Source organism: Lactuca saligna, chromosome 5, assembly GCF_052625555.1.
Source record: "Lactuca saligna cultivar CGN05327 chromosome 5, ASM5262555v1, whole genome shotgun sequence".
Lineage (NCBI taxonomy): Eukaryota > Viridiplantae > Streptophyta > Magnoliopsida > Asterales > Asteraceae > Lactuca > Lactuca saligna.
This window is the reverse complement of record NC_136421.1, coordinates 276,634,336-276,706,424: the sequence shown is the minus strand read 5'-3', so window position 1 is coordinate 276,706,424 and position 72,089 is coordinate 276,634,336. Positions and strand designations below refer to the sequence as shown.

The following is a 72,089-nucleotide window of genomic DNA, read 5'->3' as shown; positions in this document are numbered from 1 at the left end:
TTTATAATACATATAAGTTGACAAAATAAATGTATTCCATGTATAATTAAGTTGTAAAAAATATGGATGGCGTCGAACGTCAAAACCTTGAAAAACAAAAGATGGTTTCTAGTCATGCGTAATTTGTCAATAATTAACAAAAAAAATATTGACTAATTACACTATGAAAAAAGATAACAATATGAACACAAGGAAACTTGTTGAGTTCATTTGTGTATAACCTTTTTAAACCAAATGTGAAAACAAAAGAATGATTTCCAAACGCAGAAATTTCACTTTAAAAAAGATAACATCAAAAAAAGCCATTGTATGTTCAAAAAATCATAAGTTTCTAGACGAGTGTGCGTTAAACATAAGGAACCGTGTATCATCTATGATAACAATTTTTATGGTTTCAAGAGTCATGATTATTACGTGTTTATGCAAGAGTATATCCACTTGCTATAAGAATGTTTCTTTCACAAGAGATATATGAGCCTTTGTGCCAGGCCACAAGCTTTTCCGGGTATTATCTTTGTTAGTATTTAATTAGTTTTTTACTGATACCACAATGTTAGTATGTAATCAGCTTTTTACAAGCTAATCAACAAGAAACAATGTATAGTATATAAGATAGAAGAACAGAATATTGAGGTAAAATGTTTCTTATGTGTTTATTTCAGAAAGGACTTAATAAATACACGTACATTATGCCTTGCAATTTAAAGAGGAAACATGTTGAAAACTAGGAACTAACTTATACTAGCTGAAGACCAGGTAATGCATACCACATGCCTTTGATTTATTCTTCCTAACAAAAAGAAACGTGCATACTAATTAATATTTTTTGAATTACTTGTAACATTCTCCCCTTAATTTAGAATCTTGTGATTGGCTTCATCCCAATCAAGTCTCTCATTTCTTCATATTTCACTCTTTTCATTGACTTTGTAAGAATGTCTGCTTTCTGCTTTGTCCCACACACATAACTGACCACAATTTCCCCATATTCTACACATTCTCTAATAAAGTGATACCTTATATTGATGTGCTCGTTGCGCCCATGGAAAACTAGATTTTTCATTAAGTCTAGTGTCGACCTATTATCAACTAGCAGATCAATTGGAGGTACCTTTTGCCTAGTGATTTTAGTGAGAAGCCGGCGGAGCCATATGCCTTAGCAGGCTGCCTGGGTTGCAGCCATAAACTCTACTTCACATGATGACAAGGCCACACTACGTTGCTTTTGTGATGCCCATGTCACTAAGTTCCCATTCATGTAGAAAGTTATCCCTCCTGTACTCTTCCCATCTTCCAAGTCTTTTCCAAAGTCACTATCAGAGTATCCAGTGAGGGTGACTCTCTTCTCTCCTCTAGTGTATGTCAAACCATAGTTAAGAGTACATTTAATGTATCTAAGGATGGATTTCACTGCTTGGAGATGTTTTACATGTGGTATCTCCATAAACCAGCTAACTACTCCAACTGCAAAAGAAAGATCAGGGTGTGTATGTGTCAAGTACCTGAGTGCACCAACTATGTTTCTATACTTTGTAGGATCCACTAATTCTCCTTCTTCTTCTTTAAACATCTTTAGTTTGTGTTCCATAGGAGTTCTTGTTGCATTGCACTCCATCATGTATGTCTTGTTCAAGATATTCTTTGCATATGCCTCTTGCTTTAAGGTTATACCAGCCTCATCTTGGTTAACTTCAATCCCTAAGTAATAATTCAGTAGCCCAAGGTCACTCATCTCAAACTTGGCTTTCATTTCCAATTTGAATTCCTCCACATCTTTGGAACAGCTACCAGTGACCAGCAAGTCATCTATGTACACTCCAACTATCAAGATGTTGCCCACTTTCTTCCTTGTATACACAGAGTACTCTTGACAAAACCTTGTGAACCTGAGGCTTTTTAAGTACTTTTCTAGGCATGCATTCCAAGCTCTAGGAGCTTGTTTTAGTCCATACAGGGCTTTTGAGAGCTTGTATACTTTGACTTCTTCTCCGTTTCTCTCAAAACCTTCAGGTTGCATCACATACACTTCTTCATTCAATCTTCCATTCAATAAAGCTGATTTTACATCCAGGTGATACACCCACCATCCACTTGATCCTGCAAGAACCAAAATTATACGCACCGTCTCAATTCTAGCCACCGGAGCGAACACTTCTTCATAATCGATACCCTGTTTTTGTACGTATCCCTTTGCTAAAATTCTCGCCTTGTACTTTGCAATTCTCCCATCTGGTTCTCTCTTCACCTTGTAAACCCATATTAAGCCAATTGCTTTTCGCCCTTTTGGAAGATCAACCAGGGTCCAGGTCTTATTCTTTTCAATTGATGCCAGTTCTTCCTTCATTGCACTGACCCATTCGTTTCTTGCTCGTTGCGGATCATCAACAGTTCTTCAGGGGGTAATTGTATTTCCTCTGTGTTCTCGTATAGATTTGTGAGTAATGGATACCGTTTTGGAGCGCCACCGCCTATGGAGCTTGAGGCGGTGTTTGGAGACGGAATTTGAGTCGTAGAAACTAGGGTTATGGGCAAATTGGGCGAATCCGGCTGGTTTGTGGGCACACTTTGTGAGCTGCCAGGTAGTGGGCTCACTTGTGGTGAGTTAATGGGTTGTTCATCTTCGATCCAATCTTCATTATTGGTTGACCCGCTTTACCTGACACCATATTGAGGAGTATATGGGTCTGGATCGCTATCATCTTCTTGAACTTTGTCTTCATGAACTTCAGTTTCACCCAAATCGTTAAAATCAAAACCTTCCAGAGTGAAGCTCATACCTGGAATTGCTTTGATCTTGGTTGTCTCCCCCTAATTCCAGGTTTGATCTTCTTCAAACACCACATCCCTACTTACATATATTGATCTCGTATCATGATCCAAAAGTCTGTGAGCTTTCGACCCCTTTTCTGTTCCCAAATATACTACCTTCTTACTTCTGTCATCCAATTTCTTTTAGTGATTCTTGGCTATCTTCGTATGTGCTATACACCTAAAAACCCTTAAGTGACCAACATTTGGCTTTCTTCCAGTCCACATCTCGTACGGTGTGATCTCCTTGAGGGCCTTAGAACTCAATCGATTCAAGATGTAAACGGAATAGCTTACCGCTTCTTCCCACAATACATCAGGTACTTTCATTGTCTTTAAGCATCTTCTAACCATCTCTAAAATTGTTCGATTTCTCCTCTCTACAACCCCATTCTATTGTGGGTAGTAGGGTGAGGTGTAATGATGATTGAGTCTAGTTTCATTACAATACATGGTGAATTGATTTGAGAAAAACTCTCCCCCTCGATCTGTTCTAAACATCTTTAATTTTTCTCCAGTCTCCATTTCAACTTTTGTTCTAAAATTCTTGAAAGCCTCATCTTTTGATCTTAGTAGGTACACCCACATTACTCTGTTATAATCATCCACCATAAGCAAGAAGTACATGTTCCCAGCTGGTGTTGGTGGTAAGACTGGACCACATAGATCACCATGTACAAGTTCCAATCTTCTCTTTGCCATGAAGCTTGTACATGATGGAAATGGATGTCTGGTTTACTTTCCCATGAGACATCCCTCACAAGGTTTAGGTGGAATCTCCATCTTGGGAATTCCTTCGATCAAACCTTTATCAGACATTAGTTTTAATGAGGTAAAATTTACATATCCCAACCTAGTGTGTCATAGCCATGTTGGGTCTTTAATTTCAGCAATTAGACATCTTGTATTGACTTCCACAAGTTTAATTTTATAGAGACGATTTGGAGATTTTTGTAGCTTCATTAGCAATCTTCCTGTGCGGTCATGAACCCAAAGGAATGTCTCTTTTATCTGGATCTCATCTCCTCCTTCTAATAGTTGACCAAGGCTGATAATATTGTTGCATAAATCAAGTATGTAGTATACCTCTTCACATCTTCTCAATTCACCATTTTTACATTGAAAAACTATCAAACCCTTTCCTTCAATTCTGACTCTATATTTATTTCCAAATTTGACATACCCTTGTATTTCTTTGTTTAGGTTGTGCAACTTCATTTCATCACTAGTCATGTGATTACTTGCCCCTGTATCAAGATACCATATACTTGACTAGTTTGTCTCCCACCTTTTGTTTTCAACTTTGGATGCACATTTTCCACATTTAGAAATACTTCATCGATTTCCTTTTTATTTTCAAGGGACATTAACAACAGTGCAGGTTCAGAGTCTTCTTGAATCAGGTTTTTCTCGTGGCTTCTCTCCTTTCTTGGAATGTTGCACTCAGCTGCATAATGACCATGTTCCTGGCAGTTGTAGCACTGCATTGTGCTTTTTTCTTGACTGTTAGAGGCCCCATGGCTTCCTTCCTTTTAGTGATTTGACGCACTTCTACCACGACCACATCCTCCACCATTTCTACCTCCGCCTCTACCTCATCCACGTGAGCCTCCAAAACCTCCTTTATGCGATTTGGATTTGGAGTCACTTTGTCCCTTCTTCTTGTTTTTATCTGACCACTCTTGATGTGTCAAGAGAAGCTTTCGATCATCACTTTCGGTATGCCCTTTAATCCTTTTTCATGTGCTTTTAATCTAACAACTACTTCTTCTACGATCATTTCATCTAGATCTCCAAATTGATTCAGGGTTGAGGCTAATTATAGGAACTTGGTTGATACTTCCCTAAGCAGTTTTTTCACCACATAGGCTTCTTCTATAGTATCACCCAGAGTGCGCATTGAGCTTACAATGTTACTCACCTTCACAGCAAATTCATTCACTCCTTCCAATTCTTTCATGGTAAGTGACTCAACTCAGTCTTTGAGAGTTTGTATTCTTGTTGTTCTTACTCCATCTGCTCCTATAAATCTTGTTTTCAGGGCTTCCCATGTCTCCTTGGTTGTTTTCTTTTCAGCCAACCACATCAAAAGGTCTTCAGGTATCCCTTGGTAAATAACTGCTAGCGCCATTTTATCTTTCTTGGTGTCCACAACTGTATTTGAAGTTCTGGGTTCTACTGTATCCCATACACCATGAGCCTGCATGAAGACACATATCTTGATTGCCCATGCTCCATAGTTGATTCTTGATAACATTGGATAGTGGAGTTATTTAACCTTCTTTGACATATTGCCATTGTTTCTTGTCATCTCTTCACAAGATTGATACTTGGGCATGCACCAGGGTTGCTCTGATACCACGATGTTAGTATTTAATCAGCTTTTCACTGATACCACAATAATAGTATTTAATCAGCTTTTTACAAGCTAATCAACAAGAAACAATGTATAGTATATAAGATAGAAGAACAAAATATTGAGGCAAAATGCTTCTTATGTGTTTATTTCATAAAGGAATTCATAAATACATGTACATTATGCCTTGCAATTTAAAGAGGAAACATGCTGAAAACTAGGAACTAACTTATACTAGCTAAAGACCAGGTAATGCATACTACGTGCCTTTGATTTATTCTTCCTAACAAAAAGAAACGTGCATACTAATTAATATTTTCTGAATTACTTGTAACAATCTTTAGAAACATTGCATCTAGATGATTTTAATAACATGAAAGACGTTATTGTTCAAAACGACTCCAAGTTAGAGATAATATTTCATCCTAGGTTCTTTGATTTGATGCAGTGTCTTGTCATACACCTAGCTGAGGAAGTTATTGTTGGATTAGTGTCTAAGTCCATAACTATTTTGGTATGTACTTGACCCGATGGTGCATGGTCCTTTTGGGTTGCCTTCACCAAAGCAACTTGATAGGATGAATTATGGAGAGAAAGGATTAAATATGATTTATTAATATATTATGGGAATAATATATTAAAGGAGAAATCATATTGTTTAATTAATATTAGTCAATAATTAATTGGTAATTAGTTTTGTGACTAAAAGAGATTAATTAAGCTTAAGGGACTGGAATTGTAATTATAAGATAATTGCAATTTGGGCCATGGATTGCCTTGTATTAAGGGATGGACGAATTCTAATGGGAAACCCATAAAGAAATCGTCCATGGGCTTAATAAAAGGAGTCTATGGGTTGCTTAGGGCTTAAGAATCAAAATTAGGGTTTCCTTGTTAGATAACCCTAATAGCCCAACTATATAAAGACCCCTTAAGGCTCAAAAACGTGGCTAAGGTTCTTGTAAGGGTTTACACACGTTTTTTGGCAGCCTCCATCCTCTCTCCTCTTCATCCTCTTGCTTATGGTGTTTGTGAGCCATTAGAGGAGTGACACTTGTGACTCTAAGCATTCCAAAGTCAATCCAAGGTGGAGTTGTGATTGTTATTGCTATATAACAATCAAGGTATGTTCTTAAACCTAATTATATGTTAATGTCGATTTCCATATGTTAGAATTAGGGTTTATAGTCTTGGATTCAAAGCATGTACAATAGAGAAACCTAGATCCAAGCATTAGGGTTTGTATGAGCACATAGGATGTCTTATGACCAAAACCCATCAGTGGTATCAGAGACTAGCTTGGTTTCAATTGTATTGATGCATTGTATAACTGGAAAATCGTTTTTTGGGCTTTATGGCTGAGGAACTCGGCGAGTACCACAGTGTACTCGGCGAGTAGACCTCAACTCGGCGAGTACAGTGTGGTACTCGGCGAGTTTGAGCGTCAGATAATGCTTATCTCGGGATTTCTTGCTGTTTTTGCATATGGATAGTTACCTTATCATGTTAGATCAATATAAATCCGATTTTATGATATATATGACTATATTCTTGATCTAATTAAAGATAATTATCAATTAACAAGATAATTGTTTCCTTATAAGATAATTGATTAATTATTTTTAGTAAATTGATAAATTGTTTTGCAAGAAATCATTAAACAAATCAAATATGGATAATTATGTAACTAAATGTTAGTTTAGATTATTTGTTATTTGATCCTTGTTGTTATGAAAAGTTTCATATTTTCCCCCTTTAGGTTTTATAGTTTAAATTTGAACCCAAAAGTTTTAAAGTTTTGAAATTTAAATAGTTAAAACCCTAATGTTTTGAAATGTTTCAAAACTTGCCATCAAGTTTTGGAATTTAAAAGTTGATTAAAAGTTTAATTAGAAATGTTAAATTCTAAAACCCTAGTAATGTTTTGAAAAGTTCAAATCACACCCTTATGGTTTTATTAATTAATTAAGGAGTATAATTAAAAGAGGTTTAATAAATCCATAAAAGTTTAGGTTAACCATTTAATTGAATTAAAAGTGTAATTGTTAAAGTTAACCATATAGTATTTTAAAAGTGTGAAATACACCCTATACTATATATATATAACATTAAAGGTCTAACATTATATATATGTATGAGTAAAAGTCAGTTTTACCGTTAGTAGGCCTCATTCACGAAGCTGGTCTATAAGGGGTGTTTAAGGAAATTGCCTATAAAATGGCGATTGAATGGGTATCCACTCTTACCCACCGCACTCTTGACTAGTGGAGGGTCGTTAGCCGAACGGGTAGGATAGGACGAAACCTTCCATTATAAGTATAATGAAATACATAGTAACTAAATGTTTTGCAAATTCCCAATATTAGTTACTTAGGCAAAAGTGAATCGATGCAATTCCATGAAATTACACTTTGTGCCCTTGCGAAGACGTTAGTGGAGCGTGTGTGGTTTACCGGCACACTAAATGGTTCTAAGCAAAGGTAGCAAAGGGTGACTCAATGTTTGTCATAGTTCGGTGGAGCGTGTGTGGTTTACCGGCACATCGAATAGGTGATTGTAACATGTGAGGGAACCATGTAGTTTGCATGGTTATTCACACCCGCTTTGTGATCCTCGGCATCCCAGTCACAAACTAGAGGGGCATATCGAGATTTAAACATGCCATTGAAATGTTCAATGAATCTCAAAGGATCTAGGAGTTTTCATAGATTTAAAACTTAAATTTCTTTTTCGTTTTTCATGGTGGAAATTAGTGAATCGTCATTCACTTACCTTCAAATGTTCTGCAATTTGGGTTACGGCATCCCTCTCCCGAGTTGTAGGATATTGTGTTGGGTCCTAGCCTTGGAATTTCATTTGGGTGATTTACCAGGGACTCAATCAATCAACTAACTTGAATTCGTTCTTTCTCCCGATGTCAAAGTTCGACAACTATGATCTTCTCAAATCCCGTGGAACAAGCATTCCACATGAAGATGATATTCCACGATTCGATCGAGGAACAAGAAATCATGCTTCACTTCCTCCTCCTCCTCCAATTATTCTCCCTAACCCACAAGATTGTGAAATTGAAAGGTTCAATATCACTCAAGCCCTTTTGGCAAGTGAACATAAATAGGGCAAGTCGGTGTGTGCACACGTCTTAGGGATGAAGTCACACATTGATAGATTAAGAATGATGGGATCCGTTGTCGGTGAAGCGATGGCTGTTGATTGGGTTCTTCAGTCACTTCCTAACTCGTATAGTGAGTTCGTAAGAGAGTACTATATGATGAACCACGACGTGACACTTATAGATCTCACCTACATGCTTATTGCTACTGAATCAACAATGGTTTGGCGCAATACAAAAGCAAAGTTGATTGGTGAATCTGCCTTCAAGACCTCTATGGATATGAAAGACATGCAATGATCGACAAGTTTGATCATAAGAGAAAGGCGATGTCTGAAGTAGTTCCATGTGTTGTTCCAAAGGAGTCAATTTGCTTTTATTGCCAAGAGAAGGGGCATTGGAGACGAAGTTGCCCTATTTACCTAAGAGATCTAAGAGATGGGAGAGTCAAAAGTATGACTACGCTTTAGGTAAGAATCGACTATCTAACTCCATTAAGTTCCTATTCATTGATTCTTAATACATGATGTGATAAGATTACATTTGAATGTTGTGTAGGATCGGTGAAAAGAAAGGAAGCTTGATAAGAGAGCAAGATGAATCTAATCACAAGAGATGGATCTCGATCTCATGGACTTGAAGATTGGATTTTGAGCTTAGATAGTTATGATAGAGTTGTTAGAAATTTTCTTTTTACATAGTTTTCAATAGATTTTGCATTGTAAGGACAAATGTTTTTCCGCTGCTTTTATAAATAAAATAAATTTTGACTTATTTATTTATTTGTTTACTTCCTTGCAATGAAATCGTTATGTGAAAATTGATGTTTGCATATTTCTACAACGAATGGATATGATTCTTAGTTATGTTATTTATGGAAATGTCGAGAATTTACCAAATAGGAAGAGTTTCTCATCACCCAAGTTTCAATTGGACAGAAACTTGGAATCATGCAACGTGGATGCACGATGAATGAGAAATTTTGTATTTGGAAATTGGACTAATTCATTGACAAAGTGTCAAGTGAAGGACTAGGAGATCGAGTACACAAAGTTATGTGTTGATCAAGTTCACCATAAGAGTAACAAAGATATTCGTCATGATTTACTAAAGGCTTAGTAAATATGATTATACTTACAAGATTAAGTGTAATTTTGAATTAATTAAAGGGTTTAGATCAATAGCAAAACGAATAAGAAGAATCAAGTAGGCAGAAAGATAAGAGTTTCTCCATTCTAAGAAGAAGGGAGAGTAGCTTTTATGCTTTATGATAGGACTTAATGATTAAGAACCATATCTCAATTGATCCTCCAAGTGAGTCTTGGTACAATTGTATGTCCAAGAAGAGGAATCAAAGATTGAAGAAATGGTCAAATCAAGAAGTCAATCATACTTCGTTCCAATAACAAGTCTTAAAGTTAAGATTGTGACAATGAGTGAAAAGTATTAAAGGTTTATAACATTCATCAAATGTGGAAAGTTGTGATGTCGTGGATAAGACAGAGACCAACTAAGACCAATTTATGAAGTGTTTTGATAAAAGCTACACTAACTCTTGAATATTTGGTTGTCAACAAATGTTTATTGATAAGAGAATCTTATATGTCAAGGAGTCAGTGGGAGTCTTAATGGTCTTGAAAGGTTTCAAGAACAAATCAAATAAACCTTATTGATCATCACTAGCACACGAGTTGAGGTTTACAACCTATCGTGAAGACATTATTTTGTTTCTGTGCCAATCCAATCGAGTTAATTATGCATGTGAGTCCTATGAGTTCTCATTTGAATGCATAAAAGGCAAGGACCTTGATCAATGGAAAGTACATTGATAGGAAAAAGGTGAACTGCTTAACTACTTGGAAGACGTGGTGGGCAGCTGTGCTACCATAAGTCAAGAAATCAAGATTAAGAAAGTTCGATCCATATGAGTTTGAATTTGTCGTAAACTTTGGATTTTAACAAATTCACATGGATAAGAACACATACACCGTTTAAATCTAAGTGTTATAAGATTTCCTCCTTCATGAAAATGATTGTGAGAAAATGCTTTCACTAAGAAAGATTTTAAGAAGATAGTGATTGTAAAATTGCATTCTCGAATTTGATCATGGTTACGACATCCCTTTCCATAATTTGAATTGTGAGGTTTGGCAATTAGTCTTAATTGTTAAGACACACATATGAACTATCTAAGGCAAAAGTGTATAAGTTCAAGAAGCCTTGATAAAAGATTATCAAAGCACTAAGTATTAGAAACATGAACTTAAGAAATTCAATAAGTATTGTTTTTCTGAAAGTTAAGAAGTTTATGAATACATGTCGAAGCTAGTGGGAGCATAAGTGTTATGTTTTATAATAATCATCATGATAGTGGGAGCATAAATGTTATGATTGTATGATTATTAAGGCAAGTATTGCATAGTTGGCAATATTAATTATAGAAAACAAGAGTCATACTTTGCAAAGTTGTAAGAGTTGAAAGGTTGTTTTGCTATAATTAAGGGAGAGAATATTATGCTTCATTTCAAATCTAAAGGATTAGGTTGTGAAATGTTGATAAATTTAGTCAAAGGTACATAGTGTGTTCTTAAAGTTTCGATTATGATTACGACATTCCTCTTCACAATTCGAATTTTGAGAACATAGAAAATAAAACATTGTGCGTCGTGTCCCATACGCTTCGAGTATAGGATCGATTGCAAATGATTTAATGTTTGACCATTATAAAATTTTCCAAATTTCTAGTGCATTTAGAGGGAAAAGGGACTAGAATTGGTTTTGACTAAAATAATTAAACAACTATCAAAGGACAATCCAAAGTTCGACGAGGATTGGTCGCTTGTGAGTAGTTGGAAGTATAGTATTGGAAATTATGGAAATGTTTCCATATTGGATGGACAATATCGACATCATTACGAATAGATAAGATTCTATTAAGAAATTAGTTGTCATATGGAAAATATGGAAGCGTGTCCATATTGGGAAGTAAATATTGAAAATCTATGTCTAGATTAGAAACCTTTATGCAAAAGGATGTTCAAAGGAATGTACTTTGGGTGAGAGACATCGTATCTAAGGAATTGTCTTGTAACAATCTCCGATAGAGGACTTTGTAATATCATTGGCAATAGTCTTTGTGACTTTGGTGCAGTGACATTACGAAAGGATCGTTGCATAAAGTGTTAGAATCTAGCATATTCTATAAGTAGCGAGAATTTGATATTCTCACACTTAAGAAAATGGATTTGGAGTTGTAAAATGAGAAGGATTGGAAACGTGTTCAATTTGTCTATTTCACAAAAGTAAGAACCATAGGTAAACATTATGTGCATGCTAGGAGCATGGGACAAGTGTTGGAATTCAAGTAAGAAGTTAATTACCCGAAACGACAAATAATGAGTAATCGATATGGTGATAAATAAAACGTGTTTTGTTCATACTCAAAGGTTTGAGGCCAAATGGGATTAGTATTATTCTTGTGTTTCACCTTGCATGTTTTGACTTCCAGAATAATTGAGTTTAATCGAATTATTCGAATGGGCCACAGTCGTTCATATGTTGGAAGTAGGTATGAATAAAGACTGTCGTGAATTGGTGTGTGGATTGTCTAAAAGAGTATTAGAAATAAGCAAATGTTTGCTGCAACGTTCATGAGTGCTTATGAATATGATTTGAGCATTGGATTAAACCCACGCTCACTTGGATCACTCCATGAATTGTATCACGAGTGATTAGTGAGACGATAACATCTTATATTCTTGAAACAGAGATGTGTGAGTTGTATCTTGCGAATCGGTTGCACGTTGATAATATGTAAACGCACCAGTAACTTGGTGTTATAAAACATATTGTTGTGTGTAATTCGGTGAGTGAGTGCAAGCGAGCATTGTATCAAAGTTTATTCGTTCCTTTTATCCAAAGTAGGATAAAAGCGATATCTTTGGGCCCCTCGATGGTTTAGTGATGACATACGTAAATGCTCGGTCGGGCTAGGGCTAATTTGATTTGTTCAATTAGTCTGTCGTCATAAATCGGAAATCGAGAAGTAGTACAAAGAGAATGATTAGAAATCATATCTCAGACGATATCAAGAATGGAGGAATATATGATCCCTTATCTAAGGACACGCGTATCTGATATGATCAGAGTTGACAGCGGCTTTGGAAAGCTACGATTGCAGATCGGGATCTGAAGTCATACGCAGAATAGTTGTTAGACTTATCCAAGTGGGAGACTGTTGGATTAGTGTCTAAGTCCATAACTATTTTGGTATGTACTTGACCCGATGGTGCATGGTCCTTTTGGGTTGCCTTCACCAAAGCAACTTGATAGGATGAATTATGGAGAGAAAGGATTAAATATGATTTATTAATATATTATGGGAATAATATATTAAAGGAGAAATCATATTGTTTAATTAATATTAGTCAATAATTAATTGGTAATTAGTTTTGTGACTAAAAGAGATTAATTAAGCTTAAGGGACTGGAATTGTAATTATAAGATAATTGCAATTTGGGCCATGGATTGCCTTGTATTAAGGGATGGACGAATTCTAATGGGAAACCCATAAAGAAATCGTCCATGGGCTTAATAAAAGGAGTCTATGGGTTGCTTAGGGCTTAAGCATCAAAATTAGGGTTTCCTTGTTAGATAACCCTAATAGCCCAACTATATAAAGACCCCTTAAGGCTCAAAAACGTGGCTAAGGTTCTTGTAAGGGTTTACACACGTTTTTTGGCAGCCTCCATCCTCTCTCCTCTTCATCCTCTTGCTTATGGTGTTTGTGAGCCATTAGAGGAGTGACACTTGTGACTCTAAGCATTCCAAAGTCAATCCAAGGTGGAGTTGTGATTGTTATTGCTATATAACAATCAAGGTATGTTCTTAAACCTAATTATATGTTAATGTCGATTTCCATATGTTAGAATTAGGGTTTATAGTCTTGGATTCAAAGCATGTACAATAGAGAAACCTAGATCCAAGCATTAGGGTTTGTATGAGCACATAGGATGTCTTATGACCAAAACCCATCAGTTATTGTTGGTGGTATGTTCTCTCTTGAAATCTCTCGATTTCTGTTTTTCTTTATTCTAAGCATTCTTCAACTCTCCTATTTTAAACAATCATAAAATGTTGATGGTTAAAAGAAATAGGACTTATATCGGTTGGTCCAATTTGATCCAAATGCACCCACTCTTACATAACATTAACCAACTCCTTCTTTCTCGAATCAACCGCTCCCATCAGTTTTCGAACGTTGTTTCAAAACTTTGTCATAAAACACCCACGAGTTCTCCCTAAGTCCTACTGATCTCCTATCGAAATCACATCACAATAAAATGAAAACACACTATATTTTCGAAGAAAACCAAACATGGGCAAGACTTGCATCCTCCAAGCCACACAACTCCTCCAAAAATAGCTCGGATCTCTCTATACTTTCGTGTTCTCCATTAGTTATAATAATACCTCCACCAATTTTGTGTTGATCGATCGGAGACCGCCATATGAATGGGTAAAGATGGTATATATTCTCGAATTGCATATATGGGTCAAAAGAAAAGGGTGAACCCAAAAGCTTCAATTTATGGCGTCGGATCTGGAAATGAAGTCAATATTCGATTTAGGACTTGTATTGACTCCACAACTCTTGATTCTAAAGAAGAAGGAGACACATAGGAAGGGTTAGGGTTTTGATCGGAGATGGAAATGAAGACCGAAAGAAGGATTTTTACTAGGAATTCGAGCTTGAAAACTTCTAAAATCGTAGATCTTACACAGAGCTTACAAAAAAACTGAAGTCACCACAAGCTCCGGTGCTCAAGTGATGCTTTTGTAAAATTTTGATTGGTGTGAGTTCAAGTGTGATGGGTTGGAGTGGCGAGGTGGGGATGAAATTGTGATTTGCAATATATATATATATATATATATATATATATATATATATATATATATATATATATATATATATCAAGGTTGTAAAAATCGCTCGGCGGTCGACTGGGGTCAAGCAATTAATCGGTTTGGCGGGGATTAATCGGAGGATTAATCAGGGACCATAAATTACTAATAAAACTATATTAAAACTTAATATATCCTAAGAAAAAATAGTATTTAAAAATTTAAAATTTTTAAATTTTGAATTTTTGAAATATTTGGTAATAATATTTGAAAATTTGAATATTTAAAAATTTAAAGTTTTAAAGTTTTGAAAATTTTGGTATAATATTTGAAAATTTGAAAATTTGAATTTTGTAAAATCTTCCCGCCAAGGACCGCCTAGCCCGAGTTTGACCGATATTGACCAATTTCCGCCTAGCACCCCTAATCGTAATCAGTTGCAAACCGCCTAGCGCCTAGGCGGCCGCCTAGACCGATTTTTACAACACTGATATATATATATATATATATATATATATATATATATATATATATATATATATATATATATATATATATATATATATATATATATATAGAGAGAGAGAGAGAGAGATGACCCATTCTTTTTATTATCTATTAGGGAGGAAAGAGTCCATGTGGGTTAAAGTTTTGGTAAGGAAGGTACTGCTGAGATAGGGAAAATGACCCTTGAGGGTAATTAACTTTTGCATTTGTACTCATTTGGTCATTTTCCTTTTTTTTTTTGTATTCAATATACCATCGAACTTGTTGTTTGTGTTCACCATAACCCTTTTGACCGGCTTTTGACCAGTGATAGCCGGTCAAAGGGTTATGGTGAACACAAACAACAAGTTCGATGGTATATTGAGTATAAAAAAAAAAAAAAAAAAAAAAAAAAGGGATCAAATGAGAACAAACTCAACAGTTGATTACCCTCCTGAGTCATTTTCCCTTTACTCATTTACAGCAAATCTCACGTCATCTCCTATTGATATTAATGACTTTATGAGATACATTCTTGTTTCTCTTCAAAACATAACCCACGAAAGAACACTATTCATACATGTATAACTTTGTAATCCCCTTGAATATTTATTAGGGAATCTTGACTAAGCAGGCGCATTTCATGACTATATTTACATTTCTAATCGAATGATTTATCGTATCATGGATTTTAGACAAATCTACAAACGAGTGGGATCACAAGTGCTGTGATTTTTAGTTTACTTAGCTTTAAGACTGAATTCATAGGATGAGATACAACATCAATATGTATAATATCATGTTGCTTTTGCAGACATATCACCATAATATACCTTGAGGTGAACGTTTATGCTGATAAATATACCTCTCATACACAATCATATCCTTTTGAGAGAGAGGAATTGACAGCTAACCACAGTAAGCATAACATAGACCATGTTTTAACGAAGTTACCCATCTGAAACGCTCTTCATATACGTTATAGCCAAAGAAGGTTATTTAATAATTTTGCAACTTTAATTGCATTTAACTTTTCGGGGAGAATGACTCAGGAGGGTAACCAACTGTTAAATTTGTTCTCATTTGATCCCTTTCCTTTTTTTGTACTCAATATACCATCGAACTTGTTGTTTATGTTCACCATAACCCTTTGACCGGCTATCACAGGTCAAAAGTCGGTCAAAAGGGTTATGATGAATACAAACAACAAGTTCAATGGTATATTGAATAAAAATAAAAATTAAAAAAAAAAAAAAAAACAAATGAGTATAAACGCAAAAATTAATTACCCTCATTAATCATTTTCCGCTGAGATATGGTTTCTAGCCAGCAATGGATTGAGCGGCTTCTTACATTTACTCCGCTCCGCGGGTTTACCAACCCGTCCATTTTGTTTCAATTGCATATTAAATAGAGGAATAAACATAAAATATTCATTCCTATTTTTGTTGTTTTGATGCATGTGGAGTTGATAACGTGCCCTCTTATTTATTTATTCATTTATTTATTATTTTTTGTTTTCATATAAATCTGTACAATGAAAACGAATATATTGACATTTCTTATTTAATTAGATAATGTTATGTTTTATTTTATTGGTTTTGATTATTATGCACGTTGTGATAAACAATGTTATGTTTTATTATATTTTATAATTTTTTAATTTAATTAAATAAAAAAGTAATGTGGCAAATGAATTGAATGGATTGGAAAATATAAGATTTTCATGTGTTGTGGGTTGGGAGGTTTGGAAGAGAGAGAAGATTGAAAAACTGATGTAACGTTGATGTGGTAGTGGGTTGAGTGAGTTGGAAGGGTAGGACTCCCTCCTCCCTTAAATATTATGAAAACATTACAAAAATCCTTAAATAACAAAAATAAACGTATTAAAAGTATAATTGTCTTTTTAGTTTGGATAGAGACCAAAACCACAAGTAAACTTTGTGAAAATGACCACCAACCCAAAAGTTTAGTGGTTTGGATATTTTTTTTGAAAAAATACACACAATATGGACTATTTTTATATTTTTATCTAATAAAAACATCTAGCTAAGAGCTTTTTCAATGAGTCCAGTTATTTTTCAACTAATTATGAAAAAACATTCAACAAAAAAGACATTGAAAAAACTTTCTTATTGTGGGAGATACAATGAACTTTTTGGTTTTAAGGTTTTTCATGAAAAAAACTTTCCTAAAAAGCTTTAATATTGAGAATGCTCTTATATTTTGAACTTTCGTAATTGTTTTGTTATTATCGTTTTAATAGTTTGGTTAATTTATACTAATTTGTTTGGTTTAATTAGCTTAGTTTCATTATAGCTAGTTTAGTTTAATATTTTAGGTTTTTTTTATATAATTACTTTAGTTTAGTTAGTTCAGATTACTTATAATCATTCACTTGCAATACCTAATTTAATTGTTAGTTCTAATTGTAATACGATTATATATAACCCGAGGAGTGGTGTTTAGATAGTCTTGGTTGGATTTTTTGAAATGTTATATACCGAAAACATATTGTCGACTCGACTGTCTTTTTCTTGCCATCATGTAGTCAAATGTATTAATTTTGATCTAATACATAATTTAGGTAATTCAAATGACTAATTATAAATTTAATTAAACTATTTAAGTAAGTAATTACAAGTTAAACTAATATAATAACTTTAAGATTTGATTTCACTACTAATAAATAATAATGCACTTTACTTGAAATTAACTAGGGATCATGTCAAAAGAGAAATGTTTGATATATTAAGTGGAGAAATATCTGATATATCGGTCACTCAAACACAAATAGACAGTAATGGTCAAATATAGTGTTATGGTGTGCAGCTAACACGCACGCGAGTGATGTAAGAAACATTCATACAAGAAAATCTTGTTTTTTATTTCTCCACCATTTTTTTTAATTTCTTCAACATTAAATGCATTTTGTAAAATTTAAAAGTGTAATAAAAAATATGACTACTACCCATCAACTTTCGGGTCAAAATGAAATTATAATAAAGAGAAATATAGATTTTGAAGTTATAGTAAACAATTATACTATAACAACTACGATAGTGAATACTTGAGTAGAGACGCAAGTTGTGAATCACGAGCTTTCAACCCGAGGACACCAACTCATCAAACTAGTTCTTCAAGATCATGTGATTTAATGAGTATCGGTACCTCATAGTTTAATGGCTACTCTCGATCAACACTTTCAACATTCAAACATCTTTAGACGAACTTTCAATTTATAAAGCAGTCGATTATGTTTGCATATAACTTTTGAAAATTTAGTAAGCTTCTACATTTTAAAACAGTGGCAAGAAAGATAAAACTTTATTCAATATAAGTGTTGGGGTAATAGACGGACTTTCAATTTATAAAGCAATCGATTATGTTTGCATATAACTTTTGAAAATTTGGTAAACTTTAATATTTTAAAATAGTGGCAAGAAAGATAAAACTTTATTCAATATAAGTGTTGGGGTAATCAAGTTGTTCACTACTCAGTAGGTACTAAATTGTCCATGGTTAAAAGGGTCCTTTAACCTTCTTGTTTGATGTGAGATTATTAGAGCAAAAAGATTGTTAGAGTCTTTTGCTGCAAGTTTAACTTGAGAAAGACTTTGTATTTTGGTTGACCGAGTTAATCAGGAAAGATGAACATGAAGCTAAGAGGGAGGAGGACGTGGTTTAATGTAGCATGTGGTTTCTTGATTGTTTTAGTTACAAATAGGAGTAATGTTGGTTTACTTGTTTTTGTACTCTCATCTTTAATAAAATTGTTTTAACAATGGAGTTTCATAATTATTCTTTATCTTTGCAAATTACATATATATACGTGAGTGTATGATTGTGTGTTTTTTGTGGGGAGTGTTTGATATACGTTTGACCGAGTCCGGTCAAACGTTTTTGGCTGACTCGGTCAGTAAAACATGTTTGGTAATCTAAATTTGGGCATCTGACTCGGTAAGAAAAATCTGATTCGGATAGAAGAAGGAAAATAGCTGACTGAGAAAGGAAGATACGCTTTCCAACTTTACCCTTGCCTTACGGTTCTTTTCAGTGCCTCCATCCTCATTCTTCTCCTTCTCGCATCGCCGCCATAGCCACGCATCAACGATCTTCTCCATACCAACGATCCATTGACTGCCACTTCTCATCAGGTATGATTTCTACATAATCAGATCTAATAAATTATGCGAAATTTAATAGAAGATCGACATATTTATGTTCATGTTTGATTTCTGATTTTTCTGATTTTTCTTATTTCTACATAATAGTCGACTGAGAATAGGTTTTGATTTCGGATTTTTCTGTTGAACGTGTTTATGGGTTCTGATTTTTGTCATGTTCATACGTGAATGGTCCGATTTTTGTTGTTATGTTCGTGTTTGAACTTCTCAAAAAGTTATGATTTTTTGTTGTTATGTTCTTGTTTGAAAAGTTGTGATTTTTGTTGTTGAATTCACATCTATTCATACACATATCTGTTCTATAGCTTGAAATCATTTTTGTTGTTGAATTCATATATGTTCATACACATTTTTACTGTTATGTTTCTATTTAATCACTATTGTTGCTCTAGTTATGGATGCTAATTATAACTAAATAAAATTTCACCTGCAACGTTATATTGGGGATCATAATCCTTAAAATTGATCGAGGATAGGTTTTGTTTAAAGAGAAACAATGCAAGGGTCTATTGAGGAGAGCATTTTTAGTGGTGCTGGAAAAAGAGAAAAAAGCAAAACGGATGAAGAAAAAGATAGGGGGAAAAGGAGAGAAACAACTTTGAACTACTCATTCTTTTAAATTGCTATGAATGTTCACACCTGCTATAAATATAGTATTTTAAGTAGATGGAACTCAAATCATTTTATAATGCCACGCTTCTGACTTTCAACTAAATGAAGTTAAAATTCCAAAAAGATAACTATCTTTGTTAAGGATTAAAAGTGTAACTTTGGTTTGAAATCCCATGTTCTTGATATTGGTTTGGATGAATTATGTTGCTAGTATTTGGTTTGAAATCCCATGTTCTTGATTTTTCAATTTCATCCATGACTTGCTTAAATTGATTGATGAACATGAATATAGTCAATGAATAGATTTTTTGAATTGTTGAAAAACAGTGAATTTATTTATAACTTTATAAAACAATGATTTCTTTTATAATTTTTATTTGGATTTTTAAATGATTTGTTTGTAATTTATATTTTTTATGATGTTTGTAACTTTTCAACAACTTCATGCATCATTAGATAGAGCGGCAGAGTAAAATGATAATTTTTCATCAATCAGCACATTCGGTCAGATGTATAATCAAACAATATAATTTCTATTCAGTCAGGATTTCTTATCCAGACAGATCTTTCTCAGTTAGCACTTTCTCAATCAGCAACTGTCAAACGAGACCTTAGCCTCAACCGTAAGGATGATAGCTTTATAATCTTGTTTATCTCTTAATGGATGCCATATTAAGTACAAAAGGTGTATGTTGACTCAAAATGCAAATGTTTGCAATTCCATTGAGAGATACAAAACTATTCAAATCTTGAAGAAGGCTTTAACCTATACGGAAAACAAAACATGGTTTTGGAAGACAGATTGTACAGACGTCAGCAAAAGTGTCGTCATATACTAACACCATTATTGAAGAACCCAAGTACATCATCAATTCTTGCAATTTCCTTAAGGATATATGTCCATGTGTTTTTTTCTTCTTGTTCCTTTTGTCAGAGGTCTTCTAAAGTAGTGTTGTTGTATTTGATATATGTTCATGTTTTCCAACAAATGATTTTCAAGGTACAACATTATAACATAGAAAATGAAAGTCGGGTACAATAATAAACAATTGAATAAAAGTATGTCCCTATGCTATCATTTAAAATAATTACATGTTCCTTTGAAATTGATTTTGAGCATAACACACTAAATTAGTAAAAGTAATATCTTATATGTATATATATGTTTAAAGTGATGAATAAATAGGTAAACCTGGTAAGCTATATCCTGAATCAACAATGAATACGTTACCTGTGACATAATCTGAGGAAGCATGAATTAAATACTTGACCAAGGAAGTCAAACCTGGGTCAGTAACACCCAATTCTCTCAATGGCATTGTTTTTGCAACCACATTTTTCAGCCATTTCTTTTGCAGAAGTTGCTCTGTAATTTCAGATTTGAAAATCCCTGGAGATATGGAGTTTACCCTTATTTTGTAGCTTCCCAATTCCATTGACATTACCTGTATCAAGATTCAAGTAAGTACTTATTAATAGGGACATTTGATAGGAGTTGGTTTTTTTGTTACCTTTGTCATGGTGTTAAGGGCAGATTTGGAAGAAGCATATGCAAGAGCACCAGGTAGATGACCACGTGTAAGACCAGCAGTAGAAGAGATGTTGATTATGGATCCTCCTTGATTATTAGCAACCATTTGTAGACCAACATACTTTGACACCAACCAAGATCCTGTTAAATTTGTTCTAAAAGTTGTATCCCAATCTTCTTCTGACAAGTTTAAGGGATTTCTTACAGGACCTAAATGGAAAAAAACAATAAATAAAATGGAAAGAACCAATCTTGATAAAAATGTAATATGTACTGCAAATGATGAAAATGAAATTGTGCTTGAAGTTACAGTTTTGGTCGAAAAAACCTTAGGCGGTAGGGTTATGAATCTCACATCCATTGTAAGAATTTGAAAGAAATCATTCAATTTAACATCAAATTTTTGATTTTTCAGTATAAAAAACATGACAAAGACTAGTTTTTAGGCCGAAGCATATCCTAATTTATTAATGATTTCTTAACCATAGCTTTGATACAGTTGATGTTAGGCCAATTACTCTGCGTGAAACAACTACCACAGAGGGCATCACATAAACAATAAACCTGACACAGAGAGAAAAGATGAAAAAAATTCGAAGTTACCTCTAATACCGGCGTTATTGATAAGAGCATCGATACGGCCAAAAGCATCCCAAGCCTTTAGCACAGAGGCTTTGATGGTAGGACCATCGGCGCTGACGTCGAGCTCCACCGCCACTGCTTGGACGTCGTTGTCCCTGCCTTGACTCCGATGAGTACCAGCGATATTCAGATTGTTAATTGCATCGCACAGAGCCTTGAGCCGGTCTGTTCGGCGGGCAGCAGCAATAATCCTGCAACCGGCTTTGGCTAAGTCGATACAGAATTCCCAGCCTATGCCGGAGGATGCACCAGTTACCAAGACGATCGTCCCTCTGAGGTCTCGCCATGGTTCCAGCTCACAGCTTGCTGCCTGCCGAGTAGAAACCCTCATCGATGATCGCGACTGATTTTTAGAAATTAAAGTGAAATGAAAACTCCTACTAAACTGTTCAACTTTTTATAATAATTTATCCGGTTAGGGATGTTATTTGGGTCAGAACCGAACCGAACCCGAATAAACCGAATACGGGTAATTGTATAAATTAAAAACCGAACCAAATAAGTAATACGGGTTTGGTTCTGTTCAGGTATTATTCGGTTCAGTTCGGGCCCAAATAACCCAACTAACATGTAGAAGATGATTAAGGACCCGAATAACCCAAATAACATTTACAATGTGATTATAAATATTGTATTTTGTATGATTTTTGTAACTTATGATAAACACAAATAACACGGATTAACTATTCTTGATATATAAAATATAAAATCCAACCACCACAATCTTAAGATATAATTATTAAGCAAAATAGTAAACACTAAACATTAAACATCCAAAACAACCAAAAATTTATCTATAAGCATATAAGTTAAACATTAAACATTACATAGGTATTTTGGGTAATGATTGATAAAACACAAAACCGAATAAACAATCGTGCAAGGGGAAAAAATGTGACTTTTCATATTCGGTTTGGTTCTTTTGGACCGAATAAGCCTTTATTTGGGTAACCCGGACCAAATAAGTCTTATATAGATACCTGAAAACCGAATCGAATTGCTTATTCGGGTCTAATTCGGTTCGATTCGGTTTTCAGGTCGATTCGGGTTTTCGAGCTAAATTCACATCCCTATTTATCCTAACGCTTTGTCCCGAGTTTTTTTTTTTTTTTTTTTTTGTAAAATCAATAAAAGAAAGGGAAGGAAAATTTTGATAGAAAGAAAGAGATGAGAAGAAAAATATTCATTATTCTGTGTTCCTAAATCCGAAAGGAAATGAAAAGAAATGAAAGGAAAATTTAATTTTATATGTTCCCGAGTTAGGAGGAAAATAAAATAAAACTTAAAATTTCTTTCCTCTCACTTTCTTCATAAATTCGTCCAATTTGGAAGGATAATATGACTTCAATTTTTTTTTCCTCCCCTGACTTTCCTTCCATTAATGAAAATCGGGAACACAATTTTCCTTCAACGTCCCTCACTTTCTCTCCATATCTTCTTATTTCTCTTCTTAAGTAGAACTTGGGAACAATGTGTAAGTATATTTTCTTGTTAGTGAGTGGTGTCACCTGGACAACCACTATCCACGAGCCTCTGAGCCCAGTACTTATGACGGTCTAATAAAAAAACTATTTTGAAAAATATTTTTACGTTTGCCAAATCTTTTTGATGTATTATTGGCTTTCCAAAACGCCAACACGTCCAAAAGTTATTTTGAAAAACAATCATCAACACCCCATTAATGCCTAAATTTTATATTAAAAAAATCATATAGCTTGCTTATGTGATAATGACCTTGACTTTTTGTTGATGTAACACGTCATCTTTTCTATTTAACAGAAAAACATAACAAGTCTCAACTTATGTAACAGGGGACTTAGGGGTCATTTGATAGTTGCTGACTGGATTAGAGATGATTGGGTTAGAAGCTGACTGGGTTAGAAATGATAACTGAGTCCATATCTGACCCTATTTGATTATTTATCTGAATGGTTGTGCTGAATGAAAAAATGACCATATTACTCTTGTGTTGTCTCTTGTGCTGGATAAAAAAATTATAAAACCACAAATTATCATATAAAATCCAAATTAAACATACATCAATTAAAATCCAAATACAAAGTGTAATACAAAATTCAAATACAAATTGTCATACATAATAAAAAAAAAGTACACCATTTAACGTGAACCATTTGAAAGTAATTGATTAACAATCTGGTCACGCAAAATAGTCATATAGTTAACGGCTTCTGAACCCCATTCTATGCCTTCTATGTTTTGACCCTCATTTCCTCCACCACCCACATTATGAGTAACCATAGTGTTTTGTTCAAAGTTCGTAAATAATTCATCTTCAATATCGTATTTCCTTATAAAATTATGGACCGCAACACAAGCAATGATTATGTCTCTTTGCACTGGAAAAGGATAAGGAGTCATTTGTTTTAAAATTGGAAATCTCGCCTTCAATACACCATAAGCACGTTCAATGTAATTTCTAAGTTGTGCATGAGCATGATTGAACATTTCTTCCTTAGTCAAAGCTCTGTTTCTTCGAAAATCGGCTAACCAATACCTAGTATTGCGGTAGGGAGCCATAAATCCACGGGTGTTGGTGTATGCGGCATCACAAAGGTAATATTTATCTATAGATGTATGATAGATTTATCATATAAACAAAAAAAGATAAAAAAAAAAAAAAAGCATATAGTAAAGTTACAAACCTGGTGGAGGGAATGGAAATCCGGAAGTCGGGTTAAATGCAACTTCTTTCAAAACTTTAGAATCATGTGCTACGCCCTCCCATCCAGCCCATACAAAGGTGAATATCATATCAAAATTACAAATTCCAATTACATTTTGATAACATTCACCTTTTCCTCTTCCCCTATAACGAGTTTGTTGATCAACGGGCACAACTGCATGTACAAGTGTTCCATCTAGTGCACCTATTGCTCCGGGAAATATATGCATTAGTCGTCTATATCGTTCTGATGTATTTCTTGTTGCATTAGACGAGGTTGGTACTATAATTTCTCGTGCAAAACACATCATTGCACGTAAGACCTCATGAAAACATTGATGAATTGTTTGTGTGGAGTGATGAAATCTTTCTTTAACGGCTCGAAAACGTTCATTATGTCCTATAACATGTAAAAACATAGTCATCTTCTCTTCAACGCTTATCGCCCTACTATATTGCAACCAATTTCTCTATGTAAAGTGATTGCATAATAGTACAAAAGCATCTTGTGAAAGATGTATCATATCGAAACATTGTATAGGATATCCGTGTATCAAATCTTGCGTATACACATACCCATTTGCTACTGTTCACTAGCTCTTATTCTTTTAATTATTCTTTACCTTTGTCGGACCAACATCAACCAATACCACGAGAATATAAGAAAATATAAAAATCTACCTTCTTTATCCATGTGTCCTGTTAGATGTCAAATACAAATTACATTTTAATCAATAACATAACAATCCATGACATAGCAAACCGTAACATGTAAATAAGAAAACCATAACAATCCATATAACATAGCTGCACTTAAGAAAAACAATCCATAACATAACTAAACCATAGAATACTAATGTCTAATAATAAACCATAACATACTAAAATCAAACAATGAACCATAACATACTAAAGTCAACCAACTAATCCAAACTTTTTTCCCACATTTGTTACCCACGACTCACAAGTTGACAAGTTAAGGCATAACCAAATTTTCCTATTACCAGCACTTTCAGCAAATAACATTAGAGCAATGGTGTATTTCGGATCATATTCTCCCCACTCCAAGCTTGTCAACTTCCCCATACAAGCATCCATCTCCTTGTCAAGATTATTTGCTTCGGTAAATGCTTGTGCAGCCTTGATAATATCTTTTCCAACTTCTTTCAACTCATCATCAAGTGTGGTTTCTTTAGGACCATTTCGTTTGCCTCCCTTGTTTTTTGTCCGCCCAGATGATTCCTCACTAGTAGGTTAAGGTACTGTTGAGCTTGGGGTATCTGCATGAGGTGTTGGCTCATCCATCTTTGTATCCTCAAAATCATGTGTACTGAAGGTTTCATTGGGATGAGGTAACGTCGAAGATGGCCCCCAACTATGAACACCGGTTGAGGTTGCCCCATAAAATAGTTGAGTACAAAGTTCAGGGCAAGGGAGGGGTGCATTTCTCAGCTTATCTACATACTTGTTCAACTATTTGACAAATTTAATAAATATTAATAAAGTAGTAAAAAAATAATCTACTTTAAAAAATTTGTATATATGTACCTTCGCTTCCGCTTCCCATTCTTCATTAGTCATGTTAAAAGAATTTGTTACGGGATTATAAATATTTAGTGTTTTGTTTTTAAGTTTTAACCACACTGCATACTTTGCTTTTAAATAGTCGTATCGGTTTTTCATTTGTTTTTTTGTCGACAATAAAATTATGATCTGTTTTCAATTTCTCCGCCACCACAGCCCATGAGCTTGCTTTTAGTCCACTACCCTCCCGGCCATTACTTGTTAATTCTTGTATACATGCTTCCAAAAAAGTTTTGTCCACCAATTCCGACTTCCAACTAACCCTAATTCTTTTATCTGTCATGTCTATTGTAAAAAGAAAAAAAAAAGCTAATCATCCACATAACACACATTTACAAATAGCTAACACTATTTGTTTGATGTCAATAAGATAAAACATATTTTTTTTTGTTTAACCTAAAGATAATACAACTTGAAGACAAGACTTGGGAGATATCATATACATACAGTACATAACTTGAAGACAAGATCTCATATACCAGTTTGGTAATGCACATATACCTATGTAACAAATTCTAATCATTGTCTTGAGCATTTTGATGTTACACACATATGCACATAAACATAACATATACACACAGTACACAATTCATTCGATTTAACAACTATATAAAACAACTATATAAGGGACTGTGATTTCACACATCATTTCATACACAAATATTCATTCCTTCATATAGATAAAATCAGATTTCATAAACAAAAACACATTATGAATTGATTTCATGCTAACCCTTCGTTCTAATTGAATCCAAGAATAATGAAAGAAGTAATTTCAAACTTTGATTTCAGAATGAAATCATCAATTTGATAGCAAACATGCAGGCTTTTGTGATTTCAGGAAAAAAAACGAAGAGGAAGAGGAAGAGGAAAACGAGCGGCAATTTGTGTTAGGGAGCAGGAGAAGAAATTGCATCGGTCAGGAAGGGTGTTGTGATTTCAGGAAGGGTGTTGTGATTTCAGATAAAATAAAGCAAAAAAAAACACGCAGTTACCTGTGTCGTCACCGGAGAAGTCGTCGCAGCGTCATTGCCGTAGAAGAGGGGCTGCGTCGTCGTCGGAGAAGATGGGGAGGGAGGCGATCAGCAGGTCTTGGCGATGGAGAAGGAGAAGACGGGAGAAGCTGATGTCTAGGTTATTAGCAATAGCGAAGGAGGCGAGTGAGGGCAAAGGGCAAAAAAGAAAACGCATAGCTAATTTCCAGTCAGGAGAGTTTTTTGGCTTACCATGTAAGAGTAATGGGCTGACCGAGTAAGCTTTATTTTGTATTTATCAAACATCCGACTGCTGACCGACTCAGCAGTCAACACCGACTGGACCCGGTCAGCTTAAATCAAACAACCCCTTAGACTTCTTATAAATGGGCTAACATGACATATCTGATCAACGTGGTCAATTTATTTATATCATTATATATTTATATGTATTAAAGTTAGTATAAAAAAATAATTTGTAAAAATAGATATTTATTTGATAAATTACGTATAAAACACATATTTATATGTATTTACACGTATCAAGGTAGGTAAAAGATCAAATGAGAACCAATCAAAATCATCACCTGATTTAGTCATGAAGATGAGAGTAAGTCCATCAATTAATCTAGGTTTGTCATGATTGGTTCATATCCTTAATAAATTGATTAACCACATCAAATTTGTTTCTTTATCTAAGAATATCACTTCCTGGAAATATCCTCCCCAAAATAGAAGGATTCGATTATTGGAAAATAACCTCTTCAAAATCCCTTCAAACTTATAATAATCTTCGTTCCACAAAATCCATTGGTGATACCACAACCAAACTAAATCTAAACAAGTTGTTACAATTAGTAGATGATATAAAGTGTAACACCCGTTTCCTGTACAGGTTGATTGGGAGCTTGGAAGAATCACTGGGAGGATTGGTGGGAAGAATGGGTGTCACAACGTGGAGCATGTATGGCCACAACATGGCATGAAAGATCATGCACATGTTTTAAAGACTGCCACGACGTAACAATGGATAGCCACGGCATGGCAGCTGGTGCAGCCCAAGCCCACAAAGTTTTAGGGCTTCTGCCATATTTAATCCCATAAAACTTGGGTTTAGGGAATCCTTTTTAGCCTCCACCTCCCCATCTCGAAACCCTAGCCTCCATACATGCTTAAGAGTGTATTTCGTTAATTTTGAGCCTTGTTCTTGGATTTTTGGTAGAGCCTTGGAAGAAGGAAGTTCACAATGAAGCAAGGGAAACAAGAAGCAAGTTGGATCCAACATTATCTTTAGTTTTCTACGTTGTTGGAGGAATAAAGTTCATACATTGACATCTTTCCTTATAGATTAGAGTTTTAGGTCATATTTGGGTGCATTTGTCCTTTTCTTGGATGTTCTTTAGAACGTGTGGTGATCTTCCTAGGTCATTGGACTTCTGTTGATTGAGAAAAAGGACCATGTTTGGTGTGTTTTTTGCACATGTTCAAGTTACAACCTCATTAAGGACCTAATAGACATTAAATGTTAGATATAACCTTGTAATGGAGTCCAAGTGGATAAAGCTTCCAACTTTATCCATTAAGTCAGTATGAAAGAGTAGATCTAGAATTATGAGTTTAGATATGAAAGGATTAAGCTCTTAATGAAAGAAGTGTCATTTTCCAATGGTCACGACGTGACGAAGTCAAAAAATCACGACTATATTGTTTTGGCATTGCTACGGTTTGGCAATGCCCTGCATGTTGTAATTTGACTTTATGACCCCACGATGTTGCTATAAAAGGCCACGACATGGCATTGACCTTGACCAAATTTGACCGTTAACTTTTCACCAGTTAGCCCCCTCGTGTTATGAGAGAGGTGTATGTATACCAACCCAACATAGGAAGCCAAACATTTAGCCTTCAACCTCAAGGAACCAGTAATCCGGAACTCGAAACGGAGTAAGAAGTCCAAAGAACTCAAAAATAAGTGGGAAGGAACCATCAAGGGTGAATCTAGTCAACCATTTGTGGAAGGAACGAGGGGAAATGAAGCCTCGATAAAGAACACCCACTCCACTAAGGGGATACTTCGGAAGACTCCCTTTGTACAATATTTGTGGACTTCATAATCTAGGAAACTGTGAGGAAATTAAGTGTAACAATTGCGGCAAACTAGGACACATCACAAGTTCAGATTCACATTGTGAATCTGACTTACTATTATGCACACTGTGAATTTGAGAAGGTTAAAAAAAAAACCTCGATCGGTGTAGATTCTCACACAATGAAACTAAATTGTAAATATTTCAATTTTCAACATTCACAATGTGAAAAAGCTCGATCATTTCAAATTCATACTCTGAATCTTACTTACTATTATACACACTGTGAATCTGAGAAGGTTCACAATATGAATCTGAACAGGTTCACAATGTGAATCTGAACTGAAATAACGTTTTATTTACATGTATATGAATCTATGTTTAAAAAGTACAAAAAAACATGAATTTTGATATATTTATTAATTTTTTTTATAAAAAAATAGACCTTAACTTTTCAACAAAGAAAATGAAGTCAGTTTTTTTCGATAATTTTTCTTTTCATTTTTTTGGTATATCATCATAGATCTCTTTGGAAAGATGACGAAAAATCGTGAACAATGGTATTCTTGGTTTTTTTCGATAAAAAACATGGTCTAAAAAAATTTTAAACGAAAAAAAGGAAGTGAGTTTTGTCATAATCCGGTGCATGTGCGTCCATTGTAAAAGTCTACAACCATTCCTTTCGCCGTTGATCGCTTTAAATTTCGACGCTTTGTATTGGTTCCTTGGTTCATTGGTTAATAATGGTTCTCTATTGAACTTTTTCATATATATATATATATATATATATATATATATATATATATATATATATATATATATATATATATATATATATATATATATATATATATATATATATATATATATATATATATAACCTTTTTTTCTCGTACCTTGAAAATCAAATCTATAGGTTTCGTTTCACACCATGTATTCTACCTTAGTAATGACATAACGTACTACAAAAGTCGTCTTCGAACCTTGCCTGTAAGTATAACGTCTTGCATTCTCCACAGACATCCCTACCGAATCAGCGACTCCCCTTCCCACCTAAGAGCAAATTCGAATTCCTCCCCAACAATGATACCAACTACATCATTCACACTAAAAACCTTAATTTCGCCGACATACAATTCCCCAATCCAATTTGTTTCGGTTGATGATTATTTACCATCCCGATTTCCCGAATATAAAACACCAACCACATCATCCACAAAAACCCCAATTGACACCCAAACATGTAACATCCGGATTTCCATGTATCATAATTTAAGTGCTACTTTTGAGTTAAGAAGAGGGACTCGACGAGTTAACGCCTAAACTCATCGAGTAGGATCGTGACTGATGACTCGAATTAATGAATGGACTCGAAGAGTCGGTGAGTCGACTCGACGAGTTCGCGTTGTTGACAGAAACACTAAATATTTGGGCCTGAGCCCTATTTAAATGCACTTATGGCCTTCAGTTGTAGCTACCTTCCCTAAGAGAGAACCCTAACGAGTTTGAGTGTGTAGAGTGAGAGGAAGAGCCATATTAAGCTTTTTGGTGTGATTTTGCAAGAGAGGAGAAGAGCTCCAGCTAGAAGGACCAGATGTGCATTGATTACCGAGAGTTGAACAAGTTGATGGTTAAGAACCGTTATCCACTACCGAGGATCGACGATTTGTTCGACCAGTTGCAGGGTGCATCTTGGTTCTCCAAGATAGACTTGAGGTCTGTATATCATCATATGAGGGTGCGTGATGAGGATATCCTGACGACGGCGTTTAGGAATCGTTATGGGCATTACGAGTTCGTGGTGATGCCTTTTGGGCTCACCAATGCACCAACAACGTTCATGGATCTCATGAACCGAGTGTGCAAACCGATGTTGGATCGATCAGTGATTGTATTCATCAACGACATTCTAGTGTATTCAAGTTCCAGAGAGCAACATGAGGAGCATCTGAAAGAGATCCTTGGAGCATTGAGATCGGAGAGGCTTTATGCCAAATTCTCCAAGTGTGATTTCTTGTTACAAGAGGTTCAGTTCTTCGGGCACCTTGTTAATCAGAATGGGATATTGGTCGATCCGGCCAAGATTGAGGCTGTCATGAGTTGGGAGGTATCGAGAACCCCCCACCAAGATCAGGAGTTTTCTAGGTTTGGTCGGATACTATCGGAGATTTATCAGAGATTTCTCCAAGATTTCCGTTCCCCTCACCAGATTGACCCGGAAGTGTGTTGCTTTTACTTGGGGTCCCGGGCAGCACACCTCGTTTGAGACTCTTCGCTAGAGATAATGTGAAACACCGGTGTTAGCCCTTCTAGAGGGAATGAAGGATTTCGTGGTGTATTGTGACGTATCTATATCGGGGTTGTGTGCGGTGCTTATGTAGAGAAGGCACGTGATAACATATGCATTGAGGCAACTAAGACCTCATGAGACAAGGTATCTCACCCACGATTTGGACTTGGGGGCAGTGGTGTTCTCCCTCAAGATACGGCGACATTATCTGTGTGGGGTTCGGTGTACCATATACATGGACTACAAGACTTTGAAGTACCTGATTGATCAGCCCAACCTGAATATGCGCCAGAGGAGATGGTTGGATGTGGTAAAGGATTACAATTGTGATATCTTGTACCACCCGGGCAAGGCTAACGTGGTAGCCGATGCTCTAAGCCGCAGGGTGGAGAGTGCCCCGATTCGAGATATATGTATGAGGATGACGATAATGACTCCGGTGTTGGATACCATTCGAGAGGCTCGGGCAGAGGCTGTGAGACCGGAGAACCACAAGAGAAAGCGGGTGATTGGGCAAGTATCCGAGTTTGTTACCGATAGTTGAGGGCTTATGACCTTTCATGGTCGGATTTAGGTGTCGTTTATGGGCGGGGCACGTAGCATACTGATGGAGGAGGCGCACAGATCGAGATTCTCGATCCATCCCGGGGTCACTAAGATGTATTTGGGCCTGAAGAAAGATTATTGGTGGCCCTGTATAAAGAGGGATGATGTGTGGATAGTAGAGATGTGTTTGACCTGTCGTCGGGTTAAGGCCGAGCACCAGCGTCTGCATGACAAGTTGCAGCCACTAGAGTTTCCCCAGTGGAAGTGGGAATAAATTTCTATGGACTTCATCACCAAATTGCCGAGGACCTCGAGGGGTGTTGATGCAATTTGGGTGATTGTGGATTGGCTGACGAAAAGCGCTCACTTCCTTGCTATCAATGAGAGCTCTTCTACGGAGAGGCTAGCAGAGATATATGTTAGAGAGGTGGTGTCGTGGCATGGAGTGCCGATCTCGATTGTGTCAGACCGAGATGTACGTTTCACATCCAAGTTCTGGAAGAAGTTCCATGAAGAGTTGGGTACGAGATTGCACTTCAGTACTGCTTACCATTCACAGACGGATGGCCAGAGTGAACGAACAATACAAACGCTCGAGGACATGCTTCGAGCATGTGTTATGGACTTCGGGGGATGTTGGGACACATACCTACCATTGACTGAGTTTTCTTACAACAACAACCACCATTCGAGTATTGGTATGCTTCCCTTTGAGCTTTTATATCGGAGGAGGTGTCGGACTCCCATATGTTGGGGAGAGGTAGGGCAACGAGTGATTGGTAGCACTGAGATAGTGCTTAAGACGACTGAGCAGATACAACAGGTCAGACAGAGGTTACTGACAACCCAGAGCTGCCAGAAGAGTTATGCGGATAGGCGGCGATCCGAGCTCGAGTTCCAGGTTGGAGACTTTGTACTCCTAAAGGTATCTCCCTGGAAATGAGTGATCCGATTCAGGAAGAGGGGCAAACTGGGGCCCCGATACATTGGTCCTTTCAGGGTGATTGCTAGAGTAGGCAAGGTAGCATATTGTTTAGAGCTATCCGAGGAGTTGGATCAGATCCATGATACCTTCCACATATCCCAGTTGAGGAAGTGTGTAGCCGATGAGACGACGGTAGTGCCGCTAGAGGATATTTAGTTGGATGCGAGCCTGAATTACACTGAGAGGCCGATCGCAATATTGGATCGGAAGATCAAGGTTCTGAGGAACAAAGAGGTGCCCCTGGTTCAGGTCTAGTGGCAACATCGGAGAGGGTCCGAGTTGACTTGGGAGCTGGAGAAGGAGATGCGGGAGCAGCATCCGGAGTTGTTTGTTGAGTGAGACTTCGAGGGTGAAGTCTGATTATAGTGGGGGAGAATTGTAACATCCAGATTTCCAAGTATCATAATTTAAGTGCTACTTTTGAGTTAAGAAGGGGGATTCAACGAGTTGACGCCTAAACTCGTCGAGTAGGATCGCGACTGATAACTCGGATTAATGAATGGACTCGACGAGTCGGTGAGTCGACTCGACGAGTCCGCGTTGTTGACAGAAACCCTAAATATTTGGGCTTGAGCCCTATTTAAAGGCACTTATGGCCTTCAGTTGCAGCTACCTTCCCAGAAGAGAGAACCCTAACGAGTTTGAGTGTGTAGAGTGAGAGGAAGAGCCATCTTAAGCTTTTTGGTGTGATTTTGCAAGAGAGGAGAAGAGATCCAGCAAGAAGGACCATAGGAGGTTGTGGTTCTAAGTTGATCAAGCAAAGAGCTTCATTCTGAGGTACCAAATTGAACCCTTGTCTTCCCTATTGTGTAGATTCCATTTTTGGGGTTAGGGCTCAAATCATTTCATTTTTGGGGTTTTGGATGACTCAAACCCCTCTTACAAGTTTGTGTTATAGATCTGGACCCGCTTCTAGGTCCAGGGAGTCCCAATCATCCAACTTTATGCAGCCCCATTGGAGTTTTGAATCTAGGTTGTCATTTTAAGAGTTATTTCATCAAATGGAGCTTGATGTGTGGTGCATGGACATGAAGATTGAACCTTTACGTGACTTTTGGGTGTTAGAAGATCAGATCTATAGGTTAGAGAATTAGATATGACCTCAGAAGGTCAAATGAGTGTTTCCATGGAGCAAACTCTCCGACTCCATAAGAGGACTCGACGAGTCGGATCGGGTTGCCCTGCAATTCGTGATTAGTGGTAACCCGTCGAGTGAAAGGTTAACTCGTCGAGTTGAGTAAGGCCTTAGGAGAATTTGGAGGACATACGTGGACTCATCGAGTCACTCGAGTGCACTCGACAAGTCTAGTCAAAGTTGGATTGTTAACTGATTTGACTTCAGTTGACCTTAGGGTTGGTCAAACTGATTTAGAGAGAGGTCAGAAGGGGTAGAATAGTCTTCTTCCAATTCTTAGAGAGGAGGATGTAATGATTATATTGATTAGAGATGTTATCATTTTGATAGGCGGAGGCTAGAGCGTGGATTCAAGCACGAGGGTTTTCTAGACATCTTACGAGGTGAGTCTTCTCACTATATATTACCTAGAGTGGTATCTATGTGCATACCAAAGGGTCTTACATGTTATGTGCTTTCTTGAGATGATGTGTTATGTGATTTATGTATGGTATGTGATATTAGACCGGATTTTAGGGTCCAACGACTTACGAGGTGTAACGCTCGCAGATCCGGGCTAGTCAATTTAGAGGCAATAGGGGTCGAAAACGACTTTTTGACAAAATATTATTTAGAATAAATAATCTTAACCAAGTTGTGGAATATGTCACAAGGTTTCAGTACATATAAAGAATTCCGAAATCCGAGTTATAACGAAGAAGTTATGGCCCATCGAAGTTTTACGGCAAAACCGGCACGACACCGGGAAGCGTAAATAGTGAATTTATGATAGAGCGAGATTTAACCTTAGCAATCTAAATGAAAGTCGTAAAATATGTTAAACTAAGAGTTTCGATAAAAAGAACGCCCAAATCTGACTTCGTATGAGGAAGTTATGATTTTTCTAAGATTCGGCTTAGCAGTGCACGACCCGAAACTAGGATTTTAGTTCGAGCAGTTTTTGGCTTACACAACCTAAATTAGAGTTGAAGATCTCATTAATAGGAACTCAAAGGTAAAAAGATAGACGAAAACGGAGTCCGTATGAAGGAGTTACGAATTCTTCGCGGTCATTTAACAGTCTAAACGCCTCCTACTGTTAAATTTAAGATTGGTTGAGAATTAGCCAACAGAGTCTAAATGAAAGTTGTAGATCTTGATTTTACCTACGCGTGGAAAAAAAGAACGTCAAAAACGGAGCTTGTATGCGAAAGTTACGGGGTTTAGAAGTCGGCAGGGTGTTTGCTGCAAAAGGGGTGACGTGGCTTAACATGGGCCAAGGCTTTCTCCCCAAGAAAAGCCATCAAATGATGACACGTGGCACTGACTCGGCGAGTCAGTGAACTGATTCAGTGAGTCCGTCAGGAATTCACACTATAAATAAGAGTGTCGGGTTTCTCCATTTCTCACACCTTCCAAACACTTCTTTCTCTCTCTAGTTTCTCTCTCTAAAGCCCCTAACCCCCCTAAAAGCCTAGGTAAAACCCCTAGCACCCGAAGGAAGCCCCGAGGCTCTCGGAGTCCCGAGAAAAGAGCCTTTAGGCTCGGGAACGCTGCTCCAGCGAAGCCCAATTTTTTGTGAAAAACCCGTTGTAAGTGAGCTACGCCTACGCTATTTTTAATATAACTTCTAATTAATTATAGTAGCATTATTAGGACCTTAAAATGATTATTTGGGCTATTATTATGAGTTATATTGAGTGTTATTTAATGCTTATATAATAGTAATAATAGCTGGACTATTAATTAGTCGTGCTTAACGTCATACTAAACCCTAGTCATATTGATATTAGGTTTTGTCGAGGAAATCGTTTTAAGAGTAACGAAGTGCTGTCCGAGTGACGAGTCACCACCTAATCAGGTGAGTGCATAGTTACTTTCATCTTACACATAGATATGAAATATTTAATATATATTACGTGTTGTGAGTGCATAGTTACTTTCAACTTACACATAGATATGAAGTATTTTATACGTGCTGTGTGTGCATATTATCTGTATACTTGCTATCTATGTTGGATGAACGATTTTATACACGTTTTAAATGATTTAAATAGTATATGTATTTTATATCTACAAAATGTGATGGGTAAAACATGGGTAGATGAAATAGTTTATGTGTGACAAAAAAATAAAATGATGAAAATGTGATATAGACCATGAGGTAAGGGTGAGAGGTGAACCATGAGAGAATCCTTTTACCCAAGTGATGGCCCCGTCATCCAGCAGAGTATGAATGACAACCACAGACTATTCTAGACAGTCTAGTGGACACTAGCAGGCTCGCAACCTGTAGATGTTTTGAACTGTGTATTCACTAGATGTACTCTAAAAACCCATTGATATGTATTGCGAGTGGACTCTCGAAAATGATATTGTCAATAAAACCCTGGTAGATACGCCTAAAGGACTCTACCAGCAAAAGCGCTTAATAGAGAACCTCATGATCCCGACAGATGCGCCTAAAAGGACTATTCCGACAGATGCGCCCCATAGAGAATGTCACGATTTTGGCAGCCGCGCCTAAGTGACAGAACTAGCAGTTGTGCTTGACATATGTGTCATTTACAACGATGGAATTCGCACCTATTCCTTAGGATACTCCTTAGGAATGAATGAATAAGAAATAGTTGATTCTTAGGGTAGATCCTTAAGAATAAACAAGATAATGGGGATGGGTAATTGGGTTAACTGTTTGATGATTAAACATAATAATTATATTATTGTGGGTTGAAAACCCTATGTACTCACCAGCTTTCCCAACCTGACCCACTTAGTTTATTTATACCACAAGTGTCGATATGAAGTGACATTACACTGAGAGATTAAAGAGATGTTGATCACTAGTGTAAATAAATGTAAGTTCCGTTTATGCTTATGTTCCTGTATTGCGTAACGCCCCGTTCTTGAAATATCTATTTATGGGTTCCCGAGATCAAGAGTAAGGGCATTTCGGTCCTTAATGTGGATAAAGAATTGACGAGATTGGACTTTTGATGGAGGAAATGTTGTAAATTAAAGATATGGGCAGCAAGGGTCCCTAAGGGGGAAGTTTAGCAAAGGAGTTTGATGCATGCCAAGCATGCATGTATGATTTTGGCTAGGTACGCCCAGCGTAAGCTGGACGTACGCCCAACGTAATGCAGGAAAGGAATAAGGGGGTCTCTCGACGTACGCCCATCATACTGGATGTACGCCCAGCGTACGTCTATCTTCCAAAACCCTAAATTTAAGGCCAACCTCTATATAAGGAACATAATGACTCTCACCCTAGCCTCCACAAAACACTCTCTCATCCTCAGAAGCCCTAGATAACCGTTTCACCTCTATTGTTGGGTGTGTTTGACCTTGGAAAGCTTGTTTTAGCTAAGGAGAGCCAAGAAGAAGAAAGAGGAAGTTGTCAAAGAAGGAGTGGGGTGGCTGGAGCTTGTAGATCTGGAAAGGTATCATCTTCTAGAGCCCTTTTGAGGTAAAAAGTCTCTAGCTTGATAATCATATTGTGTAGATCTATGTGTTATGAAGTTTTGACACCATTCTTATCCCAAAAACCTCATCTTGATGCATGATTCGAGTTAGCTAAGATTAGTTGTCCTTTTAGACCTTAGAAGAGGTCTTAAGTAAGAAAAATGAGGTCCCAAGGGCTTTGGTTGTCTCATATGTGATATAGATAGGTCTTAATGGATTAACACCTTGGATTAAGAGCTTTATGGACGTCCCAAGTAATAAAGTTTGAGACTTTATGGACCCTAGGCATATTTGGTCTATAGATATGAAGTTTGGGCTTAAGAGCTTAAGCCATTAAGAGCTTATGAGAAGATATAGTTCAACGGAGTTATGCCCCGCGTAACAGGGGAGTACGCCCAACGTAGTGGGTCTGTGTCCTGATCCCAATTCGCGAAGCATCGTTGTACGCCCAACGTACCAAGGAGGGTATGCCCAATGTACTCCCTCTGTTGGGTTTTCAATTTTGGGCCTTATTTGTTTGGGCTGTTTATGGACTAATAAGCTTGGGCCTTGACTGAATAGTGTAGATGGAGTATTTTGGGCCCAATTATTATTATGGACCTTGGATCTAGGCCCGTTTGTAAAGGTGGGCCTAATTTAGTAAATTGGGCTTTGTATGAGAATTTGACTTTGGGCCTTGGCCCAATAAAAGGGTGATGGACTTGAAAAGTGTTGTGGGCCTTAGTCATGGACTAGATTGAGTTAAGGGCAATTGGTCAATTTACCCTTGGAAGGATATATGATTGATCTAATGATTATTTCTGCTATGTTGGCTAGTTCAGGATTTTCGGTGAGTCGGTGATTCGGGAGTCTGCTTTTCAGTTCAGAGTTTCGGTAGTTACGAGGTGAGTTATCCTCACTATATCGACAGGGTCTACGACACCAAGGCTGACCCTTTATCGGATTGTGATCCAGGTATCGTTGTTATGTTATTGTTTTGCTATGTTTGCATCCTGGTAGTTAGGATGGTATATGTTAGAGACCGGGTTAAGGTCGGTATCCTGGTTAGGATGATGTTATGCTATGTGATCTACTAGATCGGTTTGATTGGATGTGAATTGTTATATGATTGAATGTTTATGTGCACATGGTTGTTGGACTGGGGTTGGGTTGAGGCGGATCCTACTTTGTGCTGTAGGCCAACATACCCAGGGGGACCGGTTATCCTGAAGGCCCAGCGAGCGGTCCGGATAGGCTGTAGACCCCAAGAGGGCGGACCAGACGTGCCGAGGCTCGGAGAGTGGATCGAGCCGACTGAAGGCCCAATGTGGGCGGACCAGTCATACTGTAGACTCAGAGAGTGGACCAGGTGGATTGAAGGCCCGGTGCGGGCGGACCAATCACACTGTAGACTCGATGTATATGGCTAGACTCGGAGGGTGGACCAGGTGGACTGAAGGCCGGTGCGGCGGACCAGTCACACAGTAGACCCGAAGTGCATGGTTGTTCTGTGTTCTGTTATGATATGGCATGTTGTGCGTGTATGTTATATGTGGTTGGTATTTTGGGGGTATCTCACTAAGCTTTCGGGCTTACAGTTGTGGTTTAATGTTTTTAAGGTTCTTCAGGAGACTGTGGCCAGACAAATGCGTGATTGTACCGCTCCTCATGATTATGTTTTATGATGTGGTTATGGGAAGACTCTTATAATAATTGTATTGAAAACCTTTTTGTAATAACTTTATGAAACCGGGTTGTTTTTGAAAAGTTTAAATTGTTTGAAATTTTTAGAGTGTTACATATTGACGATGACATCCCAAATGTTTTAAAAGTGAATAAAAATATATTTCTTTAGAAATGCTTTGATAACGCGATTATCATGTTTTTCTGTGAACAAATTCCACAACACTTTTATTTAAAATGTTACTCTGATTTTTAAACAAAGCATAAACAAAATCGCTCTTTTCTGGCCGTGATTTTGGGGATGTCACACGAGGTCAGAGGGTCCTTAACCAGATCGGACCGGAGGGTCCAACAATTTAGACCGGACCAGAGGATCCAACGAGCTACGGGACTGGAGGGTCCCGTTGAGACACATTGACCGGAGGGTCTTACCGAGTTATAGCCTCTAATGGCTTATGTGTTGTATGCGATATTTTGGAGAACTTACTAAGCATTTATGCTTATCGTGTTATGTGATATGTGTTTCAGGTACCAACGAGGATCGAGGGAAGACGCCAACATGATTTGTACACACTGATAGAGTATTATGCAATTGTGTTTGAGATTTTACGATATGTTTCTACTGAGATAACTTTTAATACATTTGATGTTTTGAGATTACTTCATGAGATATGTTATGTTTTAAAAATGAAAAATTGTTTTGAAAATTTACGTTGTTACAAAACATGTCACCGTTGATCTCTGTCTACTAATGATTGATTGATGTTTTCTGATTCTTCAACACATGTTAGACTTCGCTTCTTCTTTTACTTCAATCGTATGTTTTCCCCGTGTATTCACATTTAATTATTGTTACAGATCATTAAAATTTGATGACAAAATTACGTAGTACCTAACAATAGAACAAAATTATCTATTAAAGTATTTGCAATTGTTGACTGAAACATTAAAGTATGTGGTCACTCTCGGTTTTTCGGTTGAGGATGGTGGCGCTGTCGTTAATTATTATATGTGTTTCTTTCAACAAAGGTTTGTGTGTCGCACATAAAACCCCTCAATGTTTATATTATTTAGATCTTACATACAATTCTTGAAGAGCTGATTGTGTGGTACATAAAACCTAAAGGACCTTATTTGTAAAATACCTAAAGGACTAGAAGATTCATTAAAGACTAAAAGCTTCTATACAGGCCCTTTAACCTTATGTAAAACCCAAAGGACCTTATTTGTAGAAAGACATGAAGGACTAGAATATTCGAGAAAGACTAAAAGCTAACAAAAGTTTTCTACAAGCTTATGTAGAAGGATGTTTCCATAAACCTACAACTTAAGGATATTCTCTTATGTCAAGTTGTTCTTTATACATTGATCGATAGGATCATTGCAAAGGCTTTGATCCTTGTAATTTGTCATGTTCAACATCAAATTCATCTTATAAACATACATTATAACATTATAACCATGAAATTTGTATTTAGGGACGTAGTCAGGATTTTGTTTTAGAATATACCAAATAATATACAAAATATGATGACAAAATTCTTTAATCCTAACTTCTTTTATTTAACAAAAATAGATATTATACATACAATATGCAACCTTAAATTTTTGTGGATAAGACCTACTATTGTCTTATATTAGCTACGCCCCTACTTGTATTACATCATAATTAATCATTTTTACATTAGCATAAATCTAGCTACATTAAAATAAGATGATTAGGCGACATTGGAATCATTAATAGTTTTTGTATTCGTTTATTTAAGTAGTTATTCATTTGTTAACTTTCTGCTCTTTTAAATTGATACTCGACTTCAGGAGTTACATCAACAAATTACTTATTAAATAATGTACAATATTTATAATTAAATAAAAATATTTATTCAACTAAAAAATAACAAAGTAGTAAATAACTTTTACATAATTTACCAATAAAAATAAATAAAAGTTTGGAATCCAAAATGTAAAAAAATGATAATCAGCTGCTTAATTGTAAAATGAATCATGTTTAGATTTCGGACTTTTAGGTGGAACATTTCTATTTGCTAATTTACGCTCCTCTCACTGCTAGGGTTTCTCTTCAGTCTTCCCCCATTTCCAGCCAAACTAGGGTTTCTGTCACACGAAAGCCTCAAATCTACGATCTGGAATTTTAAAACTTTCAACACTTAAATTGAACATATTCCCATCTTACGAAAGCAATGGCAACCATGGCAGCTCAAGCACCACGCGCATCCAAGACAGAGAGCTATGTCGACAACAAACGGAAGGACGATATCCGTATGGCGAACATCAAATCGGCACGCTCCGTCGCAGACGCCGTCCGTACCAGTCTCGGTCCCAAGGGAATGGACAAGATGATTTCAACAGCCTCTGGAGAAGTCATTATCACTAACGACGGCGCCACCATCCTCAACAAAATGGAAGTGCTACAGCCCGCCGCCAAGATGCTCGTCGAACTATCAAAGTCGCAAGACGTTGTCGCTGGTGATGGAACCACTACCGTCGTCGTTATCGCTGGTGCACTCTTGAAACAGTGTCAACAACTTCTTCATTCCGGTATTCACCCCACTGTTATATCTGATTCTCTCCACAAAGCCTCCATGAAAGCGGTCGACGTTCTAACCGCCATGGCAGTTCCTGTTGAGCTCTCCGATCGCGAATCTCTCGTTAAATCGGCATCTACTTCCCTTAACAGCAAGGTAGTTTCACAGTACTCTACACTTCTAGCCCCTTTAGCCGTAGATTCTGTTTTATCTGTTGTGGATCCTGCAAAACCCGATTTAGTTGATCTTAGGGATGTGAAAATCGTGAAGAAACTCGGTGGCACTGTTGATGACACAGAACTTGTCAAGGGTCTAGTATTCGACAAAAAGGTTAGCCACGCTGCTGGTGGTCCTACTCGTGTTGAGAATGCCAAAATCGCTGTCATTCAGTTCCAGATCTCTCCTCCCAAAACCGACATTGAACAATCCATTGTAGTATCAGATTACACCCAAATGGATAGAATCTTGAAGGAAGAGAGGAATTACATTCTAAGCATGATTAAAAAGATCAAATCCGCTGGTTGCAACGTGTTGTTGATCCAGAAAAGCATTTTAAGAGATGCAGTTACAGATTTGTCTCTCCATTACCTTGCCAAAGCCAAGATTTTGGTGATCAAGGATGTTGAACGTGATGATATTGAGTTCATCACCAAGACACTAAACTGCTTACCAATTGCAAACATTGAACATTTCCGTGCTGAAAAACTTGGGTATGCTGATATGGTAGAAGAAGCTTCTCTTGGAGATGGAAAGATTGTTAAGATAACTGGAATCAAAGACATGGGTAGAACAACAACTGTTCTTGTTCGTGGATCCAATCAGCTTGTTCTTGATGAAGCAGAAAGAAGCTTGCATGATGCTTTATGCGTGGTGAGGTGTCTAGTGAACAAAAAGTTTCTAATTGCAGGTGGTGGGGCCCCTGAAATTGAGCTGTCTAGGCAGTTGGGTGCATGGTCAAAGGTGTTGCAGGGTATGGAGAGTTATTGTGTGAGATCTTTTGCTGAGGCTCTTGAAGTTGTTCCCTACACTTTGGCTGAAAATGCAGGGTTGAATCCAATCACCATTGTTACAGAGCTTCGGAACAGACATGCACAGGGTGAAATCAATGCTGGAATCAATGTGAGGAAGGGGCAAATTACAAATATTTTGGAGGAGAATGTGGTGCAGCCATTGCTTGTGAGCACAAGTGCTATCACTTTAGCTACTGAATGTGTTCGGATGATTTTGAAGATTGATGATATTGTTACAGTGAGGTAGATTTGATGCAAAAACTCATCACAAGTTTGGAGATTTTGGGAGATCTTTATCATGGTATGTTTTTGATTATTTTTTTTTGGAGATTTATGTTTTATGTTTATGTAAACCTTTTTTTTTTTTTTTTTGTAGTTTTGACTTGATATTTTTGGTTTTCATTATATGACTGTTTCTTGGTATGATTATCTAGAATTTCTCATCATCTGTGTTGGAAACTTTCTGGATTAAAAGTTTTGCTGCACTCCACATATTATTTGGTTTGTTGATGATATGTTAAAATGATTAAACAATGATATTTATATAATTTATGTAGATTTGTATGCGTCTAAAAAGGCTTTTCTTCGAGTATTAGACTATTAGTTATAGCCCATGGGGATAATTTGATAAAAACCTCAATTAAAGTACATCTCCAGTACAGTCTACAGCAATTTTTTCATCAAGCTTATTTATTACCCGACAATTTTAGTTTATATCATTTACATTTTTAATATCAATATATTTGAAATGGAAAACTTCAAAAAACCCAACCTAGTATCTCCTCAAAGTAACTATTTTGTTATATTTTTTTGTCCAATAAAGCTTTGTGGCTGTTTTATAGCAATTTGCTTTCATTAAAACTAGAATGTAGCAATGTACAATGACCTTGTAGGGGAGGCTCTCAATTTTTTTAACATAACATAAAATGCTCATGAAACATTAATTTAGGCAAAATCACAAGATAAAATGCGGAAAATGTAGGAAGACCATACAAAAACCATATCTATTATCTTCCACTTCCATTCCTCAAAATAACCATTATGTTATTTTTGTGTTCAATAAAACCATTTTATTTGTTGATTATGTCTAAAATAATGTTTCATAACCGGTAAACCTTTGAAAGCCGGTTACCTAGCATTTATGACTTGAGAAGAAACCAACCTATTATCTTCTTGTGTGCATAAAACCACTTTGTTATTCTTTAATGTAATAAAACCATTTTGTTTTATGATTTTGTATGATAAAACCTTTTTATGTTATGATTTTGTACAATATTTAATTATCTTACATTTTATGCCATGCATGTTTCTCTTTATGAGTTCATGCTGAGAGAAAATGTGCATAGCCTAGATACTAGAATTATCAACATTGGAATTTTTAGCTACCAAAGTGAGTCAATGACATCTAATGTTACCTGATGAGAAGAATCCAAGCAACACTCGTTGAAGGATAGATAGAAATATGCATGTGTGGAGAAGTCCTTTTATTATTTATTAAATTAACATTAATTGGGAATACATGACAAAAGAAAAGATAACAGGCAAAATTGTCATTGATTCCATAAATGAATTAAATGTTATAAGTAATGCAAACTAACATCAATATTTATGTGTTTCCTAATTTGATGTTGTATAAGAATCAAGTTCATGTATACACAATTGAAGTTGTCACAATATAAATTGGTGGCCTTGGTATTAGGGCAATGGTGTTAGAAGAGGAGATTGCAAAAAATGAAAATGGCGGCCTTGGTGTTAGAAGAGGAGATTGCAAAAAATGATGTTTGTATTTACCATATTATGGTATTCAACTTTGGCACTAGAGTGACAAATAACATACGGATGAACAAGAGTTATGGTTGTCATCTAAAGATAAAGTTCCCAGATGTGGAACGACGATTCATTGGGCAATCCTTCATCCAACATCAAAACAAGTGATGAGACTTTTCGAGAAGGATATATGAAGTTGGGGCCCATGACCAAGAGTATCTTGTATGCAGCGTAAGATGTGTCTCATGGAATGAAAGTGTAATATCAAACTCATAGTGATGAAACAGGGAGATGATAGTAAAAAAGACTCATAAAAAGAGAGAGAAAATGGTCGAGGAGTGAAGGGAGAGTTTAGGAAAGGGATTATCTGGGAAACCCTTGATATCATGATAATTGGTAAATTTATCATTGATTTGATATATGAAGTATAAGTTATAAATAATAAAACACTATGATATAATGTTCAGTTGTTAGTAAGAATTTTACACCATTAGTGAAAACAAGATACAAAATAAGCATAACACAATACAATTAAGAATCAACGAACCAAACCTTATTTCCCTTCTCCAAAACTTCTCATATTGGACAAATGACAACTGTAACGATAAATGAGATTTATCAATGATCAGTTCTCGAGAGAAAAAATATCGGACATAAATGGAGAAACCAATTTTATTATTGTACAAAATTAGAATATAAAAGGGTTTTACTGTATTAATTCAAAAAATAAAATGGTTTTTTTGTACAAAAAACAACATGATGGTTTTTTTCGTGCATTATAAGATCAAATGTTGGAATTTTCTTTTGTCACAAATGCTTGGTTACCGACTTTTAAGGGTTTGCCGGTTACAAAACATTATTTTAGACATGATCAACAAATAAAATGGTTTTATCTTACACAAAGATAACATAATTGTTTTTCAAAGCATTAGATGATAATAGGATGAGTTTTTCTAGGGTTTTCTTAAAAATATGTACCATCCAAAAAAATTTACGCCAAATTTAAACTTTTTCAATCATAATAAAAACAAATAGTATTTGTTTACAAAATGTTTTCAAATCATTATTCATCAGAGTGTCCCAATAAGGATGAGGAGCAGCACGGTCACACATTCGCCTTACCATGATCTTCTGAAGTACCTGAAACAATAAATTGAAAACTGTAAGCCTGAGGGCTTAGTGAGCTACCCCTAAAATACCAATACCACACTGATAATACCATATCAGTAACAGATAATCAATAACATACATATTGGGCCATCGGCCTGACTGGACCGCCCTGCAAGGCCTACAATCTATCTGAATCTATCCCGAACCTTTGGCATGACTGGACCGCCATGTGGGCCTACAGTCTCCCCGGATCGCTCATAGGGTGTGTTGGCCTTCAGCACAAAGCAAGACCGCCTCAACCCAACCAGCAAGCAAATAACCATGTGCGCTTGACTAACATATACAAATATCAAACATATCTATCTCACTGATCATCAATCATAGCAATCTCTCGTAACTAGAGCACCGACCTAGCGGGTCACTAACATACCAATCCATACAGATCATAAGAGCATAACATACTGTCTATCCTGATTCGGATCTAACAGATCATAACCACATGTAGCATACCATAACAATAACAACTAAAGGGCCGACCTTGGTGCCTTAGACCCTATTGATATAGTGAGGATAACTCACCTTGCAGATGTCGACTCAGTAGATGAACTCCAACTCTCGGATCACTGTCAAAAACTCCACCACCTATTACCATAATATAGTCATACCCATAAGTTCCCAACCTTTCAAGGTACCCCATAAGCCAACTAATCAAACCCTCGTCAAAGTCAAAGTCATCAGTCAAGGTCAACAGTCCATGTTGGCCTTAACTCGTCGAGTTCCTTGAAGTACTTGTCCACTCGCCGAGTCACTGGAGTGACTCGTCGAGTTCCTTCGGTTTACGATCGAAACCCTAAGGCCACTCGTCGAGTTTCCTTCTTGCAACTCGACGGTTACACACGCATACATAAATTGGGGAAACCTCAACATACTCACCGATTTGTTCATACAACTCGTCGAGTCTACGACAAATCTTCATCGGACTCGCCGAGTTGTTCATCCAACTCGTCGGGTCCATGCCTATCTTCATATGACTCGCCGAGTCAACCTTGCGACTCGCCGAGTTCCTTTAGTCCTTAAGCCACACAGACTCTTTTAAGTCATGTAGTGGCTCCAAAGTACATATCCAAGCTTCTAAGGCATGCTTTTCACGTAAAGTTGCAAAATTTACGTGCATGCATGGCTAAAAAGGCTATTAATGTCAAATCCAAGCTCACAATGGGGTTTCATACTCAATGAGGCTTCATACATGACCAAGCTCGGAGCTTTATGACTTTAGAATCCAAGAAGGATCCAGATCTGAAGTTACAATTTCAGATCTAGCTCATATCCCACATTATCATCTCAATCAACCCATAAAAACCCTAAATCTCAACCAAATGAGGTCTAGAGGGAAAATGAAGTAAAGGTGATGACTTGATACCTTCAAATGATGCTAACTGAGGTAGATTTCTGATTCCCACACCTTCCTTGCTCATAGTCTCTTGCCCTCCATGCTCTTCCTTTCCAGGTCGAACGACTGTCGGGTGCAAATGGATCTTCAAGAAGAAGACCGACATGGATGGTAATGTACACATTTATAAGGCACGGCTGGTTGCAAAGGGATTTTCTCAAACTCCGGGAGTTGATTATGACGAGATCTTTTCACCAGTAGCCAAGATTAAGTCCATTAGGGTACTGTTAGCCATCGCTGCATTTCATGATTATGAAATATAGCAAATGGATGTCAAAACCGCCTTCCTTAATGGAACTTTGGCTGAAGATGTTTATATGAGTCAGCCAGAGGGTTTTGTCAGTACAGAGTATCCTAATAGAGTGTGTAAGCTTGAGAAATCCATCTGTGGATTAAAACAAGCACCTCGTAGATGGAATCTTTGCTTCGATGAGAAAGTCAAAGAGTTTGGCTTCTCGAGGAGTGAAGATGAATCTTGTGTATATGTCAAGGCTAGTGGGAGTATATTTAACTTTTTTGTACTGTATGTGGATAACATACTACTCATAGGAAATGATATCCCAACTCTGCAGGAAGTAAAGTCTTGGCTTGGGAAGTGTTTCTCTATGAAGGACCTAGGAGAAGCTGCCTATATTCTAGGGATAAGGATTTTGAGAGACCGGAGTAAAAGAATAATTGGACTTAGTCAGAGTACCTACTTGGATAAGGTGCTGAAGAGGTTCAACATGCAGGATTCCAAGAAAAGAGAGTTACCAATTTAATGTAATGCCAGATTGAGTAAGAATCAAAGCCCGAGTACTGAGGCTGAGATAGCAGAAGTTATTCGAATACCTTATGCTTCTGCCGTAGGCTCGATCATGTATGCTATGACTTGTACTCGACCTGATGTTGCTTTTGCTTTGAGCATGGTTAGCAGATATCAGGGGAACCTTGGAAAGGCTCACTGGACTGCGGTAAAGAATATCCTCAAGTACATGCGAAAGACTAAGAACTAGGTCCTTACCCTCGGTGGGAGTGATGACTTGAGAGTTGAAGGGTATAGTGATGTTAGCTTTTAGACTGATAGGGATAATTTCCGCTCTCAGTCGGGCTGGGTCTTTACCTTAAATGGAGGAGCAATTACTTGGAAGAGTTCCAAGCAGGATACAGTGGATGATTCAACTCGTGAATCAGAGTATATAGCAGCAAGCGAGGCAACAAAAGAGGCAATATGGCTGAAGAACTTCATTGGAAACCTTGGAGTAGTACCAGTTAGAAAAGAGCTTATGGAAATTTTCTACGATAGTGAAAGTACTGTTGCCTTAGCCAAGGAACCAAGGGATCACGGGAGATCCAGACACATCGACAGAAAGTACCATTTCATCAGACATTGTATAGAAGGACTCCTTGTAGTAAAGAGGATATCATCAGATGAGAACCTAACGGATCCCCTCAAGAAGGGACTAAATCGGGTTAAGCATCTCCAGCATGCTCGGAGCATAGGGCTGAAGGATGATATTAGTTTTAGTAGTTAGATAATTTTGAAATTTGTAAAGTGAAATTGACATTTGGTGATGAATAAAAGTTGTGTTTATTTATGAATAAAGTGTTGCTATCTTTTGTCAATCGTTTACTATATTTCTTTTGCATATTTTGACTTCTAGAATAATTATGTTTGATATACATATTATTCAAATTCTCCACAGTCGGTCATATGTAGGAAGTAGGTATGAATCAAGACTATTATGAGTTGGTTGCAGAGGTCTAAGATGTTGGACATGGCTACAACACTCATGAGTGCACATAAGTTCTGTGCATTGGATTCAACCCACACTCACTGGTATCACTTCATGGAATTTATCTCGAGTGATCGTGAGACGGTAACATCATATAAGTCTTCAAACCTAGAGATATGACTTGTTGCCTATGAGTTGGTTATGCATTGATTGTACACAAATGCATTGGTAACTCAATGTTATAAAACGTGCTATTGTGTGTGATTCAACAAGTAGTAGAACAAACATATGAGTTGAAGTTTATCTGTTCCTTCTTGGATTAGAAGCGATATATGGGCCCCTCGATGATCTTGTTTTGACCTATGGACCGGGCCCGGTCGGAACTAAATTGATGTGTTCGATTAAGTTCTTTGTCAAAAAAATCGGAAATTGGGAAACAAACTGCTGGACAATAAGTAAGACATTGTTCCATGTATTTGTCCGACTGATATCTAGAACAAAGGATTATATGATCATTTATCTTAAATGGTGTATCATCATCTTCTTAGTTCCGAGAGACCTTGAAAGAGCTACGATTGCTGATCGGTTCATGAAATCATACTTGTAGGTATAGTTATTAGACTTATCCAAGTGGAAGACTATTGGATAAGGTGTCTAAGTCCATAACTATTTCTGGTATGTACTTGACCCGACCCGACATGCTCCATTTGGGTTGCATGGCATCATGCATTAGGATTAAAAAAAATGAGAGAAATAACACTTATGGTTTATTAATATATTATAAGTTCTAATATATTAATAATATTATTTAATTAGTATTGATCAAGAATTAATTTAGAACTAATTAAGTGATCATAAGATGACTAATTAAATATATGGGTTGATTATGTAAATCATCCATAACTTGTATAGTAGGCTAAAAGGCTCCATGGATTATCAAGTTGGGTTAACACCCATTGAATGCTCCATGGATGCTCCATGGGAGTTACAAACCCATGGGTCATGGAAATGAAGAGTCATGTTACATTAGGGTTTACATGGTGTAACCCTAATGCAACACACTATATAAAGGACATGTGATACACCAAAATCGGCTACACTAGTGAGAAAAGAGGGCTTGGCCGATTTCTAAGTGTGATATTTCTCTCAAAGTTCATTCCAAAAGCATTTGGTGTTGTGTGAAGCATTTGAGGCATCACAATTAGGGTGATAGGCTCAAAAGGTTTCAAGGAATCAAAATCATCAACAAGGTATGTTATTCTAACAATCATTTGTGTTAAAATGTTCCCCTTGTATGCTAGATAGGATTATGAACCTTGGAAATCATATTTTGCATGTATTATAGACAAACATAGATCCAAGGTTTATTAGGGTTGCATGTACACTTAGGAGTGTTAGAATGATCAAAACCCATCAATATGTTATATTTATGTCGAGCTTAGCTCGATGCCGGGCGGGGTTTAATGCTTGATTGCGGTCCGATGCCGGACGCAGCCCGATGACAAGGCGGGGCCCACTGTATGTTTATTATATGTATGGTATTTGGTATTTAGGGAGCTCACTAGGTTTTTAGATTTGTTTTAGGTACTCCAGTTTTCAAATGAAAGAGCTTTGGACGATCGTAGCGCATACACCCGTGTTTCCCGCAATATGTGATCTTTGGGATTTGACTTTGATAATTGTTTTATTTAAAATGCTTTTCAATGTTTTGAACAAAGTTACAATAGTGTTTTGAATATAATAAAAGTGCAATTTTTACCTTGGATTTTTGTTTCGTTACAAAATTGTGTTAAAATATTAAGGTTTTATATCAACCAACTAAAACTATCTCTCTCTTATTTTAGGTGTCTAGAAACGGTGACGCTACTGGTGCTCAATCCTCCACCCAAAGCTCAAACATCGCTCTCTTGTCGGTTCTATCAAAAGAGATGCTCATTGGTCCACACTATATGGACTGGATGAGGAATCGAAGATGACTCTTCGAATATGTTCTCGAAAACCCTCTTATAGAAATCAATCAAGACATTGCTACTCCTAAGGAAATAGTTGCTTTTAACAAACATTTTGATGACGCCACTAAAGTTTCACAAGAAGGATAGGAAAGAACACTTTGAAGTGGTTAAGTCTCTTATGGCGTGCAAGTTGAAGGAATGAGAATCTGTTTGTGCTGACGTGAAAAGAATGCATAGATACATGGAGTGTTAAAAGCTCAATATGTCGTTTGATCAAGAGTTGGCCATTGATATGGACCTTAACTCTTTGTCAACTAGTTATAATAATTCCATATTGAATTATCATTTGAACACCACGGAGACGACATTGACCCAACTCCACAACTTGTTGCAGATTGTTGAATCAGGGATGAAGAAAAATCATGTCCCTTCTACTACAAGTGATCGTGCCCTGACCATTAGACAAAACAGAGGAAAGAAGAGGAAGGCCTCTTCTCAATCAAATTATAAGGGCAAGGCCCATGTTGGATTGTCTAGCAGTGGGCCCAAGGCAAAGCTAAACTTTGATGTTCCAACTGTTAGTAACCTAAAGGAGGTCACTTGCTTCCATTGTGGTGAGAAAGGGAATTGGAGAAGAAGCTGCCCAAAGTACCTTCAAGAGTTGAAAGAGGGGAAGATCAAGCCATCTAGCTCCCTATCAGATACATACACTATTCTTATCAATATCACACAACTTTCTCATTCTTGGCTCCTTGATATGGGATGTGGTTTTCACATTCTCAAATTTGCAGGTTCTAAAAGAAAGTGAGGAAGTGGAGCATGGAAAGCTCAACCTAGTCATGGGTAATATGTGAACTTCACCTGTTACCAAGATTGGGACGTACGAGCTTGTGCTAGATAGTGATGTTAGGATATATTTGATTAATTGTTGTTATTCATATGAAATGACACGAAACACTATTTCATTTCATGCATTGTTTAGAAAAGGTTTTAGATATTCATTTGATAATGAAAATGGTTCGATTATGGTTTATAAAAATGGTGCTTTTTATGTTTGAAGCTTTACCTTTTAATGGTGTGTATGAATATGTGACATGTGTTGATAACTTAGGCAATATTGTATTCCATATTAATTCATCTAATGGTGTAGACAAAGAATGGTTGTGACATTGTCGTATTGGGTACATCAACAAGAAACACATCGCCCAACTCCAAAAGGATGGAGTGTTGGAATCATTTGAAATTAGGTTAGATGATGAATGCAATTTCTGTCTTTTGGTCAAGATGAGCAAATCACCTTTCACTGGAACATGTGAAAGATGTGAAGGATTGTTGGACCTCATCCATATTGATGTATGTGGGCCCTTCATATCTGCTACAAGAGATGCAAATCGATATTATGTGACATTTACAGATGATTATAACAAATATTAATATATCTGTTTCATTAAACATATACCAAAAACTTTTGAAAAGTTCAAATAGTTTAATCACAAGGTCGATAATCAATTGGACAGGAAGATAAAGATGCTTCGATCTGGCAGAGATGGAGATTATATTAGTATTGAGTTCCACGATTATCTCAAGGAATGTGGAATTGTTTCACCAATGACTCCTCTCAGAACACCACAACTTAATGGTGTGGTTGAGAGATGGAATCGAACCTTACTTGATATGGTTTGTTCCATGATGAGTTGAGCTTCTCTTCCAATATCTTTCTAGGGTATCCTAAATCTTGTTCCCACTAAGAAGGTTGCTAAAACACCTCATGAGATGTGGAAAGGGAAAGTAGCTTCGCTCGCACATATCAAGGTCTGGGGTTGTGATGCTCTCGTAAGACGAGAGACTCATGACAAGCTCTAACCTAGAGTTGAGAGGTGTATTTTCATGGGTTACCCACAAAATTCCTTTGGATACTTGTTCTACAGACCTAGTGAAAATGTTGTCTTTGTAACTCGAAGAGGAGTCTTTCACGAGAGAGAGAGAGAGAGAGAGAGAGAGAGAGAGCTCATATTCAAAGAGGACAATGGGAGCACAATTAATCAGAAAGAAATTCCAGAGTCATCCAATGAAGGAACCTTAGATGAAACTAGCTCTCAACCAGAGGATGAGACTCTTGTTGAGCCCATTGAGGATTCATTGCCTCTTCATCGATCTAGTAGAGTTAGAATGACACCTGAGTTTTATGGTTTCCATATTATTATGGAAGGGTACATGTTTATCAGTGATAGAACACTGGTGAATTTGTAAGAACCTGCTAATTATAAGGAAGCGATGGTAGGCCCTAAGGCTGCAAAATGGAAGGAGGCTATGGATAACGAGATCTTGTCCATGTATGATAACCAAGTGTGGAACTTATGTAAAACCGATTCTTGGTATGAAAGGATTTCGATTTTTGTATGGTATTTCTTTTGACGGCCACGATGTGGTGAAGCTTCACCACGACGTGGCAATGAGTTTTTGGCCACAGGGGTTTAATGAACCACCACGACATGGCTGTTGGGGAAAACCCTAAAGTTTAAGGTTTGAGCCCTATTTAAATATCCTTAACCCCTCCTATCCTCCCCCCATTAGCCTCCATCACTCTAAATCGTCCCTTGTAAACCCTAGATCCATTATGTTAGTTTTTTGCCTTAAAGTGTGTGTATTTGGTGCTTGTGAAGGAAAAAGGTGGTGGAAGATCACGTTAGGAGTCCAAGGCAAAGCATATCCAAAAGTTTACATTTCTCTAGCATCTCAAGAAGGTATAAAGTCTTCATCTTGATGAGTTATGGATAGATCTATGGATTTTGCCCACTTTTCTCTATGTATTGTTGCATTGGATAGTTAAACCTCATAAAGCTTGCAACTTTATTAATCTCCAGGCCATTTGGAGCATTTATCTCTTTGGATCTAGTTTAGAATTGAGTTTTGAGGCCATGCATGGAATCTTGGCCTTTTCCCCCCTATTTTAACCGAATAAGAGTTTAAGACATGCATTGGACATGCATGTCTAGAAAGCACCAATTTTTATGGCGTGTTTGGTGATAGAGACTCTTTTGAAGCTTTTGGTCAAGTAACCTTTTGGATTGGATGATTATTGCTTAAGCCATGAAATGTTTTGGATCTTAAAGTTGAGATCTATAAATTTTGGAGGGTTTTATTAAATAAAGTTGGAAACTTTATCCATCTAGACCCTATTTTGGACCAAATATGAGTTGGAGACCCTTTAGAACCGAAGAAAGTGGTTGAATGCATTAAGCTGTTGAAAACCCTATTACCACGATGTGGCAAGGCCACCATGACATGGTGGCGGGGCGGGTCCCAACTATTTTGTCGTATTCGACACCACGACATGGTACAAGGGTACCACGACGTGGCAGCCAACTAAGTTGACTTTTCTTGATCTTTTTGATCGTTTGACCCAAAATGGTATTTTGGGTATTCTGGATTATATTTGATAATTTGTCTTTTGATGGTTAGGCGTCGGTTAGAACTGAGTTTCGGAGTTGGGACCTTATCGACTATTGTTCAAATTATGAGGTGAGTCTTCCTCATCGTGTTTAGCGGGTCGAAGGCACCAATGCCGATCCGTGGTTTATTATGATAGGATGTTAGGTGTCTGCGTGACTGTCACATGTGTATATGTTGATATGCTTAGTGGGTGGGGCCCGATGGATATTCCGTGTGCTATTACTTGTTATGATTGTATGTAGGTATGTTGGGTGGGGCACGTTATGCGAGTTAGGCGGACCCCATTATACTCAGTGGGTGGGTCCCATATTGAGAGTTAGGGCGGGGACAGTTATACTCATCAGACATTGGCTGAGTTGCAGACCAATGCCAAGAGGAGAGAGATCGAGCTGGAGACTTAGGCGGGGGAGGAGAGGGAGACCCACGACAGAGATTGAAGGCCAGTACAATCGAAACCATCGACTAAGCGGGCTAAGCTCGCTAATCAGAGAGTTGGAGGCCAGAATGGGCCCCACTTGTGGGAAGTGCGGAAAGGGACACGAGGGACCCTATCGGTCAAGGTCGACTTGCTACCTGTGTGGCAAGGATGGGCATATGGCTAGGGATTTCCCCAGGGTTTTCGAGTTTGTTTAGATGCAACCATACGGGTTACGTGAAGGCCAATTGTCCCCAACTTGCATCTAGGGCGGTTTAGACTCCTGCCCCGTCGACCCTACGTATCATTGATGGCCATCAGGGGAAGAATGAGTCACCGATGACTCGAGGCAGAGCATTTCAGTTGACAGTAGAGGAGGCCCGCACAATTCCATACGTCATGTCCGATATGTGTTCATAATATTTCTATTGTTTTCTTTATGCTGCTTATATTGTTGATTGTGTAGGTGATTTCCTTGTGAATTTTGTGCCCGCGCTTGTGCTGTTTGACTTAGGTGTGAGTCGATCATTTGTGTCATCATCATTTTGTCGTGTTTTTAATATTCCACAGAAACCTTGAGCAGGACCTTGAGAGTCTCGATACCTAATAAGTTCCCTGTCTCAACTGCTGATGTCTATCGGGGATGTGTGTTAGAATTCTTCGGTGTTGGTTGTCTGGTTTATCTCATCCCTATCGCAATGGGGGATGTTAATGTGATCATGGGTATGGATTGATTGAGCCGATTTGGGGCCCTAATTGACTACGAGCGCCAGCTAGTGACGGTTCGGGATCCTAGTAGGGGAGTGTTGACTATTTATGGGTGGGTTACTAGACCGGGATCAACTTTCTGTTCTGTCGCGAGGGTAAGATAGAGTTTACATCATGGGTTTATGGGTTTTCTGGCATATATAGCGGATACTTGGGGTGAGAAGAAGGGATCGACCTCTTTTTTCTGATGTTCTAGTGGTATGTAACTTTTGATGGGTTTTGGCCATATGAACATTCCTATGTGCACATGCAAACCCTAATGCTTGGATCTAGGTTTCTCTAATTAAACATGCTTTGAATCCAAGACTTCTAATGACTAATTAGGTATAAGAACAATACAAAATCAGATCTGGAAGTTTACCTTTGAATCTCTTGTTTGATCTTGTTGTCTTGGAGCTCTAGAGTCACAATTGTCACTCCTCTAATGGCTTACAAACACCAACTAGCAAGGAGGATGATTTGAGAGAGAGGTTTAGGTAAGAAATCGGCCATGGTTTCTCTACTTTAGAGGAGGTGTCGAATTCCCATACCCAAGGGGTCTATTTATACTTGTAAGGCTCCTAGGGTTTCACCCTTAAACCCTAATTGGATAATCTTAAGCTCTAAGTAATCCTAATCCTTACCTTAGATAGCCTTGGACGAATTTGAGGCTTATCCTAGCCCTAGAAATCATCCAAACCCTATCCCATAAGGATTTACAGCCCAAAGTGTAACTATCAAACAATTGACAGTTCATACCCTCTTATTTAATTAATCTCTTTAAGTCACCAAATCAATACTAATTAATCTATGACTTATATTAATCAAATAACAATATTATTATTCCTTATATTATTCTCATAATATATTAATAATATCTATTCTCTCATAATAAATCATCCTATCAAGTTGCTATGGTGAAGGCAACCCAAAAGGACCATGCACAATCGGGTCAAATACTTGCCTAATATAGTTGCAGCCTTAGACACTATTCCAACAGTCTCCATCCATATCGTCCATTAGAATTGTCTCCATTACAGCCAACTCCCCTGTCTCTTTCCCTATCGAAAAACTAGCTCTTTCTTTTTTGGGAGAGTATGCCAATATGATCTTAATGAGGTGCGGGGCTTTGCATCTGACATTTGTTGGGCTTACCTCTTCGGGAGCCTGCGTCCCGGCGTTTTTGTGCAATAAACCCCTCCGACCGATCGTCACTGTCTTTCCTTGATGACTCAAATCAATAAGACAAAGAGTTACTAATAGCTGTAGTTAGGGCCATTCCTTGCTCTTGCCTAGTTCTAGGCTTAGACGAAAGAGCTCATTCATGGTAACTATATGCACAAGTACAATCCGATTCGCAATCGTAGATCTCAAAGACGCTGTCAAACTCTGATCTAATCAATCTTATCCTTTAGATAAGGGATCGTACAATCCTCTGTTAGATATCATGCTGACAATTCTATGGAATGACTAGTCAAGCATTTAGGTTTCTCGATCTCTGAATTATTTCACATAGAACTTAATCGAACACATCAATTCTGTTCTGACCGGGCCCGACACATAAGTCAAATCAAATCATCTTGCGGCTGGGATATCGCTTTTACCCTCTTAGAATAAAATTTACAGATAAACTTCGACTTATATGCATTTACTTATTCATTAATCAACTATACACAACAATGCGTTTTATAACATCGAGTTACCAATGCGTTTTCGCATTATCAATGTACAATCAAATAACAAATAACAAACCATATATCTAGGTTTTAAGACTATATGATATTATCGTCTTGCGATCACCCTTTATATCGTATTCCATAAGGTAATTCCAGCAAGCGCGGGTTTGTTCCAATGCTCAAAACTAGTTCATAAGCACTCATGAACGTCGCAACAATCTTTTGCCATGTCTAATACCATTTAGACAATGTACGCACCAATTCACGACAATCTTCATTCATATCTACTTCCAACATATGCACGATTGTGGATAATTTGAATAATTCGATTATTCCTAATAAACTCAACTATTCTGGAAGTCAAAACATGCAAAGTGAAACAATAGTTAAACAATTAACATAAGACTGTAACTTTACTCATAAATAAAACTCCTTTATTTAATCATCAAATGTTAGTTACATTTATCTATTACATGTTTCTAATACTATCTAATCTATGCTAATATCATCCTTTAGCCCAATACTCCTAGCATGCTGCAAGTGCTTAACCCTACTCAGTCCCTTCGTAAGCGGATCTGCTGGGTTATCTTCTGATGATATCCTCTTCACTACGAGTTGTCCTTCTTCTACACGATGTCTGATGAAGTGATAGTTTCTATCGATATGTCGAGATCTACCATGATCCCTCGGTTCCTTGGTCAAGACAACCGCTCCTTCATTATCACAGAAAATTTCCATGGGCTCCTTTATGGCGGGTACAACTCCAAGGTCACCAATGAAGTTCTTCAACCATATTGCCTCCTTTGACGTTTCGCTCGCTGCAATGTACTCTGATTCGCACGTTGAATCAGCTACGGTTTCCTGCTTGGAACTTTTCCAAGTTACTGCTCCTCCATTTAGGGTAAAGACCCTGCCCAACTGCGAACGGTAGTTGTCCCTATCGGTTTGAAAGTTGGCATCACTATACCCTCTCACCTTCAAGTCATCACTCCCTCCGAGGACTAAAAACCATTCCTTCATCCTCCGAAGGTACTTAAGGATATTCTTTACGGCAATCCAGTGTGCTCTGCCAGGGTTCCCTTGATATGTACTAACCATGCTCAAAGCAAAGGCTACATCAGGGCGAGTACAAGTCATAGCGTACATGATTGAGCCAACAGCGGAAGCGTATGGAACTCGGCTCATTTCAGCTATCTCGGCTTCGGTACTCGGACTTTGAGTCTTACTCAACTTGGCATTACTTTGTATCGGTAATTCTCCCTTCTTCGAGTTTTCCATACTAAAACGTTTTAGTACTTTCTCTAAGTAAGTATTCTGACTAAGTCCTATTAGTCTCTTACTTCTTTCTCTTACTATCCTTATTCCCAAAATGTAATAAGCCTCTCCGAGGTCCTTCATAGCGAAGCACTTCCCGAGCCAGGACTTAACCTCCTGCAGAGTCGGGATGTCGTTTCCTATGAGCAATATGTCATCGACATATAGAACGAGGAAGCTTACTATACTCCCACTGGATTTGACATATACACACGATTCATCTTCGCTTCGTACAAATCCAAACTCTTTGACTTTCTCATCGAAGCAGAGATTCCATCTGCGAGACGCTTGCTTAAGTCCATAAATAGACATCTCAAGCTTACACACTCTATTCGGATGCTTAGGATCCACAAACCCCTCTGGCTGAGCCATGTAAACATCCTCAACCAACTTCCTGTTAAGGAAAACAGTCTTAACATCCATTTGCCAAATCTCATAATCATGAAATGCGGCAATTTCTAGCATCACTCTAATAGACTTTATCTTCGCAACTGGTGAGAAGGTCTCATCATAGTCAACTCCGGGAGTTTGAGTAAAGCCCTTCGCAACCAATCGCGCCTTATACGTGTGTACTTTTCCATCCACGTCGGTATTCTTCTTGAGGATCCATTTGCACCCAATGGTCTTACGTCCGGGCACATTATCAACCAAATTCCAAACTTGGTTATCATACATGGATTGGATCTCACTATCCATTGCCTCTTTCCATTTCGCAGACTCTGGGCCTACCATGGCTTCCTTATAGCTATTAGGTTCATCAAGGTTTACTAGTATACTATCACTAATATACGTGTCCCCTTCAATAGTAATATGAAAACCATAAAACTGGGGTTGAAATCTAACTCTTTCGGAACGTCTAAGAGGTAAGGACTCGTCAATCGGTTCAACCGGAGTTTCCTCCTCGGGTTGAGTGCCAGCGGTAGAGGTTCCTTCATCTATCGACTCTTGAATCTCTTCAAGCTCGATTTTCCTCCCACTGTCTCCTTGGCCTATGAGTTCTCGCTCTCGGAAAACTCCTCTCCTCGCAACAAAGACAACATTGTCCTTCGGTCTATAGAAGAGATATCCAAAGGATTTCTGTGGGTAGCCGATGAAAATACATTGCTCACTACGAGGTTCGAGCTTGTCGTGAGTGTCTCGTCTTACGAAAGCCTCGCAACCCCAAACCTTGATATGTGCCAATGAAGGAGCTTTCCCCGTCCATATCTCGTGAGGTGTTTTGGCAACCTTCTTAGTAGGGACTCGGTTAAGGATATGGGCGGCAGTCTCTAAGGCATACCCCAAAAAAGAGATAGATAGTGAAGCACGACTCATCATAGAGCGAACCATATCCAATAAGGTTCGATTACGCCTTTCTACCACACCATTCAACTGCGGTGTCCTAGGAGGCGTCAATTGTGAAACTATTCCACACTCCTTGAGATAATCGTGGAATTCAAGACTTAGGTACTCTCCTCCTCGATCGGATCGAAGCATCTTGATTTTCCCGCCCAATTGATTCTCCACTTCATTCTTAAACTCTTTGAACTTTTCAAAAGTTTCTGACTTTTGCTTGATTAAATAGATATACCCATATGTACTATAGTCATCGGTAAAATTCACATAGAAGCGGTTTCCATCCTTCATGGTTGATTTAAACGGTCCACATACATCGGTATGTATTAGGTCCAATAGACCCTCACCCCTTTTGCACGTACCAGCGAAGGGTGACTTAGTCATCTTTCCAAGCAAACAAGACTCGCATGTGTCATCCTCCCTAAGGTCGAATGACTCCAACACTCCATCCTTTTGGAGTTGGTCTATGCATTTCTTGTTGACATGTCCAAGACGACAATGACACAAGGATGCTTTATCCATACTATTGGAAGAATCTATGTTCAAAACATCATTTCCTAAGTTATCAACAATCATAATAGTTTCATAAATTCCATTACACGGTATTGCTTCAAAATAAAAGACACCATTTGGATAAGCCAAAATAGAACCATTCTCATTATTAAAAGAAAATCTAAAACCTTGTCTAAACAAACCATGAAATGAAATGATGTTTCTAACCATTTCTGGCGAATAGCAACAATTGTTCAAATCTAAACTTAAACCATTCCTAAGCACTAAAGAATACACTCCAATCTTGGTTACAGGCGACGATCTTCTGTTCCCCATGATTAGATTAATCCTTCCATGCTCCACATCCATATTTCTTCTTAGTCCCTGCACATTAGAACAAATGTGGTAACCACAACCGGTATCAAGAACCCAAGAAATAGCATGATTAGAATCGTTAGATTTAATTGTGTATATACCTGCGAAAGATGGCTTGATCTTTCCTTCCTTGATGGCTTGAAGGTACTCTGGGCAGCTTCTCTTCCAATGTCCTATTTTATGGCAGTAGTGGCACTCTGCCTCCTTTGGATTAGGGTAGGGCTTAGTAGGATCAACTTTGGTCCCACTAGAAGAGGCACCATCTCGGGCTTTAACCTTGCGATAGTTCTTAGACGAAGTCTTCCTCTTATTTCCCTTCCCTTGACCAATAGCTAAAACAGGAGCAACGGGTGGATTGGGAGTTGGTGCAACAGACTTGTCCTTGAAGTTGCTTTCAGCGACCCTCAAGAGACCTTGGAGTTTGCTTAGGGTGACCTCCTCTTTGTTCATGTGGTAGGTCATCCTAAATTGATTGTAGCTTGGAGGCAAAGAGTGAAGCACCATGTCGATTGCCAAGTCTTCCCCAAAGTCAACATTCAAGTTGCGAAGACGATCGACATACCTTTGCATCTTTTGCAGGTGCACGGTAAGAGACTCTCCATGCCCCATCTTAGCGGAAATCATGTTAGTGAAAATCTCATAACGCTCTTGTCTCGCATTTTGGTGGTATCTCTCCAATAAGTCTTGATGCATCTCGTACGGTTACATGTCCTGATAGGACTTCTGGAATTCGGAGTTCATAGTGGCTATCATGATGCAGTGAACTTTCGTTGCATCACGTTCATGGGCTTCAAAAGCATTCATTTCAGCCGGAGTAGCAATTTCAACGTTGATCTTTTCAAGCTTCTCATCGAGAACATACTCCTTGTCCTCGTAGCGAGCAATTGTGCGAATGTATCTTATCCATTCGCTAAAGTTCGTCCCATCGAAAGTGACCTTTTGACAAAGGCTCATCAATGTGAAAGAACTATCAGCAGCGTTGTTCGTCTTCAACATCTACAAATAGAAAGGACAAAGATAGATTAGAATATGAATCCCTAATTATCACCCAATAAGAAAAATTAGGGCTAGGATCCAACAACAGTATTTACACATTAGAAAAGGGATGCCGTAATCCAACATGCAAATAATTTGAAGGTAAGTGAATGACGATTCACTAATTCTCCATCATGAAAAACATAACTCTAAGTTCTAAATGTATTGAGAATTCCTAGGTTCGGATGAGATTCATTGAAACTTTTCAATGACATGTTTAAATCTCGATATGCCCCTCTCGTTTGTGACTGGGATACTGAGGATCACAAAGTGGGTGTGAATTACCATGCAAATTCACATGGTGTCTTCATTGTAACGATCACCTATTCGATGTGCCGGTAAACCACACACGCTCCATCGAACTATGATAAACAATGAATCACCCTTTTCCACCTTCGCTTAGAACCAATTAGTGTGCCGGTAAACCACACACGCTCCACAGACTTCTTAGCAAGGTGCAAAGTGTAATTTCATGGGATTGCATCAATTCACTTTTCCTAAAGTAACTAGGATTGGGAAATTTTGAAAACATGTAGTTACTTTGTATTTCCTATTATAATTTTAATGAGAGGATGAGGTTGCCCTATCCTACCCGTTCGGCTAACGGCCCTCCACCGATCAAGCAAGCGGTGGGTGTGAGTGTACACCCATTAAGCGCCATTTTATAGGCCGCAACCTTATACCCACCTTATAGACCGGCTTCGTGAATGAGGCCTACTAACGGTAAGACTAGCATTTAGTTATACATATATATAGATATTAATCTTGTAATATTATATTAGTATAGGGTTGAATTTTAAACTTGTAAAACTCTAGGGTTTGAAATTTAAATTTGTCTAAATTAAACTTTTAATCACAAAACATAAATTTCAAAACTTGAGGGCAAGTTTTAAACTTTTCAAAACATAGAGGATCAAATAACAAATAATTATAAATTAACAATTAATCACATAATTATCCATATTTGATTTATTTAAGAATTCTTGAAAAACAATTTATCAATTTAATCAAAATAATTAATAATTATCATATAAGGAAATTAAATATTTTATTAATTGATAAATATCATCAACTAGATCAAAAATATAGTCATATATATATATATATATATATATATATATATATATATATATATATATATATATATATATCATAAAATCGGATTTGGGTTGATCTAATATGATAAAGGTAAGTTTCCATAAGATAAATATGAAAAAAATCCCGATTTTGGCTCTTCCTGACGCTCGGACTCGCCAAGTTCCCACTCTGGACTCGCCGAGTCAGGCCAACTCGCCGAGTCCACTATGGGACTCGCCGAGTCCGTGACTCAGAAACACAAATTTCAAATTTTGCAGTTAAGATTCAAACAAACAAGCAACAATTTAATAGAAACCAATCTAGTCTCTGATACCACTGATGGGTTTTGGCCATATGAACATTCCTATGTGCACATGCAAACCCTAATGCTTGGATCTAGGTTTCTCTAATTAAACATGCTTTGAATCCAAGACTTCTAATGACTAAATAGGTATAAGAACAATACAAAATCAGATCTGGAAGTTTACCTTTGAATCTCTTGTTTGATCTTGTTGTCTTGGAGCTCTAGAGTCACAATTGTCACTCCTCTAATGGCTTACAAACACCAACTAGCAAGGAGGATGATTTGAGAGAGAGGTTTAGGTAAGAAATCGGCCATGGTTTCTCTACTTTAGAGGAGGTGTCGAATTCCCATACCCAAGGGGTCTATTTATACTTGTAAGGCTCCTAGGGTTTCACCCTTAAACCCTAATTGGATAATCTTAAGCTCTAAGTAATCCTAATCCTTACCTTAGATAGCCTTGGACGAATTTGAGGCTTATCCTAGCCCTAGAAATCGTCCAAACCCTATCCCATAAGGATTTACAACCCAAAGTGTAACTATCAAACAATTGACAGTTCATACCCTCTTATTTAATTAATCTCTTTACGTCACCAAATCAATACTAATTAATCTATGACTTATATTAATCAAATAACAATATTATTATTCCTTATATTATTCTCATAATATATTAATAATATTTATTCTCTCATAATAAATCATCCTATCAAGTTGCTATGGTGAAGGCAACCCAAAAGGACTATGCACAATCGGGTCAAATACTTGCCTAATGTAGTTGCAACCTTAGACACTATTCCAACAACTTTCCTGATGTTTTTGCTGAGGAGTTACTGGGCTTGCCTCCTGTGAGGCAAGTAGAGTTCCGAATCGATCTGATTCCGTGTGCGGTGCCGATCTCCAAGGCACTGTACCGTCTTGCACCTCCTGATATGCAGGAGTTATCCTCTCAGCTGTAGGATCTATTGGGGAAGGGGTTTATCAGGCCGAGCAGTTCTCCTTGGGGAGCCCTGATCCTTTTTGTCATGAGGAAGGATGGTTCGCACCGGATGTGCATTGATTATCAGGAACTGAACAAGTTGACTGTGAAAACCCGCTACCCTTTGCTGAGGATGGTGTTGGATAAGGTGTCTAAGTCCATAACTTATTTGGTATATACTTGACCCGACCGGCATGGTCCATTTGGGTTGCATCTCATCTAAACTATTATGGATAATTTTGTGAGAGTTATACACATATGTTTATTAATATATTATGAGTTATAATATATTAATATGAAGTTACGTTATTTAAGTAGTTTTAGTCTTAAATTAATTATGAATTAATTTAGAGATTAAAAGGAAGACTAATTAGATTATGGGCTATTTGTTTTATATAGTGCGGGCTAATACTCATTTGTTAATGGGCTAGGCTTATGTGGAAGTCCATGGATGATCCATGGAGCTTTTAACCCATGGATCCTTGGAAAGGAAAAGACATGGGTTATTAGGGTTTCACCCTAACCATGCACACTATATAAGTGTTGGGTTTTGCGCATTCTAACACTCCTAAGTGTACATGCAACCCTAAATACCTTGGATCTATGTTTTCTCTATTATACATGCAAATATGAACATCCAAGGTATTATCCTAATCTAGCATACAATATTATCAATATAACAAGATAGAATACATACCTCTTGATGGTGCTTGTCTTCATGAAGCTTGAGTGCTTAGTGCCCCAAGTGTGACACCTCAAATGGTTCACACAACACCAAATACACTTGGAATAACTTGAGAGAAATTAGAACACTTCATGAAATCGTCTAGCCCTCATACACACACATAGTCTCAATTTCTTGAGCCATGGGTTTCTTTTATATGGTGGCTATTAGGGTTACACCATGTAACTCATGACTTTACCCATTCCTTATGCTCCATGGATTTTAACCTCCATGGAGTATCCATGGGTCACCCCATGGACTTAGTCCAACATAAGGAATCTTGGATCACAAGCCCACATATATAAGAATGAATGATTTACACAATCAACCCATATATTTAATTAGTCTTCTTTTGATCACTTAATTAATCCTAGATTAATTCTTGATCAATACTAATTAAATAATCTTATTATTCTTATTATTAATATACTAGAACTTATAATATATTAATAACCATAAGTGTCTTATTTCTCTCATTATAGTCTATCCAAGTGCATGATGCCATGCAACCCAAATGGACCATGCCGGGTCGGGTCAAGTCTTACCAATTATAGTTATGGACTTAGACATTAATCCAACAGTCTCCCACTTGGATAAGTCTAAAACTATTATTGCGTATGACTTCAGGAACCAACTGGCAATCGTAGCTCTCAAAAGCTTTTGTCGAACTCTGACCTTGTAGATGAACTCTGATCTTGTCAATGACTTGTCCATTAGATAAGGGATCATATATTCCTCCATTCTAGATATCATATGGACTGAGACATGGATTATAATCATTCTCTCTGTCCATTTGTTGTTTCCCGATTTCCGATTTATGACGACTGACTAATTGAACAAATCAAATCAGTCCTGGCCCGGCCGAGCACTTCCATTTGTCATCATCAAATCATCGAGGGGCCCACAGATATCGCTTTTATCCCGAAGGTAAAAGGAATGGATAAACTTCGACTCATATGGCTTGTTCTACTACTTATTGAATCATACACAAAGACACGTTTTATAACATCGAGTTACCAATGCGTTTCGTGCAATCAATGTACAACCAACTCATAGTAACAACTCATATCTCTAGGTTTGAAGAATATAAGATATTATCGTCTCATGATCACTCGTGATAAAATCCATGAAGTGATTCCAATGAGCGCGGGTTGAATCCAATACTTAGAACTTATGAGCACTCATGAGTGTTGTAGCCCTTTGTCCAACAACTTAGACCTCTACAAGCCAACCCATGACAGTCTTAATTCATATCTACTTCCAACATATGACCGACTGTGGATGGTTTGAATAACGTAGTCATTCCGGAAGAATAACCTAGTTTATTCGGGAAGTCAAAACATGCAAAGTGAAACACAATAATAATTGAATCCAATATGGTCTCAGAACTTATGAATATAAATAAAACACCTTTTATTTATCACCATATGATTACACATTATTCATTGTATACTGTTTCAGCTATCAACATTATTCTTGAATTTAAAACAATAGTTGTCCCATGCTCCAAGCATGCACACTATGTTTTCTAAACACTAGTCATGCCATACACCAAGTATGCATAATATGTTTGTCTATGATCTTTATTTTGTGAACTAGATCAAATGAACATAACTTCAATGATTCTCTTTTCACACTCCCAAATCCTTACTGCAAATGCAAGAATTCCAAATTCATGTCATTTACTGAAATCTGTTAGATTCTAAACTTATATGCATTGACCCTCTTGTAACGATTATGCACAAATTCACAAAGACTTGGCAACAATCATTACAGAGCATTCCAAAGGAGATCAGATCCTTAGAAACATCCTTCTTGCATTAAGTTTCCTAATCTTAAACAGATTGGAAAAATTCTAACTTTGAAACATTTCCAGATTCCATTTTGACTATAACTTCTGAACAAGAGTTGCCTCCTTACAGATTATGTCAATATGGTCCTTCCAGAATTATCACTACACTTCCAACTGTCCTTGAGCAACCAATCTTTGGTAAACCTTAGATTGTCCTCGATAATTGTTTAATCCTTTTAGTCATATCCAGTTCTAAACCTTTTCCCTTCTTAATGCCCCAGGCATTTGGAAACTTTTAGAACGGATAACTATAGCACATGTAATCGATCCTATATCCGAAGCATATGGGACACGATTCATGATGTCTCACATAAAGACTAAACCAGTCTTTTGCTATAACATTTCCAATTCTATTTGCCAAGTTCTCATAATTCTGATTATGAAAAGGGATGCCGTAATCATAATCGAATTTAAGAACGCAAATAATGGACCCATATACAGAATTTCCTTATGTTGAGCCATTCCAACATGAAATTCATATATATCCTTGACTTAATGATTAAAACCTCACGATCTAAGCTTATAGATTTGAGATGAAGTATAATTTCCTCTCCCTTAATTATAGCAAAACAACTTTTTCCCAATTGAAACCTTTTGTTTTCCTATAATTAACATTGCTAACTTGCAATACTTATCATAATTATCATGCTCCCACTAACATGATGATTATTAGCATAATACTTATGCTCCCACTAGCTTTGACATGTACTCAGAAATCTCGACTTCTAGAAATCAATACTTTATTGACTTTTCTGACCAAAGTTCAGATTTCTGATACTAGATTGTTTTGATAAGACTTTATCAAAAACATACACCTTCCTTAGATAGCTTATGGGTGTGTCAAAACAATTTTAAGAACTATGAAAAGGGATGCCGTGATCATAGTCTTGATCGTTTTGACCTTTGCCATTTCTCACAAGTCCAAGTTAGTGTGCCGGTAAACCACACACGCTCCACTAACGACTTTGAGATCACAATTGCTATCTAGCTAAAATCTACTTAGTGGAAGTGTTTCCTCACCATCATTTTCATGAATCGGAGAGAAACCTTATGACACTTAGATTTAATGGTGTATGTGTTCTTATCCATGTGAATTGTCATAACCATAGTCACAAGACAAGAATTATGACAAATCCAAACTCATATAGATTGAACTCAATCTTAACTTCTTGCCACCTGGCAGCTCAAGGGCCTACCATTGCTTCCAAGTTGTTGTGCAACACATTAAGAACTCTAAGAACTCATATGCAAAGCCAACTTTAACTAGAATGGGCACAGAATATGTCAACACGATAGGTTATAAACCTCAAGTCGTGTGCTAGTGAAGAACTTCAGGTTTCATTCTTGATTAGTTCTTGAGACTTTCAAGACCTTTAAGACTCCCACTGTCCTCTTGACCTATAAGACTTCCTTGTCAAACATCCAAGAGATAGTGTGGATTCTAATCAAGACAAACACTTCACACAATTGGCCTAAGTTGGTCTTTGTTTTATCCAAAACATCACAACTTACCAATTTCAAATGTACAAGAGTAGAAAACTTTTACTCTTACATTTGACAAGTGTTTTTAAACCTTCTTAAAGACATATCACTCAAGTTACAGTCTTGGAGTATGACTCTAAGACTTGTATTGGAACGAAGTATGACTCATCTTCTTGATTTAACCATTTCAACAATTCAAGATCCCTTCTTCTTAGTCATAAGAATGAACTAAGACTTCCTTAGAGAACTAATTTTGATATGGTTTCTTAATCATTAAGATGATCACAAAGCTGATACTAAAGTACTCTCCCATCTTTTCAGATTTGAGAAACTTTTATCTTTCTGCCTAAGTTGATTCTTCTTATTCGCTCTGCCTTACATTGGAACCTTTTCCAATGTCTCAGAGTTACACTTAAGCTTGTAAGTATAATCATATTTACTGAGCTTTAGTAAACTATGATGAATAGCCTTACATCTTTTTTGGTGGACTTAATCAGTGCACATGACTATGTACTCGATCCCTTAGTCCATTACTTGACTCACACATCCATGTGAACAAGTAATTAGTCTTAATTTTTCCAATACTTGAAAGTTCTCATTCGTCATGCTATACAACTTGCATGATTCCAAGTCCCGATCCAATTGAGACTTTGGATGATGAGAATCTTTCCTTATTTGGTAAATTTAGACATTACCACAAATGAAAGAATCAATTTCATATTTCCACTCTTGCTCTTAATGGAATCATATAAGCAACAATTTTTCCTCAAATGCCATTGTAAGGATATTTTAAAATAAATAAAATCAAAAATTTTCTTTTATTTTAAAACTTTGCGGAAAAACTTATCCTTACAATCCATATGAAAACTTGTTGTTATCTATTCCTAAGCAATACCTCATAACTCCTAAGAAGTAGCTCAAGAATCCGATCTTCAAACTACGCGATAGAAATCCATCTATGCGATCAGATTCAACATATTCTTTCTTTAAGTTCCTTCACTTTTCTTTGATTCTTAAAACATTACCATGTGACCCAGTCACATCATGTATCAGGAATCTCAGAATAGAAACTTAACAGAGTTAGATTAGTGGACTTTACCTGAAGTAGAGTCAAACTTATTGACTTTAACATCCTTAGGTAAATTTGGCAGCTTCGCAACTAATGACCCTTTCTTTGGCAATATAAACATATGGACCCTTTGATAATGGTACACGGGACTATCACAGACTTAGTTTTTCTCTTTACCATTTGTTCAACCGAGTTGACTATGGCCGATCCCTTTCCATTGGGAAGAGAATGCTTTTTTCTGTATTTCCAGTGTCACCATTGTTAATGTCCATAAAGTTTCAGGAAGTTGATCTTAACAATAGATAAGATCATTAAGGGTCTTGTCATAGTCTATTTCATAGGTGTCCCAAAGGAACTCACTATGTGACTTAGAAAGTGATTGAACCACCAACTTTCTCAAGACTTTGACACCCTTCTCTCCCGGCTTGTCAAAATGTGACTACATCTCCAAGATGTGACCACACCAAGATCTTGCCTTGCCAATAGGGCTCGAGTGACTTTAAACTTTTAAAGAACTTGTGGGTTAGGGAGAATAATTTGGAGGAGGTGAAAGAAGTATGATATCCATGGGACATCATCTTCATTTAGGAAAGCTTGTTTCAAGAGATTTGGGAAGATCATAAATGTCTAAACCAGACATGTTTTGGGAGATATTCAAGATAGTTGATTTAAAGTCCTTAATATGACACCCAATATGAAATATTAAGGCTAGGACCCAACAGACTATTTTATAACTTAGAAGAGGTATGCCGTAATCCAAGCTAAAAAACAATTTGAAGGTAGGTGAATGACGATTCACCAATTTCCACCAAGATAAACGAAATGTATTATTAGGTTTTAATTGGTTTTGAAACTCCTAGATCTTTTGAGATTCATTGAACTGTTCAATGGCATGTTTCAATCTCGAGTGTGCCCTTCAGGTTTTGTGACTGGGATGCCGAGGATCACAAAACAAGGTGTGAAGTAACCATGCAAATTACTTGGTACCCTTAAGTGTTTACCCCTCAATCGATGTGCCGGTTAACCACACACGCTCCAACGATACTATGATAAACATTAAGTCACCCTTTGCCTACCTTGTTAAATACGAGTTAGTGTGCCGGTTAACCACACACGCTCCACTAACTGACTTAAACAAAGTGCAAAGTGCAATTTCATGGATTAGAACCTTATTCACATTTTCCTAAGTAACTAAGATTGGGAATTATTAAGAGTTTAGTTACTTAGTATTTATCATTAATACTTTTAATGAAGGGAGAATTATAGTCATGTCAAACCCGTTCGACTAACGACCCTCCACCGGTCAAGCAAGCGGTGGGTGAGAGTGGACACCCATTAAGTTGCCATTTTATAGGCAACAACCTTATACCCACCTTATAGACCGGCTTCGTGAATGAGGCGTACTAGCGGTAAGACCGACTTTACTCTTATACATATATATATTATTAACTTTTAATATTATAAAGTATAAGGGTTGAATTTTAACTTTTAAAATTCTAAGGGCTAACTTGGAATTAAAGTATTCATAAGAGAAAACTTTACAAATTCCAAAACTTGAGGGCAAGTTTTGAAACTATTCAAAACTAATTAATTCCATAACTTATATGTTTAAAGTAGTTTTAATCCAAAAACTCTTCACGTTCCATAACTTGAGGACAAATTATGGAAGACTTTAAACTAATAAAGAATTAACTTTTTCTTTATTTTATAACTTATGAAATTAATTAAGGTTACATTATTTATATATATATATATATATATATATATATATATATATATATATATATATATATATATTATTTAATGAAGAGACTCTTGGTCCTCCATAACTTGAGGACAAATTATGGAGTCATAACTCCAATTAATTAGAACTAGACTCTTCATTTTTGTAACCTTTGCCAACTTTATGAGTTTTATGAGTCTTTAATGTGACTCTTCATGTAACTTGAGGATAAGTTACACAAACACATTTTATACTCAACTCTTAGATTAAAATGGATTGAAAACAACTATTTCATTCAACTTTTCTATTAATCTAAGAAACTCATAAGAACAAGATAATTCAAATCAAACTTTTTCATGTAATTAGTCTAACCTTTAAACTAATACAAAACATGAATCTATTGACAATTATCTTTGAAAATGGATTAGCATGAACATTACCACATCAAAAAACAAGTTTATAAGTTCAAAAACAACTTAGGGTAATGTTCCTAGTCCATTTCTAGACAAAAACCTCGAAAGTATGCTGTCTGGGGTCCAACTCGTCGAGTGCATGAACACAACTCGGCGAGTTGGATGCATTTTGCCTTGGACTCGTCGAGTCCCTTCATGGACTCGGCGAGTCTGCTGGGCTGACAGCACCAATTTTGATTTTTCAGCTTCTATTGCAAGTATAACAAGAAAACAAGCCTAGGCTCTGATACCACTGTTGGGTTTTGAGCATTCTAACACTCCTAAGTGTACATGCAACCCTAAATACCTTGGATCTATGTTTTCTCTATTATACATGCAAATATGAACATCCAAGGTATTATCCTAATCTAGCATACAATATTATCAATATAACAAGATAGAATACATACCTCTTGATGGTGCTTGTCTTCATGAAGCTTGAGTGCTTAGTGCCCCAAGTGTGACACCTCAAATGGTTCACACAACACCAAATACACTTGGAATAACTTGAGAGAAATTAGAACACTTCATGAAATCTTCTAGCCCTCATACACACACATAGTCTCGATTTCTTGAGCCATGGGTTTCTTTTATATGGTGGCTATTAGGGTTACACCATGTAACTCATGACTTTACCCATTCCTTATGCTCCATGGATTTTAACCTCCATGAAGTATCCATGGGTCACCCCATGGACTTAGTCCAACATAAGGAATCTTGGATCACAAGCCCACATATATAAGAATGAATGATTTACACAATCAACCCATATATTTAATTAGTCTTCTTTTGATCACTTAATTAATCCTAGATTAATTCTTGATCAATACTAATTAAATAATCTTATTATTCTTATTATTAATATACTAGAACTTATAATATATTAATAACCATAAGTGTCTTATTTCTCTCATTATAGTCTATCCAAGTGCATGATGCCATGCAACCCAAATGGACCATGCCGGGTCGGGTCAAGTCTTACCAATTATAGTTATGGACTTAGACATTAA

General features: G+C 37.0%; 3 protein-coding genes across 3 annotated transcripts; 1 reads left to right on the top strand and 2 right to left on the bottom strand.

Moving 5' to 3' along the window:
• Nucleotides 1–3,669: 3,669 nt before the first annotated feature.
• On the bottom strand, nt 3,670–4,295 carry LOC145046735 (uncharacterized). The gene is made up of 2 exons (XM_078995010.1): nt 4,097–4,295; nt 3,670–4,055 (listed from the first exon to the last, which is right to left on the bottom strand). The coding sequence occupies exons 1-2, from the start codon at nt 4,293–4,295 to the stop codon at nt 3,670–3,672; spliced, it is 585 nt and encodes a 194-aa protein (XP_078851136.1).
• A 16,159-nt stretch (nt 4,296–20,454) lies between these two features.
• Nucleotides 20,455–22,020, bottom strand: LOC145047944 (uncharacterized). The gene is made up of 3 exons (XM_078996317.1): nt 21,600–22,020; nt 20,977–21,206; nt 20,455–20,910 (listed from the first exon to the last, which is right to left on the bottom strand). Exons 1-3 carry the CDS (start codon nt 21,967–21,969, stop codon nt 20,632–20,634), a joined length of 879 nt encoding a protein of 292 aa, XP_078852443.1. The 5' UTR covers nt 21,970–22,020; the 3' UTR covers nt 20,455–20,631.
• Nucleotides 22,021–41,055: 19,035 nt separating this feature from the next.
• LOC145047943 (TCP-1/cpn60 chaperonin family protein) lies at nt 41,056–43,030 on the top strand. Its single transcript, XM_078996316.1, has one exon. The coding sequence runs from the start codon at nt 41,230–41,232 to the stop codon at nt 42,829–42,831; it is 1,602 nt and encodes a 533-aa protein (XP_078852442.1). The 5' UTR covers nt 41,056–41,229; the 3' UTR covers nt 42,832–43,030.
• The last annotated feature ends 29,059 nt before the right edge of the window (nt 43,031–72,089 follow it).

Bases quoted from the DNA above. Each gene is read 5' to 3' on its own strand.
- LOC145046735 (XM_078995010.1), bottom strand. From the start codon at position 4,295: ATGCAGTGCTACAACTGCCAGGAACATGGTCATTATGCAGCTGAGTGC. The intron at 4,056-4,096 runs GTGGGAGACAAA...ATCTTGATACAG, and splicing joins TCCAAAGTTGAAAACAAAAG to GGGCAAGTAATCACATGACT.
- LOC145047944 (XM_078996317.1), bottom strand. From the start codon at position 21,969: ATGAGGGTTTCTACTCGGCAGGCAGCAAGCTGTGAGCTGGAACCATGG. The intron at 21,207-21,599 runs GTAACTTCGAAT...TTTTCCATTTAG, and splicing joins CAATAACGCCGGTATTAGAG to GTCCTGTAAGAAATCCCTTA. The intron at 20,911-20,976 runs GTAACAAAAAAA...ATCTTGATACAG, and splicing joins CCCTTAACACCATGACAAAG to GTAATGTCAATGGAATTGGG.
- LOC145047943 (XM_078996316.1), top strand. From the start codon at position 41,230: ATGGCAACCATGGCAGCTCAAGCACCACGCGCATCCAAGACAGAGAGC.